Source organism: Hyaena hyaena, unplaced genomic scaffold (genome assembly GCF_003009895.1).
Source record: "Hyaena hyaena isolate Hyena2069 unplaced genomic scaffold, ASM300989v1 scaffold_1444, whole genome shotgun sequence".
NCBI lineage: Eukaryota > Metazoa > Chordata > Mammalia > Carnivora > Hyaenidae > Hyaena > Hyaena hyaena.
This window is the reverse complement of record NW_024082073.1, coordinates 206681-278769: the sequence shown is the minus strand read 5'-3', so window position 1 is coordinate 278769 and position 72089 is coordinate 206681. Positions and strand designations below refer to the sequence as shown.

General features: G+C 41.0%; 5 protein-coding genes across 10 annotated transcripts; 1 reads left to right on the top strand and 4 right to left on the bottom strand.

Moving 5' to 3' along the window:
* Positions 1-975: 975 nt before the first annotated feature.
* Positions 976-1931, bottom strand: LOC120225581 (olfactory receptor 52B4-like). Its single transcript, XM_039223764.1, is given in 2 exon segments — positions 976-1700; positions 1703-1931. Coding segments are annotated over 2 exon segments (954 nt in total).
* Positions 1932-15296: 13365 nt separating this feature from the next.
* TRIM6 (tripartite motif containing 6) lies at positions 15297-36617 on the bottom strand. Of its 6 annotated transcripts, none has more exons than XM_039223767.1 (9): positions 29995-30130; positions 24854-24949; positions 22238-22726; positions 21654-21749; positions 20763-20993; positions 18287-18309; positions 16859-16959; positions 16539-16565; positions 15297-16320 (listed from the first exon to the last, which is right to left on the bottom strand). In XM_039223767.1, the coding sequence occupies exons 3-9, from the start codon at positions 22658-22660 to the stop codon at positions 15758-15760; spliced, it is 1464 nt and encodes a 487-aa protein (XP_039079698.1). In that variant the 5' UTR covers positions 22661-22726; positions 24854-24949; positions 29995-30130; the 3' UTR covers positions 15297-15757. The 6 variants fall into 6 exon arrangements, with proteins under 6 accessions (XP_039079698.1, XP_039079699.1, XP_039079700.1 ...); XM_039223768.1 differs by having other exon boundaries at positions 24854-24946; XM_039223769.1 differs by lacking the exons at positions 24854-24949; positions 29995-30130 and adding an exon at positions 36405-36617.
* Positions 36618-40227: 3610 nt separating this feature from the next.
* Positions 40228-41232, bottom strand: LOC120225586 (olfactory receptor 52B6-like). The gene has a single exon (XM_039223775.1). It carries the CDS (start codon positions 41206-41208, stop codon positions 40228-40230), a length of 981 nt encoding a protein of 326 aa, XP_039079706.1. The 5' UTR covers positions 41209-41232.
* Positions 41233-52276: 11044 nt separating this feature from the next.
* Positions 52277-53233, top strand: LOC120225597 (olfactory receptor 52H1-like). The gene has a single exon (XM_039223787.1). It carries the CDS (start codon positions 52277-52279, stop codon positions 53231-53233), a length of 957 nt encoding a protein of 318 aa, XP_039079718.1.
* A 5565-nt stretch (positions 53234-58798) lies between these two features.
* On the bottom strand, positions 58799-59755 carry LOC120225580 (olfactory receptor 52B2-like). Its single transcript, XM_039223763.1, has one exon. The coding sequence runs from the start codon at positions 59753-59755 to the stop codon at positions 58799-58801; it is 957 nt and encodes a 318-aa protein (XP_039079694.1).
* Positions 59756-72089: the final 12334 nt, after the last annotated feature.

Sequence of the window (72089 nt, the reverse complement as noted above, 5' to 3'; positions counted from 1 at the left end):
CAACCCGCTATCTTGCTCAGGGAGCAGGTTATCAACTAAAGAGCACACTGGGCAGGAGTTGTGGTTGGAGGAAGCATCACAGAGGAGATGAGATGAGAAGTGGTCATGGAAGGAGGAATAGGAGTTTTCCACAAGTTGATGGAGGTTATCCCAAGACAGAGCAGGGACATGGAGAGTGTGGCATGATCTGGGGAAGGTGAGGCATTAATAGCCCAGTGTGTTTGATGCTCGGGTCGCTTGGAGGTGACATGGCAGTGCTGCTGTAAAGGAAGTCAGGAATCAGATCATTGAAGGCCTTGAATGCCCTGACGAGGAAGGAAATCATTGAAGAACATGGCCTGGCATTGAGATTGGGGGATCCCCATTCCCAGCACACACTACCCCTCAGAAATCACAGGAAGGACCAGTCTCAATCCCCTCAGTCTCCTCAGAGGTCTTTCTGCCAAATACAAAACACAATTCATTCATGTTCTCTTAATATAGATATGCATGTTGATTAGATTTAAATTATAATGTAATAGGAATAACCGCAAAACATAAGGATCACTGATTTTAAGAATGTCATTAGCCAGAATGAAGGGCATTAAGGAGTAGAGGTTTGTATGTTACTGTCTAGAAACATCACAAGATGTCTCAGAGCTTGAGAAACTCAGTGAGGAATGGCTGGACAAAGTCCCAGGACAGAGAATTGCTCTCACTTCATCCATTTCTAAAGATCATGCTAGAGTCATTAAGGACATATGACTTCTGAAAATCAATGCATCTTGTCCCAGGGTCTTTGCAGGAGTGGGCTTGCTCAATCCAACATGGTGATGTCCTTAGTTGTTTTGACAATGAAGGAGTGAGTCCCCCAACCTCCCTGGTGATCTTGCTCCAAACACAGAAATCATTGAGCTTTTCCTTAGTATTTCAACTAATCTCTCCCACCCATTACTTCCACAGACCACTTCACAGACAGCTAGAGTTTCTGAAAACTCAGTTCTTAAACCAAAGTGATTTCTGCTTTGTAAACATGTGAGCCATCTGCTTTCTGATTTGCTTGGTCTTAATCCCACAGATGATGGGGTTCAGCATAGGTGGGGCAAGCATGCAGACGTTAGCCAACAAGATGTGGGTATGAGGTGGAATGTGGCATCCAAACCGTTGAGTAAGGATTGTGAAGATTCCAAGCCCATAAAAGAGGACAATGACACAGATATGGGAGCCACATGTGTTGAGAGCTTTGTGGTGAGCATCTTGGGAAGGGATGTGGAAGATGGCACAGAGAATCAGCACATAGGAAACAAAAATTAGCACATCTAAAACCACTGTTAACATTAAGATGGAAAATCCATACCAGATGTTTATGCGAATGTAATTACAGGCATATTTGGACAAGCCAATGTGTTCACAAAAGGTGTGTGGAACAATATTATTTTGGCAGAAAGTCAATCTTTTCAAAAAAAATACTATGGGGAAAAGTGTACAAAAACTTCTCAGAATTACAATCACACCAATTTTCCCAATGAGTGCATGCGTAAGAATAGTGGTGTATCTCAGTGTGTAGCATATGGCAATATAGTGGTCAAATGCCATCACCAGCAAGATCCCTGACTCAGACATGAAAGTGCAGTGGATGATGAAGAACTGAGTGATGCAGCAATCCAGGGAGATGTCCCCAGCACGGAACCAGAAGATGGCCAAGGCCTGAGGTACTGTGACGTGGAGAGGACAATGTCTGCTCCAGCCAGCATGCAGAGGAAGAGGTACATGGGTTCACGGAGGCCACACTTTGTGAGGATAATGCATATGAGCAGGCTGTTCCCAAGCAGGGCGATGACATAGGAAATGAAGAAGGGGATGGATATCCACACGTGCTGGTCCTCTAACCCAGGGATGCCCAGCAAGTGGAAGATTGCATGGGTAACAACAGTGTGGTTTAAGGTTGTCATGGTTGGAGCAGATGACCTGGGATCTCACTTTCTGTTCACAAAGAGATGGAAGAATTATTCTAATATTCCTTGTGAATATTAGGGCTTTCATCACATCTCATACTCTTCATCTTCTTGGAACATGCAAATAGGAAATATGCAAGGATGAAAGTCTGCACCACAATAAGTGACAGTCAGTTTTACTTATCTCTAACTAGTTAATCAAAGTCAGAGATATTATTGTATGTATTTCAAACATAGGATTATACATAAACAGAGAAACTCACTATTCATGACTGAGAAGTGTGTAAAAAGATACTTAAAACGGACTAGTACATAGAAAAGAGGCAGCATAAGAAAAGGCGAACATACCAATCAATGCACAGTATGTTCGTGAAACACTTCCAGCTTAGGGTGACAGGTGCATAGGGACTTGCACAGGCAGTGAAGAGCCTGATCACAACTTCATACTTAGACCTCACCCTTCACACAGGACACAGCCATCAGGCATCCTAAAGCTACTAGTGTAGAATGATTACCTGTGAAGATTTATTGGAATAGGAATTGATTGAAGAGATTGGATGCTAAAAGTTGTGTTCCAGGAATAGAATGGATCTAAATGTAGTGCAGCCACAGAAGAATTAAACTAATTTAAGCATTGTTTTATGCTAGGGATTGCAGTATGGATGTCACATGTGGCATTTTGTATGCTCTTCCTGCAGGGAGCAGACATTCACTCTAGGGAGTGGAAATTGTCTCCATTTCACACCTAAAGAAGAACTCAGAAAATATGAAACTCTTGTCAAATTCCCAATCAATAATTGATGGAAATGAGTTTGAAATTTCTCTGCTTCAGTGCATACAGTTTCCTCACTTATGAAGAGGATCAAGAGAACTTTAAGAGGTGACAGGGCTTGTATGTCTCGTGTTTATACCTTGGGGAGCTAAGCCTAGACATGACTGAAAGTGGAAAATTAAAGACATTATTTCTGGGGAAGGGGAGGTGTAGTACTTGATGTTTATAAGCTTTTTCTGATAGAAACTAACATATCGTTTTACCATTTGCTTCCTACTATATATACTTTCCTTCATTCATTAGCTTAATAGCGCAGCAAGCTTATTTGGAGTATGGGCTGTTTTTCAGGCATCATGCCCTGTGTGTGAATCCTAACTGGGCTTATAGATTGAGAGCGTAGTGGGTAGGTAAGCAGATGGGACCAGTAAAATGTTCCAGGTGTAATGGCCTCAGAGGCACCTCCTGAGAAGAAAGCCAAGTCTACCCTGTTTGCACCAGAATGAAGATGAAATGGAACCAATAATAAAATACCATCTTCGTGGGGTTTCTTAAGATATTAAATGAAGAGGGATCTTAAGATATTTGGCTCAGGAGCTAAGATAAATCTTATGCTCATTAACATTGTTTCTTCCACTCCAGCTCCCTTTCTTGGTGCCTCTATTTTTCTTTCTGGAGAGGAAAATTGACACTTACTTTCCACACCCACCGAGATGCCATGACCTCTCCCCCCCCCCCCCCCCAAATTCCCTCCAACATCTGGCTTGGGACAGGTGACCAGTTTACGGCCATTCTCAAGGCTCCTCTCATGGTTTTCCAGGAGAGACCCATCGTCTAAGTAAATGCGTTTTCTGTTTTCTCATCTCTAATCTAACTATGAGGGCACCTGCCATTGACTGGATTACTTCTGATTTGCTACCCTTCAGGAACTTCCTTCTGGCCCATACAGATCTCACTTTCCACATCTGCTAGAAACAATCAGATTTGTGCCTCTGGTCTTCAGCACTCTTTGTCCACAAGTATCAATAGCCTCCAAGAGTCCCTTCACCTCCAGCCTGTCAGGGACAGAACACCAGCCCAGTCCTTACCTAGATCTGGGAACCTCCCCACCCCCTGATGTCTAATTCATTCACCAGCCTTAGGCTCAGTCTCCAGGAACAGAGGACATGAGATCCATAATAAAACTTGGCTTGTGGGTCAGGAGTTAGGCTGTTTATCCTCTTCTGTGGAACCCTGGAGAGAAGTATTAATACCAGGGCTCCAGGGACAGAGCTAGTCTCCACCAGCCTCACCTTCTTCCCAAATGGGCTGGGTCTCTAAAACCATTTCCCATCTCCCTCCCTTCCTCCTGACCCTCTTACTCTCCTGCTTCTTTCAAGATGCTCTGATAGGAAAGCCTTTTCTACCTAATCTAGCCTTGCTAGAATCTTATTTAATGAATGTTAACTCATTTTCAAAGGGAATATTAAATACCTATAATATGTACCAGTGATTTCTGTTTGTAAAGCTTTTCTCTTCATAAAAAGACTTAGGCTGAAGTTATATTCATCCTCTGGATTTTAGTAAGTTAGCAAACTTTAGAATTATGAATAATGATATTTAGGTATTGCCCAAGAGTATATGAGCATTTGTAAACTGTTAACATGCCTAACAGTTAGTGGACGAGATGTGAGTCTTATTACCTTAGACATTTGTATTTTATTTCCCTGCTCCCTTTGGCTGCTAAGATTTTTTACTTTATCTCTTAAGTGTGATTGTGATGTACTCAGACATAGCTTTGTGTTCTCTTTGTGGTTTGCTGAGCTTTTGTAATCTGTAAATTTATGATTTTCACCTAATTTGGGAAAGTTCAGTAATTGTTACTTCCAAAATTATTTTCCACCTCAGTCTCTCATCTCATTTTGGTATCCCAACTACACATGTTAGACCTTCTGACATTGTTCCACCAGAATCTGAGGGTCTCTTCATTTTTTTTTCTCTTTTTCTCTCACATCTTTAGTTGGAAAATTCTACTGACAAATATTATGGTTAATTATTAGAAGTACAACTATCATGGTCAAAGGATAATTGTGTTTATAGATTTGTTAGATATTAAAGGTTCCCTCACTGGTTGTACCACTGCCCCTTGCCACCAGCAATGTGTGAGGGTGACTTTTTTCTCATAATCTTGTCAGCAGAGTCTGTTGTCAAGCTTTTGAACATCTGTTATTCTGATAGTTTTATCAAGTGTGGCCATTAGCAAGAATGGCTGCCAGTAATTATTTCCTCCCCTGCACACACAAGCCAACTCCCCCATCATGAGGTGCAGTCTATTCTCTAGCCCACTCAATCTGGGATGGCCTTTTGACTTGCTTTAGCCAATAAAATAGGGTTGAAATAATGTGTACATTCCAAGGCATATGGACCTTGCAACTTCCATTTGGCCCTCTTGGAGGCCAGCAGCCATTTAAAAAGTTCAGGATAGACAAATGAATAAGAGACCATGCAGAGATAGATAACATGGAGGACAAAAGGGGCATACCAGCTGACCAACATAAAAGTAAGGGTATTGCTTTAGTTACCTTTTGTTAAAAATGTTTTTAATGTTTATTTTTGAAAGAGAGAGAAAGAACAAATCGGGGAGGGACAGAGAGAGAGGGAGTCAGAGACTTGAACTCAGAACTCTGAGATCATGATCTGGGCAGAAACCAAGAGTTGGATGCTCAACCAACTGAGCCACCCAGGCGCCCCAGTTGCTTCTTTATAGAGTAAACTTGAACTGTTCTTGGCATACTGTAGGCACATGACAACTATTTATCAAATGAAATATGATTGATTGAATGAATAAACTTTGATGGGTGTCATTTAAGGTGACCCTTATCATTTGGATACCCTGAAATCTGGTGACTCCCCAATCAGAAACAGTTTGGTAGATTTCAGTATGTTTGATTGCTGTTGGATGATGCCACGGAATGGGACTTGGGAGCCTCCCCACTATTAAAATTAGAGGAATTTATCAAGAATTCCCACCTCAGCCGGGGACCTCAGGTGGTGAGGCATCTCACCATTTCCAGCAATAGTTCCCATTTCATTTTTCATAACTGCTCCTCAGACATGGTGCGTAATTCATCCTTCATCCCTCCTTCATCATGCCATGTGCTTCGACTACCTCTGCATCCTTATCCTCATTGGCTTTTTCTGCCAGGAAAATCCTGTTTCTTTGATTTTTCTTTGTAAATCAAATAAAATCATGAAATCTTCACTTTAAATTTTTTAAAGTTTATTTATTCCTTTCTACAGAGACACAGAGAGTAAGTGGGGAAGGGGCAGAGAAGGAGAGAGAGAAACCCAAGCAGACCCTGCACTCTCAGTGCAGAGTCTGAGGTGGGGCTCAAACTCCCAAAACTCGAGTTCATGACCTGAGCTGAAACCAAGAGTCAAATGCTTAACTGCCTGAGCCAGCCAGGTGCCCCCTGAAATTTACACTTTAAAATAATAGTAATGAAATGCATAGAAAGGGCAACTGTTGCTAGTGTGATTTTTTTCTTTGCTCTTATGTGTATATATATATATATATATTTTTTTTACATTCATATCCAAAGTATATATTTTACAGAGATGTATAATAGTTATTAGATTTCAATCATACAATTTTCTGGATGCAAAATATGTCAATTTATGATAGAATCATATTTTACCTATCAATTTCATAATTGTTGGTTTAAAATTTTTAATAATTTCTTATTGTGGTAAATATATATAATATAAAATTTACCATCCTGATCATTTTTAAGTGTACTGTTCAGTAGTGTTAAGCATATTCACATTGTTGTGCAATCAATCTCCAGAACTTTCCATTTTACAAAACTGAAACTCTATATTGATTAAACAACTACTCATTCCCCCACTTCCCTCCAGCCACTGACAAACATAGTTCTTTTTGTCTCCATCTGTTTGACTACTCTAAATATCTCATATAAGGGGAATCATACACTATTTGTCTTGTGATTGGCTTACTTTGTCAAAACTTCCTCCAGTTTTATCCATTTTGTAGCATGTGTCAGAATTTCCTTCCTTTTGAAGGTTGAATAATCTATTATATGTATATACCACTCATTTAAGGCTTCTCAGACCCAATTCCAACATGGAGGAGGTCTTCCATAGAACACAAAGCAATTCTAGGCAACCGCCAGGGTGTCCCAAGAATTTAACTCAATTATTACACCACGTTACCAGAGATAGGATCAGATTCCTCAGATTACATGTTCAGTCCTACAAGATTAACCCTGCCCCCATTTCAGACACCTGGTGCAAGCCCCAGGCAGTTGCCTGGGCTTCTGACTTGCACAACCACCACCTTCCCCTTCAGTGTTTTGAATTTGCTAGGGTGGCTCACAGAACTCAGGGAAACACTTACTTACACTTGCCAGTTGAAGGATCCAATCAGCATCCTCATGGAAGTGATGAGTAGGATGAGATATGGAGGAAGGGCAAGGAAATTCTGAGCCTTCTTAGTGCACCACTCAATCCTCGACTCCCCATGTTCACCAAGCTCCAAGGACCCAGTCCTTTGGGGTTCTTATAGAGGCTTCATTCATAGTCATGATTATGTCATCGGCTATTGTCTGATTCAACCTCCAGCCCCTCCGGATGTCTGTGGGTAGAACTGAAAGTTCCAACCCTCTAATCACAAATTAGTTCTCCTGGCAACCAGTCTCTTGGGTGGTGTCCCAAAGTTACCTTCATCAACATAACTAAAGACACCTTTATTGCACTTAATCACAGGAAATTCCAAGGGTTTTAGGAGTGTGAGCCAGGAAACTGGAAAGGACCAAGTACATATGAGGACATATTTTCGTTGTCTGGGTGATCAGATATATTTCTCATAAATCACAATATTGCGACCACATCACCGTTTATCCATTCATCCATTGGTTACCACTGAAATTTCTTCCACTTCTTGCCCTTTAGCCATAATGCTGTTATGAACACAGGTATACAAATATCTCTTTGAGACCCTATTTTCAATTCTTTTGGATATATACCCAGAGTGGATTTGCTGGATCATATGGTAATTCTATTATTAATTTTTTTAAAGAACCACCATATTGTTTTTCATAATACCTGCACCTACCGGCACAAGGGTTATATTTGGTCCAACACTTAAAATTTCCTGCGGAGCTGGGGCACTTGGGTGGCTCAGTCAGTTAAGCGTCCGACTTTAGCTCAGGTCATAATCACACCACTCGTGGGTTCGAGCCCCATATCAGGATCTGTGCTGACAGCTGAGAGCCTGGAGCCTGCTTCAAGATTCTGTGTCTCCCTCTCTCTCTGCCCCTCCCCCACTCACAGTCTATCTCTCTCTCAAAAATGAATAAATGTTAAAAATTTTTTAAAAATTTCCTGTGGAGTTATTTTGTTGTTTTGTTTCTTTGTTTTTAATAGCAGAAATCCTACTAACCCTGACTCACAAAGGTAGTGTAAATAGATTAAGAAAAAAAATGTAAATATTCTCATATAAATATTAAAACATTATAAACAATGCCAAAGTTTAAATGACTCACTTAATAAGGCATGTGTTTAAGTTCAAGTTTTTCTAAATTATAAAGGAATAGATTTTTTATAGTTAGTGTTTGAAACATATATTGATTATCAAATTATTTGTGCTGATTTAAAATGTGATTAATCTTTACTAATTCCCATTCAAATGGAAACAAGACTATTTGGTGCACTAATGCTAACTATGCATTTATTGGAAATAACACATGTGCAAACCTAATTTAGGGATGGTATTGTGGCGGAGGGGATGAACAGGCCTGGAAAGCCGTAAGTATCTGACCCTAGTATGTGGGTCAGAGGGAGAGATATTAAACAGGTGGTTCTGTTTCTGGACTCCCTGGGGGAATAGCTGTCCTTGAGACCTTCAAGCAAATACATCAAGTCACCCATCACTGATATTCCTGTTGTGATTAATGCCATCCTAACCCACAAGAACTCCATGTGAAGCAAATGGGTGATATTTTATTTCTGTGGGGTGTAATTTTAGGGTGGAAGACCCTACCCAGACTATATGTTCCTGGATCTAAGGTAGGTGGTTAACAATATTAGGACTGTTGTCTACAGTGAAGTGGACAGAGTTGGAAAGACTAAAGCAGTTGTATGCTAGCACCACAGTCACTGGCTACCAAAGACAAATGTGTGCAGGTCTTTCAAACTCAGCATTCTGTGGCGTTACATTGATAATGCGAAATTGGCCATAGTAGGAGAATATGCACCATGAAAATTGGCAAATACTGCAAATCAGGGCCTTGTGTCTATTTATTTTTTAATATGTTTATTTGTTTATTTTTCTATTTGTTTGTTTATTGGTGAGCTAGTTTACAAGCATACCACTGCACCAGACTCACAAATAGAAAATGTCCAAGTAGTATGGAAAGCATTATCTGGGAGGCAGTATGAATATTTTGGGCATGAGGACCCTCTTTAGCTCTCAGTGTGCCAAAGATCCCTGACGCCCTCCAATGAGGTTCTATGTTGGCCTCCGATCTTGATTATTATAAACATCCAAAGATTTAAAGGGGCTTATTTATTATTTCCTTGCCCTGATCCTTCATTACACTCATCTGATATTTGCCACTTGGTTGTTTTGTTAAATATTTTGAAGACTTACACTGTGCTTCAGCATACTGGGTTCTGGAAACACACAAAGAACAATAATAATACTGAGACCTCACAAAATTCACTATTAATTGGAGGAACATGGCTAAGTATTCAGATATGCTCCTATCTGAGAAAGGGCTTCTGAGTGATCAAACTCCTTGTGAGAACAAGGGAAAAGAAATGGTTTGTGGAGAGATGTATCAGTAAGCACATTCCTGACATACTAGCCAAATGATAAGAACTGCCCGAAAAAAGATCTTTTTCTCAGCAGAGCAAATCAGGGAGTTGAAAGTGAATTGTTCAGGATTGTGGACATACCTGGATCAAGGCTACTGAAGGATTCATGAGGCATTTGAGAAATTCTAGCACTGAGCTAGGCAATCAGCCACTCTAGTATATGCAACTTCACCTATACATCAGACCCCAACTCCTGGGCCTCTTAGCCTCTATATTCTTCCTCACAGTAGAAAAATTCTCTTTGCTCCTCCCAAAGTATCCAATGAATACCACTGTTTGTAACGTTTTCAGGCTCTTAGTCTGCTTCAGATTCGTCTCCTTTTCCTGCTATTTTTTCCTGAGTGTTGCATGAACAGAGATGACGTGAATAGAACCCAGAGAGGGAGGTGACTATGCTTACACGTACTCACCATGTGCTAATATTTGAGTCAGACACTGAGTCAACGCAGAGATTATGATGGTTGTATATCTTTGAACTTCACCATAGCTCGGATCCCTGAACTTTACCTCAGTTCAGCACTAAGCTCCTCTCCTGAGAGTGGAGATGGGAATGTCAGATTTCAACACACAGTCAGAGAGGGCATGGACGTGAAGCCCTAAAGTGGGGCCTGGATAATATTGGTGGGGTTTCAAACAAATAATTTCCAAACCCATGTTATATTACCCCTACTTTTCATTCTGTAGCAAAAAAGATAGGACATAGCTACCCTGCCCAGGGAATGCCTTTGTTCTGTTCTTTCCCTGACCCCCTAATCATAGTCAGAAAAACCTTCTCAATTTCATTCAGTTCAGAAAGGTCTTTTGCGCCTTAATCCATTCACAGGAGATGAAAGAATGTGTAGTAACTTACAAAAAGTCTTCAATTTCCAGCTATATTCCTTGATGCTGTGACAATATTCTTGAAGCTCAAAGTCTTATTTTGGAAAAATGGTGATGACAATACCTACCTTGTACTGTTAGAAGCCATTACAGAGTGGAGTATTTTTATATCAGTGCCTATCACTGAGATACAAAGGATCACTTTCCAGATCTTTTCTATTTCACTGGGTTAGCAATCCTTAAATACATCAGTTTATATTACTAGGATAAACACTTCAGTGTCCGAATATTCCAGTCTTTGTTATCTTTCCCCCTTCCAAGTCTATTCTCAACTCAGCTACTAGATTAATATATCCAATTAATGTTTTCCAGTTTCTTAACTCATCATGGCTGACCATTTACTCACAGATTAAATCCAAGATCCTGAATTTATGCTCTGGGCAAATATGTTTTGGCTGCCATCTTTTTTTCAATTGCCCAAATTTACAGTGCCACCACCACACAGAGCTGAAAGCTGTTCAATGTTATCTATAACCAAGGCCCGAGAGTCAAAATAATCATACATTTGTCTCCATTGTTTTATAACACCCTAATCAATAGCCATAAGCAATGTATCATCATACTAGGCTGATTTTCTCACTTCTTTTACTTTATAAACTTCATTGACATCCCTGACCGTGGTGTCAAGATATGCATATGGAAATATTTTACTTTGTTTCCCAGCATAAGCTTTCAACTTAAACTTTTCATCATTACCTTAGTCAACACAAACTACAATTCAACTTTCATATTTTTTAGCATCATTTTTAGGTAAGGTAGTTATTGAAGTCTTTGCCTACATTTTGAATATTATAAGTTCCTTTTGACTGTTTTATATATACCATTTACGTTTCAAGTGGTCCCCAGACTTGTCTTGGAATATCCATTGTTGGTCCAAACTAAAAGAGGATAGTCTCTAGGTAGCGTGATTGACAAATCATGGGTCAACTATTCAGTGGGCATTAATAAAGTATACTTTTCAAAGACTATATATGCTCTTTAGCAGATCCAAAAGCTCAAAGAAAGTTTTGTGCTGTCAGTGCATGACCATTCCCACAAATTCCAATCATCTTGCAATGTGTCTTTGACATGGAAGTCATAGGGATTTGTATTTATTCTATGATTCTAAAGACAGAGCCATCTGAACATTCTGTTGTAGCACAAGGATGCCCTTGTTGCTCTAGAAGCCACTGAAATTAAGCACATGATATATCAGAGAAGGTGGTATTGTTGATATGTTGCATGGAATGTAACCCAACAGTGATACAATTGGAATGCCATTATAAAATGAAATATAAAAAAGGGAAGTCTATTAGACATTTACGTAGCAGACTATAACAACAAACAAGAGACTCCAAGCAACCCTGGAAAAAGACTGTAAACTTACATTGTATATGAAGACAAATTGGCTTTACTGATAGGAATAATTATAACAGTAGCAACAAAACAGTCATATACCAACCCCTTTTGTTTTGCTATATCAATTAATCTTAAAACATGCAGTACAACTGGTCCTAATTTGTTCTCTATTCAATGGACTATTTTGTTAATTGCTCTTAGTCCATTGACAAAATTTAGAACCTATTTAATGATTATAAAAGATTACTTAATGACTCGGGTCTCTCTAGCCCTTAAGTTATTATGTAGTTTTCTCCAATCTACTGTGGCAATCTTATTGTTTTTTCTGTGTAACTCATTTTGGCATTGATAACAGTAGCAGGTCCTATAGTAGCAAATGTCTTATAGTAATGGTCATAGAACAATTATTGCAATTACCTTATTTAGAAACTGACATTAACTTTGTTAGAGAAGTACATCAATCCAAGACTATAGGAGAAAACCAAGGACCATAATACTTAAATTGTATGGGTATAACTTTTCTTTGGCAGGATTTATCAACAAAACTTGGTATTACATTTTTATCTCAGGAACATCTCTTGATATTATCTTCTACAATGGTAGTTTTACTAATGTTGTAACATTGTCTTCCTATCAACCATTTTATTATTATTGGTGAATAGAGGTTCTACTTCTTCTTGTGATATAGTATTATCATCATAACTTAAAGGTAGGCAGAGGACGCTTGACCTTACTTCCTTTCAGTAACCATCTCAGTAGTTTACTGCTATTCAATTCTTTGTAATTATTTAACATCTATATCTTCCCCCTTTAAGTTCATTGTTCAGTAACTAAATGAACATCCTTTTTTTTTTTCTTGAGTGAGTGCCTGTACGAGTTGGGAAGGGGCAGAGAGAAAGAGAGAGGGAGACAGAATATCCAAAGCAGGCTCTGCACTATCAGCAGAGAACCCTTATGCAAGGCTCAAATTCTCGAACCCTGGGATAATGACCTGACTGAAAATGGAGGCTTAACCGACTGAGTCACTCAGGCGCCCCTGAACATCTATTTCTTTCTTAGGTAAGTTACTTTGTCCATCCATATTTTTTCCTCTAGTTCTTTTTGAATATTTCATGTCTTTATATATGTCCATAGATCCAACCCCCTCAGCTCAGCTCTTATTAGTACTTCAGTCTCTGCAGAGTTCTTCCTGGCAGGGACAAGGTAAGAGACAGAACAGAACCCATTTACAATCTGTTCAGTTCATCCAATCCAGATCTAGTTGTCCCCAACCTCCTGAAAATCCTGATAACACTCTCCACCAGTTCCATTCCTCTTGTTCCATCTCCTTTAACTTATAATTATTTTAGCATTTGATCATAGCTTGGTTTTAATTTAAAAAGATGGCTGTTACTTAGCCCATGCCTATGTTTATGACAGCAAAACATCTTCTCTCTTCCCCTTTTCTTTATGAGTTTTAGGCTACAGGATGAAATACACATGGTTCCAGAAAAAAAAAAAAAAAAAAAAGCTAAGGTCTTGAGTCTTTTTTAAGGAGGAAGAGGAATTGCCTAAGATTCCAGGCACTCCTGAGTGTACCGTCTAACATACCACTAGGTCTCCGCAAAAATCCTTTCCTTGAAATTTGATTGTACATGATTGCAAATGGCTAGATATTTACAATCTTCCTTGCAGTTAGGTGTGGCCAGATTGCTATTCTCAGCAACAGAAAGTGAGCAGAAATTATGAACCCCGTATATAACCAAAGAATTTAAGAAGCAAATTGCCTCCCCAGGTTTTTTTTCCCCCTTCTGCTGGCTTGATACTTATGACAATACTGACCTCGGGGATGGCAGAGACTCAGGTGGAAGAAAGTATTCAATCCTAAATTACATTTTTGGATATTTTTTTCATAGCAGGTTGGTCCTGTTATATGCAAAATGTCAAGGTCAGTAGGCCTCTGTCCAGATGCCCCCAGGAGTCAGGGCTGCAAACTCATTCCTCCAAATCTCAAATTGGACAGCCTTCACCATTGAAATGCAAATCAGGATGAAGAGTGTGCACTTGGTCTCTGATATCCCACAAATTTCATCTCTCAAATAAAACCTTGCTCTAGAGCAAACCATTATTGGGCTTTTATTGTAGCCTCTACTTCATCTCCCCACAGATACCAGAGCTGAGCCCGAGGATGAACTAGTTAGGATTTCCTCAAACCATGAGAGAACTACAAATGTCCAACAGACTGACAGCTAAAGACAGGGACCAGACGAGGCAGTCATATTCTCTGGCCGTGATCTTCCACATTGTAAATTTCTAGATATGTTGAGATATTCTCTCTGCCATTACCTTCTTCTACAAAAATCCCTCAGAGGGGTAGGGGGCTCTGTGCAGAGATGAGCATATCTGCCCACACTAGGGCCCCCGTAGGGATAGACATTACATTACAATAAGAGCTGTCCAATAGAAAAGCAATGTAAGCCACACATTAACTTTAAATTTTCTAGCATCTACACCAAAAAAGGTAAAATGAACAGATGCAGTTAATATATATTTATTTACTCCAGTATGTGCAAAGTATTATCATTGCAATCTATAATAGAAAAGTTATAAGATATTTTATATTTTTTAAAGCTAAGTCTTTGGGGCACCTGGGTGGCTCAGCAAGTTAAGCATCTGACTCTTGATATCACCTCTGGTCATGATCTCACAGTTCATGAGATTGAGCTCCACGTGCTTAGGATTCTCTTTCTACTCTCACTTGCTCTCTCTGTCTAAATAAATAAATATTAAAAAATAAGCTAAGTCTTCAAAATCAGGTGTGCATTTTACATGCACAGCACATTTCAATTCAGACTAGCCACACTTGAAGTGCTCAGTCGCCTCTAGTAGCTCTTGGCTACCATATTGGACAGTAGCTCTAGCTAACTCCTTGACATTTGTTTCCATTCTCACATCCACCTCATAATTTCTTTTACAGCTGGCTCAAAAGAGCCAGCTCTGCCATATAGCACCTCTGCCAATGTCATAGCAGCTCATTCACAAAGCTGTTCACATTTGAGCATAAAGAAAGGAGGTAAAGCTGGAAAAAATCATTCTCTTCCTTAAAATTCTTTATCTTACTTTCTTTGTATGTTTTCCTTCCATTCTGAGAGAAAAATCTGTTTTGGATTCATCATTTTCTTCTCCCCATTTTCTTCTTCAATGAATTTGGAAGATTTGTTTTAAATTCTCAACTACTACCCTTAAATTTTCATGTCCATGAGGGTGGTAGTAAAAACAGAAGTTAAAATTTCTTTATTTGAATTTAAAGCCATCAAAATTAACATTATAATGGTTTTAGCACTCAATCCTATATATACTTACACAAAAATACAGTAATTTCTTTGTTCATTTATTGCATTTTATAAAACCTGACAATGATGTTATAAGAATACAACATTACAGGTCAATTTCTTTCATAAACAGAGATGGGAATAAAACCCAAGCAATGTGTTAGTGAAAACAAATCCAGTATTGCATACGGAGAATAATAGTGATTTATTTCAGGACTCTGTGTTGCATTTGAAAATGGAAACAAATCAACATATTCCAATAACAGAATAAAAATGTCACAGGAAATCCCCATAAGTACAGACAGTATCTGATGAAATTCAATTTTCCATTCAGTATAAAAAATTATAGCAAATAGAAAAGAACTTCCTAAAAATTTGATCCCATGAATCAACAACAAAAAGAACCCCATCAAATATCATGCTTAATGGTAACATGTTGAAAGCTGCCCCCCACCCATCCAAAGATCTGTAATTAATTAGTCAGTGATGTTCACTATCACCTCTGGGTATATTCTAGCATTGAGTAAATGTTCAAAGTGAAAGGCGTGAGAAAATGTAGGAATACAGAAATTCAGAAAAGAGAGACTGAGGTACAGATGGACCTCGGAGTGGAGGGTACTGCTCAGGTATGGGTGGGGACGGCAGAATGTTTAAGAGCTTGGGCGACGCAGGGTCATCGGGACCACACAGTTGCAAGGATTAAAATATGGAGAAAGTGTGGTAGGAAAGTAATACTTAGAGAAGGTGTAGATGGGAAAGCCATGGTTTGTGACATTATAAAAGGAGACAGTGCCAGCCTCGTAGTCTAGGAAAATCCCAACCCGGCGAGGGGGCACCATCATGGAGAGGAGTAGGGAAGTGGAAGATTCTTCATAGGCTCTATATTCATGTTTATGATGTAGCCCAATCACCCAGTATCCACTTTGAGGTTGATATCTGGAGTAGACACTTCGATTATTCGTAAACTGGTTGAAACAGTATGTGGGTCCTGCTGAATTACTGCACACCCCCAGGATCCAGTCAGTCTTCTTGGCCACATCAACCTCCCAGTAATGTTTCCCAGAGGAGAAATGTTGGGAGCCCAGGATACCACAGTCATAATGCTCTTCCAGGTAAGACCCAGGCAGCGTAGCACCCACAAATCTCACTTGTCTCCGGTTTTTAGACATGACAAGATTTAAGTTAGCTGTGTGTGGATTCAGAGTCACGTCCACTGTGGGAAAAGATATAACATCAGCAGAGTAGGCTGGGTATGTGGGTCTTAAGACACTGAGAAGAAATACAGAAGTAGAGGAATTGGAACTACATGGGGTGATAGAGGGATGATATTAATCACTTCATGCCTCAGAGTGTGTGGGTATGTCAGGGTTGGGGGAGCATATAAAAGAAAATAAAAACATGTTGCTCAAAGACGACATTGTGGCTACTTACCCCAGTAACTCTGGACATCGGTCAGTTCTGTAATGATAAACAGAGTCAATCATGTTGCATAGAACTGACAGTCTCAGGTCTGCTGTGCCCCCATCATGGATCATGGATTGAGGAGGGAGGCAGGGACTTCTGTAAGGATGTGAGTTGTCCATCTTATTCCCCCTTAAATATGAACTGTATCTTTTGCAGCATGCTATGGTCCTCCCTCTCTGACCTCTCTCTGCACCGCTATTCTCAGATATCAACTCTACGCTCTATTCTCTTTATTGCTTGGGTTACAATAATTCCACATACAAAAGCTGTCCCCTGAATCTCCTCACCTCTAAATACTCGCAGCATCCTTTTCAGATCTGGGACTCGAAACATACTCTTCAGCTTGGTGGGCAGAGCTTCTGGCTTCTTTAGGGTCCAGAACTCACTTCTAGAGAGAAGAGAACTTATGAATCTCCCACACTGCTGACCTGGCATTCTTCCAACACCCGTCTCCCTCATCTCCCAGGTCCCTGGGAGAACTGTGACGTTCTTCCATGAAGAAAATTAGCATAATTCAGCAAAGAGCTCTAGCACTGGAACCAAGGACCTGAACTAGAAACTAGCTTCTCAGCGTCTATGTAACCATGGTAAGATCTAACCCTTCAAAGACTCATTTTGGTTGGTTTGTTTTGTTGTTTTTGTAAAATACAATCATTTCCCTTCTCTCTCTACATTCTAAGATTATATAAAATTAAATAAAACAGTGACTGTGAAATCCTTTGCTACCTCTAAAAAAGATACAAAATGCTTACAAGGTCAGTGCCACCATGGAGGGTCTACTACAACGGGTTGTGTTGAAGGGAGAATGCCAGAAACTGCTGCCAGGGCTCTGAGAGTATTGATTAAAGGGCTTCCTCTGAAGAGTGAGTTTAGGCCTTAGGCTCTCCCAGAGGCCTGGGGAGAAAGGCCTTCAGAAGGAGGCCTGTCTCTGGGAATATTATGCCAGTTGGAGAAAGGAAACATCTCCAAACCAAGAGTGAAGACTTCAGAAAGGACAACAGCCTCCGTATTTCATGTGTCTGTGAGGAGCTTAAAGGTACCAGGTGTGTGAACAACCTTAGATGTCACACTGATGGATGAAATTCTAGAGTATGTAATAGAGAAGAGAACAGGTTTTGTTCCAGGCCTAAAACAACTCTTCTCAAGACCTTATGTCTATGTTTTTGTTGGAACTGAGAAAAATGGAAGTCTGAGGAGAAATAGGTAGCAAGGTAGGACTGCTCTAAAGCCAATGGAAAAGGGAAATTGAAGGCAGATGCCCCAAGAGTGATTCTCAGACCTGGGGAAACACAGATGGGAAATTTCCCTCTGATAAAAAACATGGACAAAGAAAATCCCCTATGTAGTTTGAGGTAGCTATAAACTACTGGAATCAGGGCTGGAAGCAGGTAGAGTTTTGTGGCAAAGAAGTTCCATCATAGGATGCTAGGGGAGTAATGATACTACAGCCTTTTAGTCTTAAGAACTACTGTCCCCAATTTGTGACACCCACTCCCCCCATCACTCAAATTCTTCTACCATAGAAACCAGGTCATTCCCTTTATTTTGGGGAACCTAAAAATTCTCATGTTGAGCAACTCAGGGCATCATAGTCCTAAATCTTTCCTGCCCTGTGATTTTTCTTTTTTCCTTTTCCACTGACCACAAGGTAACTCTATGGATATAGGAATCTTTTGTCAATCCAAGGGAACCACCCTGTGTTCTCCTGCACATACCTTTTCACGACATCACTCACATCCTAGGAAGGAAAGAGAAATGTTAAGTCCAGGAGTAATAGGCCTTGTCCTCTAACACAGCCTCATCCATATTCCTTATCCCATCCCCACCACCCCATGATATCATGGAAATAAAGACAGACCCAATATGGAGGCCACAAAGTAGAGATAAGAACTCAAAGTAGACTGTCCCCGAGACCCTATGTAGGGATGTTGGGAAATGATTCAACTCATTCATACCTTTATTTTGACAATAGTGTGTGTGTGTATGCTTAATGTTGTATATGAACATCATCTATTAGCACTAGAGAATCTCACATGATTAAGTAGTTATTTCTCTCCTTGAGATGTTAACGTTCTAGTTGCTAAGGATACAAGAGCCTTATTTCTCAAACTTTGACTTTCCTAACTCTTTATGCTACTCTTGCTGACTTTATCCAGTTTTCTTGATTTTGACCCACACATGTGTTGATGATTCCCAAATCAGTACTTCTGCTCAGATCTCTCTCTACACCAGCAAATGAGTTTGAGACACCACAAACTCAAAATGTTTAAAGGAAAACTCACTTTCTCTGCAACTATGAGGTCTCTTAATCTTCCACCTTCCTCAGTGTTTCCAGTATCCATTAGTCACCAAATTTAGACAAAGTATCATCCTAAAAACTACCTTACATTTACCCCAATGTCCCGTCTTAGACCAAGCCAGTCCATTTCATACTCGTAACTTCTTTCAGACACCTGGTCTTCATTGTCATCATTGCCACCTCCTGCCTCACTTGAGCAGAATTGCTTAATGGCCTCCCATTTGGTCTCCCTAACCTCTGCCCTGTTATCATAATGACTGAAGAAAAGGCCAATGGTTTGGTCTATTTTCTCTGTGTTTGGGTTATTTTTGGTTGCACCTGACAGAAATGCAATTCAAGCTGGCCTGTATATGGGAAGCAGTAGAGATGGTGGAAGTGTTACCTTATACCAAATACTCAGGATTGTGTCAGCCTTAAGGCATGGCTGTACTGAGGAACCCAAATGGCCAAATCAGGGTGCCACTTGGTGTAATTGCCACTTGGTGTAATTGCCACTTGGTTTAATTATGTTGGTGTAATTCTCAGGGGTCACGTTTTGAAACTTGAAAGCTGTGGGCTTGCATCGGCTATCAAATCTTACTGTTCAACAATGCCCCACAGATACGGAAAAGAGAAGAGGAATGTGTTTGTGCTGGGCAAGCTCTAGAAAAACTGTGAGACAGCGCTCAAGTTAAGATGCCCCCTGGGCACATCATACTAATGGGTGTGAGAGTGTACACAGGTGCATGGTGAGTGACAGATACCGGTGATCTCTTTGCATGTACAGATCAATTTTTACATCTCGAGGGGTCTGTGGAGGGGCAAGAATGGGAGCAGGGAGAAGCGTCAGGGTAACCCAATGTCAAAGATGAAGAAAAAGGGAAAGAATAAAACGAAGATGGGAAATCAGGAGCAGCTCAGAAGAAAAGCTCCAATAGATAGAATGTAACTACTCCATGACCCCAACACTAGGACTCAAGAATAAGCAATGATTATTCCACCACCAAAGGAGAAGAAGAAAGCTAGAAGGCAAACAGAAAGTAGGGAACAGCCTGAAGGTTCCAGAACGTTACAACGTATATCCTGTCTCCACTTCATAGTCACACTATTCACTCTGTGTAGAGTGAATACCTGCTCAGATTTCAACTTCAGTTCAAGCTACAGCATCAAACCTCTCCAGATTTGACACCTTGCGCCCTCCCAACACACACACACACACACACACACACACACTCCCCAAAGTCCAGTCTTCTTTGTGCCTTAAAAAGACCTGTTCAAACTTCTATTACAACATGTTAAATGATTCTGCCCTAAGAAGGCAGTAAAGCAAAGAAAGGTTGGTGATTACATACAGAATCTCTAAGTACTTGAGCTTTGTATGTGTTTGCCAGGGACTGAGCTAGGAGAAAAGTACCTCCTGACAAATCCCAACTCGGCATCAGAGACAACGGGTGCCGAATGCCTACTGCCTCTCAACAGAAGAGGGATTAGGTCCTGCACAAGGGATGTTTGGCAATATCTGGAGGACTTCTGGTTGTCAGAGTGGACTGGGGACAGAGCTACCGGCCTCTAGAGGGTGGAGCCAGGGATGCTGCTAAACATGCTACTATGTAAAGAGCAGCCTCTCCCAGCAGAGAATTCCCAACTCAACATATCAATAGTGCCAAAAATAAAGTTTTGGACCACGGTTTATAGATTATAAATAAAAATGAGACATTCGCCTAGCATTTGTACTTTAATTCTTCTATGCTTCACCCATGACCTCTGCACAGTTTAACAGGTAAGAGGCCCAAGTGGGCCCAACGAATTGTTTTCTTGTCCCCACCAGGTCATCAGTCCCATGTAAAAAGGGAAGGAAAGTTAGTCTCTCTTTGCCTGGACCCTCAGATTAGGGGCTCCTTCACGAGTCTCACCTGCAGCAGCTCCATTGCTGACCCCTGACACCGAAGCTCCAGGTCTGAGATAAGCTCCCTCAGGGACTGGCTCTGCTGATCCAGCTCATCCTCAGCCTCTTCTAAAATACTCAGCCCCTTCCTCTCTTCCTCCTCCAGCTTTTTCAACTGTCGCTGCTCTTCTTTGTCCAGGATGCTTCTCAACTTATTAAATTCGGTCTGGATCCTGTGTCTCTCAGGTCCCATCTGATTCTTCAGGAACATACAAGAGAAAGAGGCTGCTAGTCTGCTGAGTTGAGGGTCTCCTCTCTGGAGTGGGGACCAGGGTGGGTGTCAGGCTCAGGACTGCTCTCTGGGGCCAGGTCTCACCGGGAGAGGAGTAAATGGGAGAGGAAGTCCTGTAGAACCTGTTCTGCTTTCAGGTCTCTCTTCAGCTCTTCCCACACCATGAGCCCCAGGCTACCTTTTCTTGGCCTCCTAGATATAGACTGTGGCTTCTGGGTGAGGTCTAGATTCCAGGCTGCCTCCATGGCCTCCCCTTCCAATTCTGAGGACCAAAGTGGGAATAACTGAACTGTATGAGACCTGTCTTTCCAGCAACTTTCAGAGCTTGAAACTATAGAACAAGATCTGGAATTAGGAATTGGGGGCCGCCAACGGCATTCCTTTCTTACATGACTACCTTCAAAAACCTCAGTTCTTTTCTGATGTGTTCATTCTCTAATTCCTCCTTCCCCATATCCACAGCAAGAACAAGACCGTTGCTTGTAAGGGTAACAGTGAAGAACGGGGCAAGGGAAGCTCTTCCAGTCAAATGAGGGAACAGACAGGACCACTGGCTCCTTTGCCCTCGGTTCCCATGGCCTGCCCTGATTCCTGACCCAGGATACTGTCAGGAAGAATCTCTCTTACCTTCCAGGATGTCCTCTTCCCTATGATAACAGTTTTTAGTCTCTCGGCTTCCTGCTGCTCTTGCCTCAGCTTCCTCAGAGACTCCTGGAACTTCTCCTTAAAGAAACATCAGGTCAAGCAGGGTCAAGCGCTAACTTGTCTTGGTGCCCAGAACAGAGTGAATGGGGAAGTGATTGTGTGGACCTCAGAAGCCTGTCCTGCTGGGGCTGAAGATTAAGAAGGCCTGAGGATCTTTTATGCCTAGTGGGTGCAGGCTGGTTGCCTCCCTCTCAGGGGAAGAACCTGCCCATGAAGGACTTCCCTCTCATTGCCGCCATATTCCCCACACTTGACCCGACCCACCAAGGCCCCTAGTTGCCCCCCCACCCCCGACACCCACAGCATCCTCTGCTCATGCAGGGCAGGTCTTGAGCAGCAACAAAGAGATAAAGTCTCTACCCTTGGGCAGCAGGGGCCTTGTCTAGGTTCATCCTCTAGATAAATGCGAAAACTACAAAGAAATTAGACAGCAGCATGAAGAAAAGTTACAATCTTGTACCGAGGCATCCCGCTCCTCCCTGCCTTCCTTCTGTGTGGGTTCCCACCTGGTACTCGTGGGCAACCTCCTCCATGAGGAGTGTGGGGTGACCGCGGTGCTCCTGGGAGCGCTCGCAAAGCCAGCAAATGAGCTTCCCATCTTCCTTACAGAAGAGCTGGAGTTTCTCTCCATGGTGTGCACAGAGACTCGCTTTCAGCTGCATCCCGGGGCCCAATACCACCTCTCGGAGCCTCTCTGCTATGTTGGCCAGGTGCCGATTCGGCCGCAGGTCCCCTTGCCGGTAGCTGGTCTGGCACACAGGACAGCTGCTTTCCCCTACTTGGCCCATCACCCATTCTGGGCTGTTTCCCATGATGCAGGCCTGGCAGAAGCTGTGGCCACAGTCTATGCTCAGGGGCTCTGTCAGGAGCTCCAGGCAGATGGGGCAGGTCACCTCCTCTCGTATGTCCACCAGGACTGCTGAGGTCATTGTAGCTACACTCCTGGCTCCTGCTTGCCCGGTCAGGATTTCTAAGGTACTTCCTGCTTACAGATCCTGAGTAGATGGGCAAACAAAAAAAGGGTCAGAGTAAGAAATGAGGGTAAATACTGGGTGGCTCAGTCAGTTAAGTGTCTAACTTCAGCTCGGGTCATGATCTCATGGTTCATGAATTTGAACCCCACATTGGGCTCTGTGCTGACTGCTCAGAGCCTGGAGCCCTCTTTGGGTTCTGTGTCTCCCTCTCTCTCTGCTCCTCACCAACTCAGGCTCTGTCTCTCTATCAAATATAAATAAACTTGAAAGAAAGAAAGAAAGAAAGAAAGAAAGAAAGAAAGAAAGAAAGAAAGAAAGAAAGGAAAGAAAGAAAGAAAGAAAGAAAGAAAGAAAGAAAGAAAGAAAGAAAGAGAGAGAAAGGAGGATGATTAAAAGGGTGATGAATATCCTGGACAAAGAGATCAGATACCTGGGGCAACAAGGGTTTCTTATTCTAGCTTCAAACATGTTATTTACCCAGCTATTACTAGACGTCAATTTGTGCTGTCACTAGAGCAAGAATTATAATTTTCCTTTATTCCTACTAGATGGAGGGACCAACTGTGGTCCATGACAAGTGGCCTTGGGTGAGCTACCATCTGTTTGATCTTTTCTCATCCACCAAACACACCCTCAGTGCTAAAAGCACCAAACCACGCAGCTGCCTCAGGATGTTTGAACTCACTGCTACTACTTCAAGAAAGACCCTTCACCCTAATATCCATCTGACTCAGGGACTTCATTCCACACTCTTCTTTCATGCTCTCTTATATCAGAAAAGTTAGCTGTCCAGCCTAACTGAAGCATGGCCAGCCATAAAAATCACTCTCCATATACCAACCTGCTTCATTGTACTTTTTATCACCACCTAAATGTATATCTTTAATTGCCTGAATCCTCCCACTAGAATTTAAGTTCTAGAGATCAGAGACTGTTTTTGTTCATTACTGTAGCTCAGAAATAGCAATGGATCTATTGCTACTTGGCTACATAGATTCTCAACTCTATTTTTAAATTTTAATTCCAGTATAGTTAACAGACAATGTTATATTGGTTTCAAGTGTAAGGTCCTCAACTTTTGATGAATAAAAATCCAGAACCTCCATTCTCATGAGCTTTCCCATGAGATTCATTTATTACCTTTTTTTCCACACGGAGCCCTTTCATCCCCCATGGTCACCTTCCCAGAAAAAACAAAAACGCCAGCAATGACCACAATAACATGAGGTAATATTTTTATAACACTTTTATACCTAGTTGTGATTTAGAAATCACATTCCCCTGATTTCTTTATCCCTCACAGAAAAACTGAGTATTTTGGCTCTTCCATAAGATAGAGACAGACATTAAGTGACATTATAAAATCAAACAGCTTGTAAGTCATAGAGTTGGCAAAACCTAACATGTGCATAGTCCTAGTTCAAGGTTCTGTCCTCAACCCTAGAACTTTAACCAGATGTTCGTTAGTAAAGGTGGTAAAAATCAGGCACAGATCTGATACTTTAGGGATGTGGAAATGAGAAAGGTCCTGCTTGATGGAGAAATTTCACCAGGGCCCGTCGTAAATTTTGACAGAAGCCTTAAGAGACCCATGTGTTGGGAGGGGAGAGAGAAGAGGGGAGAGGAGAGAGGTGCAGCCATTGAGGCCTCACGCCCTTCTAGTTAGGAATAGTCCCCAAAGACCCGAGGAAGATGTATGAAGGGACAAGGAGGTCTTCTAGCATTTCAGGGAAGTACTGAATCACTAATGGGTTAGAAGTGTATAAAAGTGGGAGGAAGGCAGGAATGAAGTACTGATACATGCTTCAGTGTGAATGACCTTGACAATGTCAGGCAGAGTGAACGAAGCCAGACTCCAAAGATCACATACTATAGAATTCCACTTACATGAAACGTCCAGAGTAGGCAAGTCTTAGACATGGAAATAGATTTGTTGCAGATGGGGACAAAATGGGGAGTGACTCATGGGTTTGGGGTTTCTTTATGGGGCAATGAAAATTCTGGAATTAGATAGTGGTGCTGGTTGAACATATTTGTGATTATACCAAAAAAACACTGTATACCTTTAAAGGGTGAAATTCATGATATGAAAATCATATCTCAATAAACAAAGTGCATGAGAGGAAAAAAGAAGAGGAGGGGGCTTACCTGTGACCTCCAGTGCAGAGCTCTCCCTGCCTCTCAGTTTGTACACAAGGCACGTGACAGGAGAGGACTGGAGAGTCAAGCATGGTTCTATAGCTGCTGTGGGGAGATAATGATGAATGAAACAAATACTCCCCAAGGGCATAATCTATTTAGACTCCCGGCAAAGAAACAAATCCACTCTTGAAGACACAAAGATAGATAACCATGATTAATGCAGACCCATGTATATGAAGTCTGTATGAAGGAAATAATCATCCATACCATTTCCTGATCACTTCCATATTCTAGATGATGGCTGAACTCTTTATAAATATTATATAAGCAATCCCCACAATAATTCTATCAGGGAAGTTTAATAATGCCTATTTTCGCAATGTGAAAAGTGAATTTCTTAAAAAGGTATTTAACTACCAAAAGTCTCAGAGTGAGTAAGTGACAAGGTAAAGATTACAATCCAGTTTAATGCAGCTTCAAAGCTCAGGTTATTAATCAGTGACCCATCTGGTCCTTAAAGGGAGAGAATGTTTTCTTCATGCTACCCACACCACCCGCAAGGGCACTTTGGTCATGAAGTGGCTCAGCGTGTTTCTGTCCATATCCTGACCGGCAGTGGTCTCACTTTTTGGCTGTACCAATTCAGTATAGAAGCCCAGTTCTTCCTAGCATTTAAAAGCATCCAACCGCCCTTCCTAAGTTATCTGCAGACTCCTTCCCCACCCAACTCTGCTTCATTCCTGGCATCCCATCTAGCGACTCAGGCTGCTTTCTTTTCCCTGGCAGTAGATAGGACAGAAAAGAAGGCCCTGGTACTAGAGTAACATGGACCCAGGTCTAAATCCTGAATGTATCAGTGTCCAGTTTTGGAACACTAGAATAATTCCTGATCTGAGATGTGGCTTCATCTTTTGTGCACTGCTGAATCATTCCTCCCTTAGGAGTAGAGTTGTGACAATTGTCTGAGCGAATGCATAGAACAGTCTCAAAAACTAGTTACAGCTATACCTAAACTGGCACTGTTCTCTGATCTTCCGGTGCTCTTACCTCTCTCCATGAGGAAAAGGACCTTTGGATATTTTTACCAGGGACAGAGAAAAGTCTGGTAGATGGATAGCCTTAAATAAGGATCTTTTACGAGAATTCATGAATCACTTTCTTATTGCTTTTCCTATCTTCTTACTTCTTTTGGACCTACGAGGAAATCGACTATTTCGATTCATAACAAGAATTAATGAGATGGCATTGAAGGACAACATGAGAAAGCTCTCCATGAACCCGTTGTCTCTGTGTGCCAGGAAAAAGGGCCAGTTAAGAAAGCTAGAAGTTTCTCTAACTAGACAACTAGAAATGCTAGAATTTACTCCAACTTTATTTTTTGTCTGTGCTGAATTTAGATGTCATTCTCACTGAAAAGCACTATTTTATTCTCATTATTAGAAGTTTTCAGTTAAATTATGTTGCCATTTTCTTAAATCACAATGAGAAGTTTTTAAAGACATTTTTCTTATGTATGTGTATATGTATGTTTGTATGTATTTATGTATGTATAGAGTCGAAGCCACTTGTCTGCTTGCCTAGCTGGAGCCTTGTCTAGGACAGAAAGAGCCAGCTCACAAATGCACTGCCTAGTTGAAAGCACACTAGCTCTAGGGTCCCAGGTGTGACCTTCATGAAAAGGATAGGCCATGGGGCATTTCTGCCTCATAAAAGCAAGGTGATGCAATAATAGCCAAAACCTGGAAATAAAACATTAAAACCATTAACTGGTAAATGAACAATTTGTGGTATACCAATACAATGGCATGGATGGATGCCAAACAATAAAATGGAATGGACACTTACAACAAGATAAATCTCAAAAGCATTATACAAAGGAAAAGAAGCAAGATACCAAAGTTAAGTTACAGTGTGATTCCATTTATATGAAATCCTAGAAAACAACAAAACTACAGTATACTGTCTAAAAACTGACTAGTGGATGCCAAATCCCTGGGCTGTGAGAAGGGGATTATTTACAACAGGACACAAAGAACTTTTGGTGTGATGGAAATGCCCTTTTTATAGGATTTTATTGGTGGTTACCAACTGTCTACATACCAAAGCTCACAGAATTGTACGCTTAAAGTTGATTAACTCAATAGATGTAAAATATAACTCATTAGAGCTGACAAAAACAGAAAAAAGAAGAAACATATTGAGAAAAATGGAAGGCTTGGCTTTCTGATCTTCTAAGCATAAATTAGACCTGAACTGTCAAATAAGTAGCCACTTGAAGTGTGGTAGTCAAAAATGAGACGTTTTAAACACAAAATACACACCTAATTTAAAAGATTTTGTTAGAAAAAATAATCTAAAACACAGCATTAACAGTTTTTATGTTGATTACACATCTTAATATTTTAATATTATTGATGCATTGAGTTAAATAAAATATACTTTAAAATCCTTTTCACTTGTTTTTTTTTCATGAAGACACTGGAAATTTTAAAATTAAATATGTGGTCCCATCATAATTCTATATTTCTTGTTCTTCTAATGCAGTACTATAGATATTCAAGACAGAGAAAGATTTTTGAGCAGAAAAGATGATGTAAGAGTTGATGTCTTGTCAAAGGGTTTAAAGTTGAGGCTGCAGAAAGGAAGAAACAGTGAAGGAGGGGAGCACAGAGCCAGCATGTTTGGGTAGCCCTTGCCCACAACCCTGCAGGCCCCTAACCACCTGCAGCAGCAGAGTGCAGCCCAGAGAGGATATAGCAGGTCAACTTAGTCTCCCTCAGAGACCTGTCTCAAAAGCAGTGTGACTGGGCTGAGATGACAGTCTGGCTGTATGAGTGTAGATCCCAGAGCCTGAAAAGCCTGAGTTCGGTGGATCAAATTTGCAAATGAAAGAGGCCAAATTCATGACCAGGTGGAACTATTAAATCAGAAGCACATGCCTGAAAAAGAAGATCAGTTGGCTAACTCAGCATTGGCATCCAGTGGAGCTCTTTATGCAGAATCTCAGCCTCACCCTAGCCAGTTCAGTTTCTGCAATTCAATAAAGATCTCTAGGTGATGCCTATACACAGGAAGGCTTCAGAAGCACTGTTTTTAGATAAGGGCGCTTCCTCCACAGGCAGATGCAACGCAGGGAGCAAAATAGCTAGAAAGGGGTGGGAGAGAGGAAGAGTCAGAGAATGGGCTGATACTTAGACTTGAAACATCCGCTAGAAAGGAAGCTCACAATTAAGTACCAAATGCCTTCAGAAAAAAAAAAATGTCAGTGACTGGGCAGGGAATACTAAAGGTTAGAGCAGGCTGGCGGCTCAGAATGAGTTAGAAATAAGATGGGCAGGGCTGCAACACCAAACCAACTGAGAGGTCTACTCAAAATGCAGTAAAAACCTAATCAGGTGGAAACTGCATTCATATGTGAGTTTGGTTTCTCATGCTTAGGGAATAACAGTATTTTTTTAACCATTTGTGTAGGGTTATATTCTACTGTAACCTATTACCTGGAATGGATCATCTAATAGGCGGCACTTGCTAAATATTTGAATTGGAATATAATTAGTTTCAACTTTTTAACATTTTGGAAGAATCTCTATCCCATGCATTTCAGAAACTTGTAATAGCTTTGCAAGATTCTTAAAATATTGTCCTGCACAGGTTTTCTTCTTCTCCCTGAGTTTTAGATAATCCATTAACTGAAGTTATTTTTTCCCCTAAAGAATAGTTCATAAAATCCTTATTTTCCCGTGCATTTGTGAATTCCACTTGAAATTCCAAATGTTTAAAACTCTTGTTAAATTTTAACTATTTAGATGTTAGCCATATTCTTCTTTGTTATAGTGCATTTTATTAATTTTTATTTTTTTAATGTTTTATTTATTTCTAGGAGAGAGAGAGAGAGACAGCGTGAGCAGGGGAGGGTCAGAGAGAGAGGGAGTCATAGACTGAAACAGGCTCCAGGCTCCGAGCTGGCAGTCAGCACAGAGCCCGACGCGGGGCTCGAACCCACGAACCGCGAGATCATGACCTAAGCGAAAGTCGGACGCTTAACCGACTAAGCCACCCAGGCGCCCCTGTTATAGTGCATTTTAACATATTGTGTTCCTCACTCTATTCTTGCAAAAATCGTTTTAATTGTGGATTTTAAAAGCTCGGCATTGAGTTTGTCAAGAATAATGACTTAATAATTTACTATTTGCAGTCGCCTATGTGTTTAAACCCTCACTTAATCCTCACCAAAATCTAGGGTACAAATATTACTCTGTCCATTTGTTAGATGGGAGAAACATAAGCTCAAAGAGGTCAGGATCAGAGGCCGAATTTGGACACAAGGGGGGATCTCAAGCACACATTTCTGCCTCCGTTGATTAGTTAACGCTGCCACTGTCACATTACTCTGAATTCACTGAGTTGCGGTGAGGATGAAAAAGGAATAATGATAAACCCGTCTATATCATGAGCTCAGAAAGGGAAGGGACTTCATGTCTTAGACTGCCTTCTCACCTCGGCCAGAAGTGACAGTAAGTGGCCCGTCACAGAAAGGCAAACATACCCCGGTGGCCGGCACGTCGAAAGAGTGAGAAGCCAGAGAGGATCCGGCTGTGAGCAGCCCCGGGTGGTCAAGACTCTCCGAGTAGTTATGAGGGCCGGAGAGTGCGGGGCCTGCTTCTTTCCTGGAAAGGCAGGGCTCCAGGGCCAGCCCCGCCTCCGAACGGACCCGCAGGTCTGGCGAGGGCGGAAGGCTCATCCCCAGGCCCCCTGGCGAGAGGTCAAGGCCTCCCGGGTGGAGGATGAGCGGTGTCACTTCCTGGGGCAGAGCGGCCGAGGCGGGGGAGGGGGTGCTGACCTCGGAATCCACGCCGTCCCACGGTTTGCGCCCATTCCCGAACCCCAAACTTCCAGGGCCGCAACCCCTCCCCCGCACCGTGCCTGCGCCCCCTTAACACCACCCTTTACACAGACCACTCCCGGCTCCCAAGCCAGGGGTCGCTGGGCCTTCCAAGCTCCCTTGCCAAACTTGAATTGAGTCATCCTGAGACCGCAGAGGGCTCCCTCTCTTTGGTCCCCCCGCACCCCAGCCTAAAGGGCAGGCTGGACTCCCAGCGCCAGCGGGGACAGCGGTGGCTGGCCAGAAAAAGGACTCGCTCACTAACCTGGACTCGGGGGCCTGGATCCGAGCCGAGGACTTGCAGGAGCTGCAGCCTCCACCCCTGCCCAGAGACTCCGGGCCCAGAGGCGGGGCGAGGCAAGGGCTAGAGGTTGCTGATAGGGCCGGCGCGTCCGGCGGCGCGGGGCCCGCACTCCTGGGGTGTGGTGGCCGGGGCCCCACCTGCCAGCGGGGGCGCTGTTCCGCTCACCTAGGAGCCGCGGTCTGGGGCCTTGGAGAACACCTAAGCGCCAGAGAGGGCACTTGGGCGTCGTCTTCACTTTTCCTAAGTTTTCCGACCTCATGTCAGTGTTGAGCAACACTGATAATACACCCGTACGCTCTATTAAATTGTCTGAATAAAAAATCCAAACTTATACGAGTAGGTAAAAATAACCACCTCGCATCATAACGGTATATTTTGCAGATATCATTAAAATTTATTAACTTACAAAAAATTGTATCTGCAATTTTAACCAATGTGACCTATGAACACCACGAGAGAGGGTAAGTAACATATTTTTAGGTCCTTGTGAATACACGCAATGCTTAGGAAGCCTGGGAACTGTAACTGTAAGGTTTCGATGGCACAGCAACTCTTAAGAATAAATGGGTTATTTGTCATAATAATTATTATTAAGTACAAGTTCTTTATATATTCTAGATACAAGTCCTTTATGAATTCCATGATTCGTAAGTATTATTTCCCATGCTAAGAGTTGTCTCTTCATTTTCTTGATTGCATTCTTTAGAAGAACAAGTTTTGAATTTTGATGAAACTCCTTTTTTGTCACTTATGCTGTTGCTGTCATATCTGTGAAGTCATTACCTAATCCAAGGTCATGAAGAATTACTCCTATGTATTTTTAAAATTTTTATAATTTAGGGGTGCTTGAGTGGCTCAGCCGGTTAAGTGTGCGACATGGGCTCAGGTCATGACCTCACTGCTCATGAGGTGGAGCCTTGCATCCGACTCTGTGCTGAGAGCTCAGGGCCTCCAGCCTCCTTCAGATTCTGTTTCCATCTCTCTGTCCCTCCCCTGCTTGCACTCTCTCTCAAATATAAAATAAAAATAACATTAAAAATTTTTAAATTTTTATAATTTAGCTCTTATATTTAGGTTTATAATCTATTTTGAGTTGATTTTTATTGTATGAGATAGAGGTCCAATTTTATTCTTTTGCTTGTAGATATCCAGTTGTCATAGGACCATATTTTTTCCCCACTGAATTATCTTAACATAGTTGGCAAGCCACTAAAGAGTTTTAATAAGGCGCGTGCCCACGTGTGTGTGTGTGTGTGTGTGTGTGTGTGTGTTTGTGATGGTAGGGGGCAGGTAGGGAATGACATGTTCTGAATTTATAAATGTCATGTAAGAAAAGATCACCTGGCAGCAGTAAGTCGGGTAAAGAGGTCTGGAGGTCACAAATGCTTAAATCCAGGGAGGGTAAATGTCTAGCCATTGCTTTAGTACAGATGAAAACATGCTTAACTAGATGCTACTGAGTTTAGATGAAAGAGAATAGATCTGGGAAATAACTGGTTTTCTCTCCATGGGAGCTGGTGATAATGTGTTGGTGGGGATTAAGGATAAGTAATTCTAGGTTTACATCCAGATTTCTTACTCTCACATCTTAATGAAGGACATGAAGAAGAAGAGGTGAGTTAAGAGATGAAGAATACAAGTAAGAAGAAGAGAAATATGAAGTGATATTCAAGGGAGCACACTGAAAGAACGTCTTTCCAGGGAGAGCACCCTGAAGAAACAGAGCAAAGGGCCAAGGAGAAAGCTCAAGGGAGCTCTGATGTTAAAGAACACCTGGGGTGGGACAAAATAGATAAAGGGAATTCAGAGGTATGCATACTTCCAGTTATAAAATAAATGTCACAGAGATGAAAAAGTATAGTATAGGGAATATGGTCAATAATATGTAGTAACTCGCTATGATGACAGATGGTAACTACACTTAGTGTGGTGAGAGCTGAATATTGTATAGAATTGTCGAATCACTATGCTGTACATCTCAAACTAATATGACACTGTATGTCAACTATACGTCAATAATCAAAAAAAGTTTTAGCCTATTTATTTTGAGAGAGAAAGAGAGAGAGAGAGAGAGAGCACATGCAAGTGGGGGAGGGACAGAAAGAGAGGGGAGAGAGAATTGAATGCAGGCTCTACACCATCAACACAGAACCCAATGTGGGGCCTGAATCCGTGAACCACAAGATCATTACTTGTTAAGACAGACACTTAACCATCTGAACTACCCAGGAATAAAAAAAAAAAAAAATTAATGTTTTGTTTATTTTTGAGAGAGAGAGAGAGAGATGGAGTATGAGCGGGGCGGGGGGGGGGGGGGCGGGCAGAGAGAGAGGGAGACAGAATCCACATACCAGACTCCAGGCTCTGTGCTGACGTGGGGCTCGAACCTGTGAACTCTGAGATCATGACCTGAGCCAAAAGCAAGAGTCTGACACTTAACGACTGAGCCACCCATGCACCCCTAAAAATTTTTTAAAGGAGAAGCCTGAGGTCTAGGAAAGGTGCAAGGAAGAATGACATCTAGGACAGGAATTAGCTCAAAACTCTTTCATCAAAGGCTTTTAAAACAGGAAGATAAACCAAATACATAAAAAAATCAAGTAGTAGATGACTGATTCCATTCAATACAACTTGCATTTCTTCTCTGACTTGTGTTTCTCCTGAAATTAGCCACTCCAAAATTCCAAGTGAACTGTCACACTGTTTTGTTGTTTTTTTAAATGTCTTTTTATCTTTCAAATCAGTTCTCTTAGCAAGTTTTTCTTGATATTGCTTATTTTCTTGACTCTTATTTCCCTGCAATGTTGAAACCCTATTTCATGCAAGCCCAATCCACCGCTCTCACTCTTCACAGGCCTTTAAAGACTCAGTTTTTGCTCCTGAAATTCAGGTTATCACAGAAAATATAGTGAAAGATAGAAATCCGCTTTACCAAGAAACTCTGAGAAACTTAACTTACATATGTTTGCCTAAAGTTAACTGGCATATTAGGTACTGATTAGGAATGGTCTTGTAACGTGTCTGCTAGTTTACTTTCCATTCAATACATATCTTATGTAGGGTTTGATTTTTATTATCTTATAGGCAGTGGAAAGTGCAGTTATTTGTATTTTGGGTAGATCTTTTGGGTGTCTGTAGGTACACAGTGCTGAAACCAGGGAAGTCAACTCACAGATGATTGAACTAGTCCAAAAGAAATGAAATTAGGGCAATATATTGAGAATATGAAAGAACTGATAATACAAACTGCTGAGCTCAAAAGATTAGGCTCTGTGACAGCAACATATTGGAAGGAGAAGGCAGAATCTGAGTGATTGGTAGGATGGTGAGGACATACCAAGGCAGAGAATGATGGAGATTAAGCAATTTGCTGGGAAAAAAAAGCATGTTTGTTGTTGCTTTAAATCAAGTTTGCATTACCTAGATATCATTCAGATGAGATTAATACATTCTAATTTCCAAGTATCTAGCCACTAGACTTAGTATAGATTTGTGAGCCAACATAATATGTGGGGGTTAAAGTCAGAGGATTCACTGAGATCTCTGAGGCATATGCCTGAATGATAGGAAACAAGGGGCTGAAGAAAAATACAGTGAACTCTAAGATAAGGGATCATCTCTGTATTCTTATGTGAATATCTAAGGTGCCAAACAATGTACAGAACATATTAATTATTCAGAGTTGGCTTGAGGAAGGAAGGTAGAAAGGAAGGAGGGGGAAAGGAGAGAAGGGCATGACTTCCTTTTCAGGGATCATCTAAAGAAAGTTAGACTCCTTTTTGCCTCCCAGAAGTATCACAGGCTCTAGACACTAAAGATCTCATTTTTGCATTTTTCAGTGTCCCCTGTTGGGTTTCTAGAATAGTCTGCCTGGGTCTTGTTTTGTGACCTCAGTATTAACTCTTTCTAAAACAGGGTGTATTCTATGATTTCTGGACTTAAGCGGTCTTTCTTTTCTCTCATAGGAGGAGGTACAAAGTGTCCTAGAAAGGAATGCATGGATGGGGTTGGGGAAGAAATTGTTAGTCACTTTGTCTTGTGAGGTGTGGTATAAGCCCTTGTGAGAATCACAGGGCAAAGAAGATGAGATATTGAGCAGTTAATAGATATGGGTCATTGATCTGGGTATTAAGGAGTCAATGGTCAGCAAGAATGGATGGATGTCTATGGTAGGAGAATTTGGCAAGATCTCAAAGTCAGTGGGGAATGTAGAGTAAAAGGAGCCTCAGGATAGTAGTTCTCCCAGATTCCTGTGTCCTTACATTATTTTATTACTGCAGACTTCACTACTGGTCTGAGATATACTCTTCCTATTGATCTCATTGTTAGGGGTGCTTAACCTCTTCAAATTCTGAAACAATTCTGGGATTTGCAGCATTATAATTTGAGCTTTCCATTGTTGTGGAGGGAAGAAGCTGTCTTGCCCTCAGACCATACAATACCCATACCCTAGATGGTGGAATTTCTAGAGTTTTTCCATGTTTAGTTTCCATGCTCACTGTAAAAGGCTCTCCCTGGGGTTGGGGTCACATGAGCTAGATGATCCTTTTCTGACTGAGTTTAGCTCTTTCCATACTCACTCGAATGGCAGGGCAATTTGTCCTCTATGAAGCTTTGACTTCAGTTCAGGAGGCAAAGATTCTATGTTCCTCTGGACTATGGGAAAGACCCAAGGCAACTGTAGAACACTGAGAGCTGCATTCCATGTCAGCAAGATGTTCTACCCTTGTATGCAGAGACTTTAAGAAGCAAAACTAGGAAAAAGCTTATATAATGGTCTTCTAGTGGAGTTTATCAGTTATCTCTGTGTCTGACATAGGGAGATAGTGGAGAAAGAGATATCTCTTTTTAGGTAGGGAAGAGGCTGAGAGCAAGAGCTATCTTCTTTCTTAGGCAGCCAACCACGACCTCTCCTGTAGTCCCTTAGCATCTCAAGCAGACACTTAGAAATTTACTTAGAACAAGCACAGGAATATGGTGATTTCTACACCACAGTTCTATAGCACACTGTGTATACCCAGAATACTATTTTTGTTGCACAAACATCTGGTCTGATCTAGCTGAAAAGGCCACTTTTGTTAGCAAACTCTCTTATCATTTTCCTTCCTCCATGTTTGTATAGTACATTTAATTTCACCAAATACTTTCAAGCCATTATTCAATATTCATGAAAACTCAGGGAAATAAAATGGGCAAGAGATTATAATACTGTTTAAGAGATGAGGACTGAAGCATGAGCTCTAAGAAAAATAGAACAGAAGTCTAAGTATAAAGCATCTACTATCCTAAATGAATTGGATTTACGTTAACATGTTTTATTCATTCATCTTTCTAACATTGTAGTCCCATTCTCAAGAGTATAAATGAAAGCTAGCTGAGAACTTATAAGAAACAAGGCTTACCACCATTAGCCATTAGGGACATATAATTCACAACCACAATAAGATACCATCTCACACCACTTAGAGGGGTATAATTGAAAAGACAAATAATAACAGGTTTTGTTGATTCTATGAGGAAATCGGGACCATCATACTCTGCAAGAGGAAATGTAATATGGTATAGTCACTTGGAAAGCAGCTTGGAAGTTCCTCAAAAGGATAAATAGAGTTACCATATGACTTAACAATATAGTTACCATATGACTTAACAATTCTTTTAGATATTCCTAAAAGATACCTAAGATAAATGAAAGCATAATTCCACACAAAACTTGTATCTGTTCATAGCAGCATTATTCATAACAAACAAAAAGTAGAAACAATCCACTCATTAATTTATAAATCAATAAACAAATACTACAAATGTAGTATATACTCATACAATGGCATATTATTCAGCCATCAAAAGCGTGAAGTACTGATTGATATATGCAACAACATGGATGAACTTAGGAAGCAGTATGCTAAGGAAAGAAACCAGTCAGACAAGATCACATATTGTGTGATTCTATTTATGTGAAAAGTCCAGAATTGATAAATCTATAAAGAGAGAACAGTAGTTTAGTGGTTGCCTAGAACTGGAAGTGGGATGGGAGAAAAATGGACTGGTTTTGTTGGGGGAGGGGGGAATGGGAATGTTCTAAAATCGGTTGTGATGATAGTGGCACAGCTTTATGAATACAGTAAGAGATACTGAATTATACACTCAAAATAAGTGAATTGTGTGGTATGTAAATTATATTTCAAGAAAGCTCTTATTTAAATTGAAAGAAAGAAGGAAGGAAGCAGGAGAGGAAGGAAAATAGGAAGGAAGGAGGGAGTGAGGAGGGAAGGAAGGAAGAAAGAAAGCAGGGAGGGAAGAGAGGAAGGAAGGAAGAGAGGAAGGAAGTAAGGAAAGAAGGAAAGAAGGAAGGAAGAAACTGGACTTACTTCCTGGAGAAAAAGAAGTGTGGGCTGTGGGCCTTTCAATAGTTCTTATCTGGTGACTCCATCCCTTTACTCAGGGCTTCAAGCTTGCCTCTTCCATTCCATTTAGCTTTCTGTATCAGGGTCTGCTGGACAATAGCCTTTACACAGCTACTTCATGGCCCAAGATGAGCTTTTCTGTGCTCTGTCACCAAGCTTGTGTCACGCTTTAAACTTGCAAAATTCCTACAATTCTCCACTCGACACCAGCCCACTGCTGAAGTCTGGCAGGGGAGGTGAAACTCTCTGTAGGGAGGTTGAAGGACACGTGGCTTCACTACCTGTACCAGCATATACAGATCAGGACAGGAAGCTAGAGAAAGTTCTGGGATGGGGGAGGGGTAAAAGGAAAGAATGGAATGAGGCAGTGTCTTGAAGGGGTGAGAGGAGCCAGAAAAGCCTGCTATTGGGAGGAATTCAAAGGACATCCAGTCATCCTCAGTCTGTGGCTTTGCGAAGAATGCTGCAACACCAATCAGAAAATTGAAAGAGGAAGGAATGCGTATCTCAAGCAAGGAAGAGCTGTGATAGGATCTTGAACAGCAAATACAAACGGCTTGGATATTACCAGAGGCCAGTAGATGGCGATGTTGAGGCCTCAGCTTCAGGGATGTTTATTCTTCCTTCCTGATTTAAAATAAAGATAAACATGCCCACATCCCACATGTTCAAAATAATTAACTAGGAGAGTCGAATTGAACAGTAACAGTATGGTTAATAGTTAAGTATTAATTAATATTGGTTTTACAGCTTACCCTTCCCCCATATCATGGAGTCAATAAATCCATATTGTTTTTAGGATCCAAATATTTTTGTAAGCACCTAGGAAGTCCTGGAGTCCATCATTGTGCATTTAAAACAGAAAGGAGCCTGGGAGAACTCAACTGGCTTGTGGCAAATAGGTGAAGCCCATCTTGTCCAAAAGGTGTGTAGAATGTTGGAGTGATGCCCCAAAAGCAAGAGAGTGACCCTCTGCTTCAGAGAAGGCCAGCCCTTCCCCCACCGAGCAGAGAATGAGTTTTCTGCCATATCTCCCTCCTGAGGATGCTCACCACCACTCATTGCTTTGAGACCATTACACGCAATGTCACTATGCATTTTATCCCTGTTTTGTTATTATGAGAAACTCATGGTTCGAGATCATTGCTCAGACTCTCATCTCTGTAAGGCCCTGGATCCCTAGTTTTGATTCCATATACCACCCTTCTCCAAATTTTGAAATCCTTCACTGGACAATCTGGGACTTACAGTCAGCTATCAGAAAAACTCAACTTCTTGGAATATTCTCTTTACTTTCTTGCTTTTGCTCCTTGCTCTTTGTCTCGGTCTCTGTCTCTCTCTCTCTCCATAAGTCTCTTAGCATGAGTCTTGATACTTCAAGGACCTAAGCCGAAGTTGGATGCTTAACCAACTGAGCCCCCCAGGTGTCCTGTCAGCACAGAGCCTGCTTTGGAGCTTCTGTCTTTCTCTCTCTACCCTTCCTCCTCCTCTCTCAAAAACGAAACATTAAAAAATGTATAATAGTGACAAATTTGGTAGCAACAAAATATCCATTAAAACTCCATTTATTTTGTTATATCAGGCTAATCTCTTTAATAATCAAAAAAACTCTGACATGGGTGTTGCTAGTTTGTTTTGTTTTTTTTTTTACAGAGAAGGAAAAGAAGTTTAAAGAGATTCCATATTGCCTAGTGACAAACAGATGATATGTACGGAATATGGTGAAGACTTTCTCTAAGTCAAGTCTGTGTGGCTTCAGTCTTTGTGGAACTTGGGGAAGTTTCCACTCCTAGTAAGCATAAGGGTATGGAATTGGGGCCTAGGGATTCAGACACCATTTAAGTTTTTCAAATATTTTAGTATTATAAAAACTTTGCCATAATTACTAACCTTGTGTACATGTTGTTTTGTCTCTGTGACAGTATGTCTGGAAGGCAATTTCCTTTGTGGTTGCTGGATCAAAGGATAAATGCATAAGAATTTTGTCAAGTTGTTTCCAAATTCTACAAAAATTCTGTTGTATTTTATATTCATGAGCAATGTATGAAAGAGTTTGTTTTCTTAATTCTTTGCCAACATGATATTGATCCTTTGAATTATTGTCAATCTGCTAGGTGAGAAATGGTAATTATGGTACAGTCTTAATTTCATTTTCTCTTGTTAAGCATATTCCAATTGACTTTGTCCTCTTTCATCAGACTCTTGATCATTTTCCCCCCTACATTTTATGGACTCTTCGTGTTTTAGGAAAAATTAACCATTCATCTGTAATATAATTTGAAAATACTTCTTCCCAGTTTGACATTGACTTTTGACTTTGCTTCTGGTGTTTTGTGTGGTGTTTTTTTTTTTTTGTTTTGTTTTGTTTTGGTTTTGGATTTTTACTATGAAAAAAAGGGGAGGCATCTTTTTATTGGAAGATCATAGTGATGTCTCTGTGGAGGAGACATATAAACAGAAAACTGAATTAAATGAGAGAATGAGTCATGTGAAGATATAAGAGGGTGGGTCACCTGAGTGGCTCAATTGGTTAATTGTTTGACTGTTGATTTAGGCTTTAGGTCATGATCTCATGGTCATGGGATTGAGCCCCTGTGTGTGGCTCAGCACTGAGCATGGAGCTTGCTGAAGATTCTCTCCCCTTTCTCCCTATGCCCCTCCCCCACTTGTGTGTGCATGGGTGCTCTCTCTCTCTCTCTCTCTCTTTCAAAAAATAAAAAGGATACAGGAAGAGAATGTCTCCGGCAATAGATTGACAGGTACCAGGGCCTGAAGAGGAGATTAACTTGATGTATCTGCAAAACAGTAATAAAGTATATGTGTTTTGTAGTAGGTGTACTTATTTTTATTTTAGGGAGAGAGAGACAGTGGGAGCACACACACAAGTGGGGCAGAGGATAGGAAGAGAGACAATTACAAGCAGGCTCCATGTGGAGCCTTATGCAGGACTCAATCCCACAACCCTGGAATTATGACCTGAGCCAAAATCGAGAGTTATATGTTCAACTGACTGAGCCACAGCCACCCAGGTGTTCCTGTACAGGTGTGATTACAGCAACGTCTACAACAATGTCTAAAGGCATTTAATTTTGATATTTAAACATTATATTTGGTTGAATTCAATTATAAATATTAGATTAATTTTTTAAAACCTTTTTTCTCTTTCCTAGTCCTCTATGTAGAAGTAAAATTCATGTATGATTATGCAATCTGCTTGGGTCTCAGGACAACTTTTTATTAATTATGAGGTAATGAGCTATTAATTGAGTTGAATGAGCTATTAATTACTAATAGTTAAATCAACAGTACAAATCAAGCTATCATTTGTAAAGCACTTTTATATACCAAGCACCTTTACAATATGTATATCATATAATGTATCTTTATACATATTATATGTATTATAAAATATATACTATAGAACATATAATATATATTTCTCATACACATGCTAAGGAGGAAATGCAAGTGGACACTGAGAAAAGTCCTACTTGGATGAGAAACTCCAGATAACTTATCACCTATACCCTAATCAATTTTTCTTGAGATGGTGAGGGATCACAAGGTATTGAATAATAGATGGAAGAAGGTGGGGGTGGCTGTTACTGTAAAGATTTCTCAGAAAAGAAATCAAAGGTGGGTTTGAGTAGAGCATGTATGTAAATTAATTGGGACATAGCTGATAATAGCATGGTGATAATTGGAAGATGTAGAGAGGAGGTTAGGGTGAACATGGGTCAATTAATAAATGCAGAAAGGGATTAAGTTGAGGTCGAATTGAGAACATTTATTTAGATTCCTTGGCAAGATGTGAAAACATCTGTTTAGCCCCTTCCCAAATCTGTTTGGTCTTCACTCCATAAATAATGGGATTGAGCATAGGCGGGAGGACCACATAGAGGTTGGCCAGGAGGATATGGACATAGTGTGGGATGTGCCTCCCACCGAACCTGTAGGCAAAGACAGAGAAAAGGGCAGGGATGTAGAAGAGGAGGATGACACAGACGTGGGAGCCACACGTGCTCAGGGCCTTGGACCGGGCATTTCGAGAAGGGAGGCGGAAGACAGCTCGGAGGATGTGAATGTAGGAAACCATGATAAGGATGATGTCCAGGCCTGTGGAGAGTAGGGCAGCTGCCAGCCCGTACCAAACATTGATGGAGATATCAGAACAAGACAGATGGGCGATGCCCATGTGCTCACAAAATGTGTGTGCAATGATGTTGATCCGGCAATAGTGCAGGCGCTTGAGAAGAAAGATGGATGGAAACATGATGATGAAGCTGCGGGCCAGGGTGGCAGCAACGATCTTCCCAATGACGGTGCTCGTGAGGACTGTAGTATATCGCAGAGGGGAGCAGATCGCCACAAAGCGGTCAAAGGCCATGGCCAGCAGGACTGCAGAGTCGGCCACAAAGAGGAAGTGGATGAAGAACATTTGGGTGAGGCAGCCATCAAAGGAAATGTGGCCGGAACCTAGCCAGAAGTTGGCCAGTGCTTTGGGCATCGTGGACGTGGAGAGCAAGATATCTGCACTGGCCAGCATGGACAGGAATATGTACATGGGCTCGTGTAGGCTTGGCTGCGAGAGGATGATGCAAATTAAAGCGCTGTTGCCTGCCAGGGCGGCTACATACATGGCACAGAAGGGGATGGAGAGCCAGATGTGCAGGTGCTCCAGCCCAGGGATGCCAGTGAGGAGGCAGCCTGCCGTGCGAGTGTCGGAGTCGTTCACAGCGGCCATGCCGCTGGAAGATGAAAGAGCCATGATTTTCTTCAGAGCCCTCGCCTGTGCCAAAGGGGAAACATAGCTTCAGACTTTGTATGCACTAACAGAGTGAACAGAAAGTCTTGCAAACAACCACAGGGTCTGTACACACAGATCCTACAACCTCTATGGGGTCGGCACAGGCATATTCTCTGTAGATGATTACACAAGGGCTCTGCACAGAGTGCACAGTTATAGGCCCTGCCCACAGAGAGGCTCTGTGTTGGTATTCAAGAGTGTTCGACATAGTTCTAAGAGCTTCGGAGGGCTCGAAAACCTCACCAGACTTAGCACAGTGCCACAATTTCTGAAAAGAACAGGAATAGCTAGAACACCAAAAACAATCTCTACAGTTTTTCCAGGTATGTGAACAGTAATGAACTCTGCAAAAGCCCCAGGCTCTGCCCAGAAGGGCCCCAGTCCCACACCAAGGAACAGTTACCTTTTCTTGGCAGACCACGTGGAAGAGTAAGATTGGGGGCAGTGGGCACTGCAGACACTATATCTCTTTCCCCCCATCACTGATGCCCAGACAAGTACAGAGGCAGTGAAGGCAGCCTTGGCGTTTAGAAAGAACACTAGGCATTAAGTGGGTCAGAGGTCTACTCTGTCAATTACACAGGGTGATTTCGGACACCTCACTGTGTTTTCTAACAATTTTCTGATCATTTAAATGAGCGTGATTGTTGTCCTGTTGGCATATCACATGAAAATTTGTCTTTGGAAGCTTTTTTAAACTATGGGGTGCCTTCTGAGTCACCCATTTGGCTCTGCAGTGTGATGCTGTTACCAGGAACAAGGAAGGTGTGGAGCCATGCTTCAGAAGGAGAGGCCCTCAGATCAGCATCATCAGGGAACTTGCAGATCCTTGAACTCTACCACAAATCTCATGAATCAGAACCTGGGCTTCGGCAGCAATCTATTTTCTAGCGAGGTCACCAGGTGACTCTGACTCGTGCTAAAGTTTTTGAGCCACTGATAGAAGACCTTTTCCCCTTTCTTCCATATCTAGTCCACATGCCCATTCCTTCTGCTGGGATCAATAGCTTCTCAGTTTTTGGTTTCTGCAGCATTCTCCCTGGAAATGCTCAGATTTCCACTACATTGAACTGGTGTGATCCTCAGCTCGCACAGTCAAGATGTGGAGAAAATGACACAACGATACAAATAGTCTTTACTACCAATTAGGACACTTGACCCCTGAGTTCCATCCGATTGTTCTCACAACGAACCTACAACTTTTTTACCACTGCCCAAATTCCTATCCTTCTATCAATTGAACTTTCTTCCTGTAAAACCCGAACCTCAACTTTGCCTGGAGCCAACACCTCATAAAATTATTCCACTCTTGTAGACTTATCTCTGCACCCATTCTTCTCTAATTTCCTCCAGTTTTAGAGAAAGTGGTGTGGCTGTTTTTCCTGTGCTTCAATGATTCCTTTTTTAGAGCTGGAATATAGTTTACTTTACCTAGGTATAAAAAAGCCCCTTCAAATTATTTTACTGATTTATTTAGAGACAATATAAATCACTTGTGATTTTCTATACTGACAGAACAACTGGAAAATTATATTTTAAAAGTTCCATTACAATATAAACATAAAAGCATACAAAATGTATATTAACAAATCACATGCTTAAAAATAAACATAACTGAAATGTGCAAAGCTTCTACACGGAAAGCTGCAAAGTACTGCCGAGGTTTTTTTAAAACATAAAAAGATGGAGATGTACACCATGTATACAAATCGGAGGACTCAAATGATTGTTAAGATGTCAGTTTTCTCAAAATAAATCTTTAGTTTGCTTTTTAAAATTTAATTTATTTGAATAATAGGCAAATAAAAAATTGTGTATATTTAAGGTGTACAATGTGGTGATTTAGAATGACATGTACATTGTGAAGTTTTTGCCACAATCAAGTTAATTAACTTACCTTTCACCTCCCATAGTTACTTTTTTGTGTGTGGTCTTAAATTATTTTTAAAACCAGCTGGATAAACACACACACGTATACTTGCACGTGTGCATATGTATACATATGTGCATATGCGTGTAAGTATGTATGTATGTATCTCTAAAAGAATAATTTTCCCATCTATTCTCTGAATCCCCTCTTTCCTACCTCCTCAGAGACTTTGTTCCGCCAATTATCCCCTCTCTTCTATATCTTCAGTTTCTCCTAAATTCTTGGATCTTCCTTCTTGGATCTTTTGTATTTATAAACATTCAAATCTTTATAACCTTGAAAACAAAAAAAATAACAACAGCTGTCATAAAAATATCTTATTCTACTAATCTTCCCCACTACTTACTGTTCTGTCTTTCTTCCTTTCTTCAAAGTCAGTTCTTCCAGGGGCACCTGGGTGGCTCAATCGATTAAGCATCTGATTTTGGCTCAGGTGTGAGTGTGAGTGGAAACATTCCTATTCTCTCGTTTTTGTTAGTATTCACTACATATCAACTCTATCCCAGACACTAGCGAATAAGACGCAGCAGTTCACAACTTTCAGCCCCGTGTTGGGCTCTGTGTTGACAGTTCAGAGCCTGGAACCCGCTTCGGATTCTTTGTCTCCCTCTCTCTCTGCCCCTTCCCTTCTCATGCTCTGTCTCTTTCTGTCTCTTAGAAATAAATAAACATTGTAAGTCAGTCCTTCCACACATATCTCTTAAGGCTTTGATTTCTCTGTCCTCCACTGGTTCTTCTAAAGTCTCCTGGTCTTCCTTTCCAGTCCATATTAAGGGTAACTCCGTCCCAGCACGATGGTTTATTGGTGGTATTTGCTATCAGGTGTCTCTAACCTCTCCTTACTGCCCACCTGCCCTGGTCAGTCTGGTCTGCTGCCTTAGTTTCATTTAGCCTGCCTGTGCTAGTACCTCCCAAATCTGTATTTGCCGTCTGTATTGTTTTCCAAGATACAGATCCACTTATCCACATCCTCCCCCCAATTAGTCTGCAGTCCTTCCAGTCTCTAAACTAGACTCCATACATAACCCATGTTTCCTAAAGATAAATATTTCTTAATTATTAAATTAAGATATTAATTTCCCTCTGCCTGAATGATTGTCACAAATATGTTGCCCACTTGCTCTGCTAATACTGGATCAAATGCATGCCTCTGAATTTACATTTTGCTTCCTCTACCTCCATCCTCACTTTTATTTACCCAGTTTATATTTCTCATTTGGAAAGACTTTCCTCATCCCTCAAGGCCAGGCTATGTGCTTCCTCTGTGCACCTACGTTCCCCTGCAATGACCTCTCTCTCCACTCAGCACGTTGAAATATTTCAGCCCTATATATTGTGAGCTCCTTCAGGGTCGGGGCTACGTTTTATTCATTGGTGTCTGGGATAGAGTTGAAGTATAGGTGATACTATCAAAAATGAGACAATAGGTAGATTTCCACTCACACCACCGTGTAAGTTCACACTGTCAGGGACACACACTCATGCCATAAAAATTATGGGTTTGTAATCCCAGATCCTCTGTCCTCACAGTGACTTCATGTCTGTAGCCTCTGCCTTTTACACTTATTCTTCCCACAGCACCACTCACCACGCGCATCCTCCACTACCTGCTCCCGCCTCCGTGGGTCCCATCGGCCCCTGTGCAAACTTTTCTTCTCCAGCTTCAGTTCTCCTCCTAGATAGTCAACCTCCAAGGCAGCCTTTTCTCACAGTACCTCCCTATCGCTAATCCACGGGACTTGCGTTTCACTCCATTTCAGGCACCCTTGATGTTCCTGCACCCCCAAACTGGGCAGCATCCCCGAGTCCCACTTAAAGTTTTCTCTCCGGCAGCTCCTGTTTTCAGCACCCCCCCTCCCACTACTACTTGGAGCCCAGTTCTCTTGACCTCTCATTTTTGCTTCACTCTGCTTTGGGGAAATGACCAAAACAAGTGTTCTTTCTCTTCCAGTGAATTCCTATCCCCACTTGTTTTTGAATCCTTTACCTGACAGCTCCATTCAGGAATTTTATTCTTTATAAATGCTCCCCCCCACAACTGCAGTAAAATAACATTTCCCCATTGTTTCTCAATGTCTGAGGATAGAACTGTGTGCAATTCATGATTCTTGCATCCTCCTTACAGGCCAAGGGTCATTTGCTCATCAGTCTCATGTCCTCACCTGTAAAGTGACCCTTCAAACTGCTCTTCTCACCTCACTCCACGGGAGAACAAAATTCACTTCAGTGACCTGACCCATTCTTCCCCTTCACCTCTCCTTGAATATTGTTATTTATCTTGTTCCTCCATATTAATCACTGCCTCTCCATCCTGATATGTGTGATCCAGACTTACTTCCCTGAGGCCTCCTTTTCAGAATCACAGTTTCTCAATTCAACATTTCATACACAGGTCAGGCTTCCTCCACATATAGAGTTGAATCTTGGGCCTTGCTCCATATGGTGTTTGTTTCCTCTTCTCCTTTGGGAATGGGGATTCTCCTCCCTTGGTGTCCCCTGTCTTCCCTTAATTTCAAACCTCTCCCCTGCCATTTAGGCCAATATGCTTCTGTTCAACACAAGGATCTAAGGGAGGCAAGGACATGCTCTAGCATAGAGCCAGAGAGAAGAAATCTATTGACAGACACTCTGAGCATCTTAGGGGGTGGGCAGTGGTGGTCAGCACCAACTCATTGACTCTTATCGTGAGAGCTTCCTTTGAACTTGTTTTTCCATTTCCCATTTCAATACTAATTTTCTTCTATGCCTTCAACCCCCTCTCTCCTCTCTCTTCCTCTCAACATTTTGCCTTCCTTAAGGCGGTTTTCCTCTTGGGCTTCTTTCATTCGTTATCTGCCTAGTGTCTGCCTTCAAATCTCTGCTTCTTTTTAACCTTCCTGCTTTCTTTTCACTCCTTTCCTGCCCTTAAAAATCTATTGCATTTATATATCATCCTGAAGGAAAATATATAAGAATTCTTGTCCCTACTCTTGCTCATTAAAAAATTTGACAAGATTGATCCCTTTTTTGGCAACCATTTCAGGTCAATAGGTAAGGGAGTCATGTCCTCTTACCATGAGCAGGTACCAGTAATTACAGTAACGTGGTGGGTACAAAATGCTATGGAATCCACAGGCCACAAGAACAATTCTGCCTGGTAAAGTTAGGGGAGGCTTCACAAAGAGTCAGATTCCAGTTGGGACCGAAATGAATGTGATGTGCACACATGTGTGTCCATGTGTGTTTATGATTTTTTGAGTGCCAAGACAATGAATGTGAAAGATGAAGTTTCCATTGGTTGAAATATCTATTATTGCACTAGCACCACACCTTGATGATTTTATAATAAGTGACTTTATAATAAGTTTTAAAATCAGGAAGTATGAGTCGTCCTGTTTTATTCTTTTAGGATTGATCTGGCTCTTCTGCATCTCTTGTGACTCCATATGGATTTTAGAATGAGTTGGTTAATTTTCTTTTTTATTGTTGTTTATTTTTTTATTTATTTAGAGATAGAAAGTACAAGCCGGGGAGGGGCAGAAAGAGAGGGAGAGAGAGAATCCCAAGCAGGCTATGCACTGTCAGCAAGGAGCCCGATGCGGGGCTCAAACCCACAAACCGTGAGATCATGACCTGAGCCGGAGTTGGATGCCCAGTTGACTGAGCCACCCAGGTGCCCCCAAGTTTGTTAATATCTATGAGGAATTCTGCCATGGTTCTGGTAGGGATTGAGTTGAATCTGCAGATCAGTTTAGGAAGTATTGTCATCTTCACAATATTGAGTTTTCTATCCATGAGCATGGGAAATTTTCCCATTTACTTAGATCTCCTTTAATATTTTTCAACAATATTTTCTTTTTTAATTTGTATTTATTTTATTTTTTGTTGAAGCATAATTGAGATAAAACATTACATTAGTTTCGGACATACAACATAATGATTTGCTATTTGTATACATTGTAAAATGATCAACACATTGTTTATTTACCATCTGTCACCATAAAAAGTTACATTTTTAAAAATATAATTTATTGTCAAGTTGGTTTCCATATAACACCCAGTGCTCATCCCAGCAAGTGCCCTCCTCCGTGCCCATCACCCATTTTCCCTTCTCCCCCACCCGCCATCAATCCTCAGTTTGTTCTCAGTATTTAAGAGTCTCTTGTGGTTTGTCTCCCTCCCTCTCCTTAACTATTTTTCCCCCTTCCCTTCCCCTATGGTCCTCTTTTCAACGATATTTTCTATTTTTCAGAGGATAAAATTTATACTTAAACTTCTTCCTAAGTATTTTATTATTTGCGATGTTCTTATAAATTGAATCACTTTTCTAATTTGTTATTAGATTGTTCATTACTAATGAATAGAAGTATAGCAATTTTTGTATATTGATCTTAAATATTGTATATTGATCTATAACCTTGCTGAACTCATATACTACTTCTAATAGTTATTTTTTAGTGGATTCCTTAGGAATTTCTATATCAAGTTCATGTCATCTATAAATTGAGATAGTTTTACTTATTTTCTTCCAATCTAGATGCCTTTTACTTTTTATTCTTGCCTACTTTCCTTGGCTAAGACCTCCATTACACTGTTGAATCAAAGTGGCAAGAGCCTGTATATACATATATGTATCCTACATATACATACATATATTCTTTATTATATACAAGAGCCAATAATAATAAACATCTTTTGGGCATTTACTACATGTTTTGTAAGTTCAGGAAATAACTCATGTTTGTCAGAAAGAGTTGTAACTCAAGGGGCACCTGGGTGGCTCAGTCAGTTAAGCATCAGACTCTTGGCTTTGGCTCAGGTCATGATCTCAGGGTTTGTGAATTCAAGACCCACATCGGGCTTGCACTGACAGTGTGGAGCCTGCTTGGGATTCTCTCTCTCCCTCCCTCCCTGCCCCTCCCCTGCTCCTTCCCTCTCAAAATAAATAAACATTTTTAAAAACTAAAAAAGGAAAAAACTGTAACTTAACACTACTTATTGTGATATAGCATTTTGAATGGCATATAGCTACTCCATTTTCAACAAGTCATTTTATAATTACATTAGTGTATTCCAAAGAATTATAATCTTGATGGCTTAATAAAGAGGACAGACAATAGTAAAGATAGTTTTTATATCTGTGAGTTGTTGTTTCTTAGGGATATTTTGTTTAGCTGGTTTTCTGCTCTGAGTATATTTATTTTATATTCCCAAATTGTCTATGTCAAGAACTGTGAGGAGTATGAAATTTTCCTCTACTTGCAAACTAACAAGTTATCCATTTCATGGTGGCTGGTAGAAGACACAAGAATCCTGGGTCAGAGACAAGACAATTTAGTACAAGCACCCATTGTAGATTTCTCTAGATTTAATTGACGTCCTTCTTCTGTGCCAGAATCCTGTCCAGAAAACCTCACTATATTGATTTTTCATGCCTCCTTAGGCTCTTCTTGGATACAGCAGTTTAGTTTTAAAACGTTTCAGTGTGTTACTATTTTACGTTGATTTTTAAAAACGGAATTTTTATGTATACCATGTGTTTTTATTTTAAAATGTTAAATTTCTTTTTCTATATAGTTGGAAAGAAAGGGTCCCTGTGTGCTCAACTTGATTTTTTGCAACAGAATTTCCACTCTGACCTGTTGAAATTAGAGAAAGTCAATTTCATGTAAGTTGCTGAAAGATCTGCAAGAGCTCAGGGACACAGCAGAGTCAAAAGAATATATTTTTAGGGAAGCAGGAGGTTACTTTACCCATTTTTCTCAGCCACAATAGATACACTAAGCTAGTCAGCATGCAACCTTTAATAGTTGGTGTATTTTCCCTGGAGATATTCTGAACTTATTTTTATCTGATTCAGTGAAATGGAAAGCTTAGTTACCATCACAAAATTACAATGTGTCTTCAGCTCTGTCTGTAGTATACAAAGCTTGCTCTTCCTTATAGATTTATTATACTGTTACACAAGACAATTCAAGTGTGAAAGGTCATCGTAAGACACTAAGACTTGAGGTACTTCTTTTTAGCAAGGCATTTAAAACAATCAATAAAATGAAAGAAAACAAGGGATGTGAGAGAAAAAAGTGGTTTCAAGAATAACTTTGGGTGACTTAGCTGGTTAAGTGTCCAACTTTCGCTTAGGTCATGATCTCGCGGTTCGTGGGTTTGAGCCCCACGTCAGGCTCTGTGCTGACTGCCAGCTCAGAGCTTGGAGCCTATTTCAGGGTCTGTATCTCCCTCTCTCTCTGACCCTCCCCTGCTCACACGGTCTCTCTCTCTCTCTCTCTCCTAGAAATAAATAAAAGTATTAAAAAAAAAAGAATAACTTTAAGGTTTCTTCCATAAGCATGTGAATGTTAATGATACATCTCCAGCCCTATGGTAAACATGAGACAGTCTGCAAAGATTTATGCAAAAGTTTAACTCCTCTTGCTCAGAAGTCCGTTTCTCCAGTCTATGTTACAATGCAGTTACAACTAGCAACCAGAAAGCCCCATTCAATGAGCTAAAAGGCAATGCTCATATCTACAACCAAATCATCAGAACTTACCCGTATCCTTAACCAGTCCACTGTCTTTTCTCCAAACATTCACATAAATGGGATCCAGAATTTAAAAGGTTATTATCACACCATTCTCCCAAGTCAGAACCAGGAGCCTAGCTACTTTAAATTGTTTTTCTTTCAAAAATTACTTTTTTAATATCTGTATATGACTAGTCTACACAAGAATTCTAGCACTTTCTGGTTTCTCCCCTGTGTCCAAAACCCTGAATCAAAGCATGTTTATGTACGATGTCATTTCTAGACCAGGAAAACATTAATGTAAACATTTACACACTAATACTAATAGTACTGACTGTTGACTGGAGTCCTTGGAGTCCCCCAAGATTTCAGAGCCCTCTCTTTGAAAAGTCTTTCCATCCCCTGAGAAAATCAATGAGAAATAAAAAGTTCCACTGTGCAAGTGTGTCTGCCTTTCCTGGCTGGAATTACATTTCTTTGTTCCCATGCCTCACCTCTCATCCAGCTACACTTCTTTCTTTTTATATGTTCTCCCCAATGGTGTAACCTCCTGCACCTTTCTGTTCTCATCTTGGACCTATCCTCTGCAAGCCCTTTAGTGGCTTTCTAACCTCAGAATAAGGTGTCTGTGAGTATTATCTGATAGTGGTAATGGTGGTAGGGGATGTGGGGAGACAGATGGGGAAGATCCAGGAAAAGTCATGGTAGCTAGATTAATGAATGATCCTGCAAAAATATGCATACCCTAACCCCTAGCCCCCGCTCATAGGTTATTTATATGTCAAAGGAGATTTATGGTGGCTAATCACTTGACTTTAAAATAGGGATATTATATTGGAATATCTGAGTGATTCTGATGTAGTTGCAGTGGTCTTATAATTAGAAGAGGGAGATAGAAAAGTTCAGAATCAGAGAGACAGATGTGACTACAGAGGTTAGAATCATGAGATTTGAGAAACACTCAATCTACATTTATTGTCTTTGAAGATGGTGGAAACAATAATAAGCCAGGGGTATTTGTGTGTGTGTGTGTGTGTGTTTGTGTGTGTGTGTACACACAGATATATATATATATTGAATATATATATATTCAATATTTTCTGGCCCAAATAGGACACAGTGAAAAAGTAAGTAAACAATGAAATAACACTTTTACTCCATTATATGAATGGTTATTCTTGCCTCCTTTTACTCTGGGAGAGACACATGGGAACAGAAAATTTGTCCTCGAGAGGAATTCCCAATCATTAACAGAGGATGCCCACATATCTAGGAAAGAGAATCCAGGAAAATCAAGTAAAATTCAATATAGCCATTTGATTGTTTGTTCGGTAAAATGATTAAGAGCTGTGATTTTATCAGCAAGGGAATGGACTGCATGGTTCAGGATTACTGGAGAAAGTTTCCTGGAGACATTAGTGTTTGTAAGGATCAGGAACAATGAATAGAATTTACACATGTTGAGAAAAGACAATATTGCACTGATGGAAAAAGCAGCAATCCAAGCAATGAGATGAAGGAATTATGGAGAAATCTATGGAGGCCTATATGGATGCCTTGTAGGGAAGAATGAAAGACACATTCACATAGGTAGAACTAAAATATGTAAGGAAACTATTGACTCCCAAGCAGGAGATAAAATATGTTCTGTAGGTGCAATGGGGGCAATTACAAATTTTTAAACAAGGTTGCGAGTGTCTTAAGACTTTCATATTTTAAGAGAGCATTCTGGCAGCATGAGATGAAGAAAAAGGCTTGCATGATACTGAAAGAATGGGAAGTCTTACTGCATGGCTCCTATTGGTGATTAATGATTTGAGCAGGTGAGGAAGTGGAGAAGAAGTGGAGTAGGCAGATCAAACAGGGATTTCAAAGAGGATCAGAAGAGTTGGCAGATGAAACATAGGAACTGAAGGAGGAAGAAGAGCCCCAGTCAACCTTTAGATCATAATGCTCCAGTGGTGGGAGAATGATGTGATGACAAAGTGAGGTAGCTGCTCAGGCAGTTGGCAGGTGCAAAAATAAGGAGTTGTGGAGAATTGTTGATGAATTGACAGAAGAATTTTAGGTAGAAACTTTCCCCCAGATATTGAAGAAGTGGGGCAACTATGCAGTAGTAGACTGCCTCGCTGGGGTCCTAATGATGCACTGGCAATAAAGAATGCAGATTTGCCAATTTGCACCTGACCCCTGTTATTTCTTTGAATGGATACCTCAGTAAGCTATTGTTGAGACTTATTCCACATAGGATTTTCATTAATTACATCTTTGAGAAATCTCAGACTGAACTTGAACTTTAGTCGACAATAAGGGGCCAGTAATGATCCCAGGTCATGGATCTGGTGGGATGTAGTACTAATATAGTAACAATACCATTCTGGTAATGTCTATAGAAATTGAATTATTGGTGTAATTGATGTCTCTTGGAAGCCTTTGATAAATGCTACAGAGATTGTGACAGGAGATAGGTTGTGTTTGCCTTTGTGTTTATTATGCGATGGGAACTAAAGGATCTTAGTTCTGGGAAAGACTTAAAGGGCGTTCATGGCTACTCAGTTCTAGGAAAAAAGATTATATTTTGTCTTCAAGGAATAACAATGACCACGATGGCCACAATGAATCTGACAAGTTTCAACCCAGGCTTTTTCATTTTGGTGGGGATCCCAGGGCTAGAGCAATTCCACATCTGGATTGGAATTCCTTTCTTCGTTATCTACCTGGTGGCCGTTGCCAGTAATGGCATCCTTCTTTACCTCATCACTATGGACCACAACCTCCACGAACCCATGTTCTTCTTTCTCTCCATGTTGGCCTCTGCAGACCTTGTATTATGCACCACGTGTGTCCCCAAAACACTTGGCATATTCTGGTTGAAAGCTCAGAAAATCACTTTTCCTGGCTGCCTTACCCAGTTGTTCTTTCTTCACTTCAGCTTTTTTCTGGACTCCGCCATTTTGTTGGGAATGGCTTTTGATCGTTACATGGCTATTTGCTGCCCTTTGAGATACACAAGTGTTCTGACACCAAAGACAATTATCAAGATCATGATGGGTATTGTTGGTCGGAGCCTTGGTGTCATTTTGCCCGTTGTTTTCCTGGTGAAGCGTTTGCCCTTCTGCAAGGCACGTATCATCCCTCACACATACTGTGAGCACATAGGTGTGGCTCGACTCTCCTGTGCTGACATCTCCATCAACATCTGGTATGGTTTTGCTGTGCCTGTAATGACTATTATCTCAGACCTGGTCCTCATTGGTGTTTCCTACATTCTCATCCTTCAAGCTGTTTTCCATCTTCCATCCAGAGATGCCCGCCAGAAAACCCTCAGCACCTGCGGTTCCCATGTCTGTGTCATTCTCATATTCTACGCACCAGCCATGTTCTCTGTCCTCACTCATCGCTTCGGCCACAATATCCCTCGCACCTTTCACATCATGTTTGCCAACCTCTATGTGGCAATCCCTCCTGCACTCAATCCCATCATTTATGGTGTAAAAACCAAGCAGATCAGGGAAAAGGTCATCCTCCTACTCTTTTCTAAAGGGATGAAGTGACCCCGGGCTGAGAACATGGAGAGAAAAAATTACGAAAAGTCAAGTAATCATATTGATTTAATAGAATTTCTTATGTAATTCAGTAGCTGGAAGTCCTCCAATGTGGATTCAGTTCCCATGAGTTTCGAGACCTTAATTTTGTTGGAGAAAAGCATTGGTAGAATTATAGGAAGAAAGGTAAGGATTTTTCAAGTCTCTCGAAAATGGCAGACATCAGATGAGAATATCCCAATTTTCTACAATCAAAAACATAAATGCAAAATAGAGTTACACTTCCTTTGGTACTTTTATACTGTTTCAATGTCCTCTTTAAACAATTTTTAAAAAGGAAAGAAAATAAAAAATAGCACTTTATTCATAGGATTCTTTAACATGCAGTAAGCTCATAAATTTAATAACCATCTGCATGCTGAAAAGTCCCACGTCTAAAGCTCTACTCCCAGTTCTTTCTCTATCCCACATAGGCGACTTTGTATTTGGTAACTTCTGGTTATCCAACTGAAACTTCACAATAGACATGAACCAAAATTCATTTGTTATTGATTATGTCTTCTGAATATCCTTTAAATTCACTTGTATCTTTCACATTAAATATTATCACCTCTCTCTATGTGTGTCCTGGATCTTTTTAACAACCTCATTTAGAATTTGCTAACTGCAAGTTATTCTCTCTCCCATCCATTTTTTACTCAGAAACTAGAACATTCTTACTAAACCCCAATTAGATCAGATCAATCCTCCACTTAAAAATCATTCAAAGATCACCTGGGTGACTTATTCAGTTAAGTGACCAACTCTTGGTTTCTACTCGGGTCATGATCTCATGGTTTGTGGGATCAAGCCCTGTGTCAGCACAGAGCCTGCTTGGGATTCTCTCCCCACACTTCTTTCATCCCCACCACCCACCCTCCATTCATGCTCTTGTGCACATGAGCATGCTCTCAAAAACAAAAATCATTTGAGTTATCCATTTTGCTTGGAAGAAAAATTCAGATGCCCTAATATATCTTCAAAATCTTTTATAGCATTGTTGGTGCTAACCAGTGCTCACTGACCCACCTCTCCCCTTTCCTCTCCCCTTTCCTCTCCCCTTTCCTCTTAACATGCCCCTTATGCTACAATCACCCTTTATGTCTTATGCTTTTTCAAACTATATTCTCCGTCCTTCTGGACTTTCACACATGCTATTTCCTCTGGAATCTGAAGCTAAGCATGCACTTGGGTAGGAAAGGGACTGAAAGGAAATAATTTTTCAATCCCTTCTTATCGTTCTATTTCACACCCACCAGGAAAACTGTAATTTTTTAAAAATGGGAAATAACATGTGTTGGTGAGGATGTGGAGAAATTAGAACCCTGATGCATTGCTAGTGAGAATGTAAAATGGTGCAGCCTCTGTAGAACACAGATTAGCAGTTCCTCAAAAGGATAAATGTAGAATTATCAAATGAGCCAGACCTACTGTTAGGTATATACCAAAAAGAATTGAAAACAGATGTTTAACCCAAAACATGTAAATAAATGTTATAGCAGCATTATTTATAATAGCCCCCCAAATAGAAATAACTCATTTCAGTGCACATCAACTGATGAATGGATAAAACAAATATATTCAATCTAAACAATGGGGTCTTTATCAGCCATAAAAAGGAATGAAGTTCTGATACATAATATAACACAGATGAACCTGGAAAACACCATGTTAAGTGACAGTAGCCAGACACAGAAGGCTATTCTGTATTGTGTGATTCCATTTATGTCAAAAGTCCAGGATAGCCAAATCCATAGAGACAGAAAGTCAGTTAGTAGTGGCGAAGTGACTGGGGGAAGGTGAAATAAAGAGTATCTGCTTAGTGAGAACATGGTTTCCTTTTGAGGTGTTGCAGATGAAATGACACAAAAACAAGACACACACAAAAGACAGACATAGACACAACTCCGGCGGGAGGAACAATTCTACGCAAGCCCCTCTTGCGGTTTATTTTATACCCCGGTAACTGGATACAAACTGAAATCTACAAGATGCATTCCTTTACCAATTAAGGGCAAGTAGCCAAACACATTTCAAGGACAGGGGGGAGCAAAGGGAGGAAGCGACCACAACATGTTTACTAAGAGGCCTGCCCACAATTCCAGCCTTCTCCTTACTTCTAAGGAGGACATGTTCCCTTGTTTGCGAGCAGATCATTAACCTTGGATATTGTGTGCAGGCCTCCTGGCAGAGCATCCTGTTTGCAGGCATGCTTTGCCCAGGCAGGGAGCCCCGTGTGCAGGCACATCCCCACATCCCTAACCACGCTTTCTTGTGGTCACTCTCGGGCTCCCACATGAGGTGATGAAAATGTTCTGGAATTAGATGGTGGTGATGATTGCACAGCATTGTAATGCACTGAAGGTCACTAAATTACACACTGTAAAGAGTTAAGATGGTGAGTTTTATGTGATGTTGTAAATCTTACCTTAGTAAAAAAGTTAAATAATATGCTCAGTATCATATAACTAATATATGATGAACATAAAGCTAATAAATCTTTCTGATTTCAAAATATTTGCTCTTACTCACTGTTTTAGCTTCTATGAAAGTGGGATTTCTCTAGAACAGAGACCTCACTCTTTTACATTTTTCCGAGTTAAACCAAAGCTGCAATTTTCAAGCTCATTCTAACCCCAGTGTGTCAGGCCTAAGAAGAGCTGCAATTGGTGCACTGAGGACTGTTAGTCCGGACCTGTGAGAGCCAAGTGTTAAATTTTGTCACCATCATTTGGGCGGTTCAAAATCAGCTGTAGTGGGAGTATCTACACATCAGGAATCAGCAAATGCACAAACAGAACCCTCGAAGACAGTTGCTGCACATTCACTAGCACATCACTGGCTACAATCCTCCTGAAGCCCAGCTCACAGGCCTGAATGTGGCTCAGTCCAGGACTTCGGACCTTACAGGGGTCCACTTGAACTCCAGCCACTTTTGGGCTTTTTTCTTTCGAACTCTGATTTTTATTTGGTCATTCTCCACCCCCCCCCCTTCATATTCCTAAGCATGGTAGTATTGTTAGGAGGTGGGGAAACATATTATTTTGTATGTGGATTTATGTGGCTATAAGGAGTAGAGTGGGAGGAGAGACAGGGATAGACACAGGGACAGCAGACACCGAAGGCTTAGAGTTGAGAGTTATGGAACTAGAAGACCATTTATACTGGAAGTGGCATGTGATGCTTTTTTTTCCCTCATATTTATTTATTTTTGAGAGAGAGAGAGAAAGAGAGAGTAACAGAGAGACAGCACGAGCCAGGGAAGAGCAGAGAGAGAGGGAGATACAGAATCTGAAGCAGGCTCCAGTCTCTGAGCTATCAGCACAGAGCCTGACACAGGGCTCAAACTCAAGAACCATGAGATCATGACCTGAGCCGAAGTCTGGCACTTAACTGGCTGAGCCATCCCAGAGTAAATACTCATGTTCTCAACCTTGTCCTGAATGCACACACAAAGTGTTCTCGATCAGGGAAAGAAGATCATTATCCACTTAAAAAGCAAATAACTGTGTGGTTCCCCATATCTGATTCTTATCAAGAGGGCTTTAAGATGAAGGCTAGGTCACATGTCCTGTGCATACAAATGTCCTGTATGTGCAAAATCAAACATGAAAGGAAAATGTATTTTCTCTGCTTGTAGAAGTCAGAGAGACTATTTTTTTCCCCTTGTTTCCCCCTTCTTTTGGGGAAAGTTTCCTGGGAGACTGATGAGGAATAAATCTCTCCAGGGACAAGATGAGACACTTATCTTCAGCTCTAAATCCAGCCACATTTTTGTACTTCTGGAATTCGCTAAATCTCTCTGGAGCTTTCTCACTATCTGTAGTTATCACAGTATCGTAAAATAACTTCCCAAGACTTCCTCTTAGCCCAGGATGCCAAGGTTTTGGCAAAAGTTCTTCAAAAAACCCAACTCGGGAAAAACAAAAATATTTTCTCTATATCCTCAATACGCCAGGAATCTGAGAAGACAGCTGAGAAGGAAGTTCCGTGGTTCTGGAGCAAAGTAGAATTTCCTTGAAAATTCCTGTAGGGGCTTCTGGAGGAAGTACAAAGCCACCCACACTGCCTGGAGTAGGGGCAGTGCAGCCTGAGTAGCTGAATAGTGTCTGTCGTCAACCCTCCTGCCCCGCCCCCATCAGAAGTGGGTGGCGAGCCTCTGATAGGGAAAAGCTTTGAGAGGACACCTCCAGGTGTCTAGATTCATCTTGCTGGGGAAAGAAGGGAGGCAGGAGATAGAAAGACTTTGCAGGAGATAGAAAGACTTTGCTGTAGACAAAGGATGGGATTTTTGCTTTGTTTTGTTTTTAACCTTTGACCATAAGCAGGGTGAAAGCTCAAACCAGGGAACATAATGCCCTTAACGACAGTGACACAACACATTTGTATAGCATTTTATAATTTCTAAAGTGCTCTGGTACCCAATTTCTCTTTGGCTTTTCATACCCCAACCCTGTGAGAGACATGTTAAGGAGTCTAAAAAAAGGGTTGCATGAGTGCAGATTAGGAGACTCACACAGGACACCCAGCATTCAAGGCAGTTCATGTTTCCAAACACTTATTGCTTTGTCCTTTGTTTTTCCTCCCAAATCACATACTCACAGCAGTGAATACTTCCTTTGTTTCAGATGATGCTATCTACTGTCATCAAATATTCCCATTTGTATTATGAGATTGTGAAGGTGTCTTTTGTGAATAAAATGAGATAGAAGGGAGGACCTTTACATTTCCCTTATTTATGTACAATTCTGGTGTTCACTGTAATTTTTCCAAATGTTTATTTTTGAGAGAGTGAGAGTTTGAGAGTGGGGGAGGGGTAGAGAGAGAGAGGGAGACAGAGGACCTGAAGCAGGCTCTGGGCTGACAGCAGAGAGCCCAATGTGGGGCTTGAACTCAGGAACCACCATGAGATCATGACCTGAGCCGAAGTCAAATGCTTAACTGACTGAATGACCCAGGCGCCCTTATTCACTCTAATTTGTATTTCACAGTGCTGTTGGAGAGGACACATAGAGATGTATTCTATGAATCTTAATTTTGTTTGATAGAAATAGAAATGTTTCTGTTAAATAGTGAAGAACCCTATAGACATTTAAAATAGTAGTTTTATGCTTATGAATACACAGGTTTTCAAGAACCTATTTACCTTTGAAATAAGGGACTCATACAGTTTGGGTCATCCCTACTGAGTGAAAAAGAACTAATTCTATAACAAGTAAAGCCTATCCTAAATGACAACTTATCTGTCCTCTTTTTTTTTTTTCTTTTAAAATGTTTTATTTTTGAGAGAGAGATAGCATGAGCAGGGGAGGGTCAGAGAGAGAGAGGGAGACACAGAATCTGAAACAGGCTCCAGGCTCTGAGCTAGCTGTCAGCACAGAGCCCGACGCGGGGCTTGAACCCACGAACCGTGAGATCATGACCTGAGCCGAAGTCGGATGCTTAACCGACTGAGCCACCCAGGTGCCCCTTATCTGTCCTCTTTTTAAATAAGATCCTTCCTCTTCACCACTGAAAAACCTCAACGAGACCCAGTCATCCACAGCAACACTTCCTTTTTGAAGAAAACGCAAGGGTCACCCTTTCGCGAATCTGTTTGGTCTTTACTCCATAGATAATTGGATTCATCATGGGGGGAATGAGAACATAGAGATTGGCCAACAGGATGTGGACATGCTTGGGGATTTTTCGGCCAAAGCGCTGAGCAATGACGGTGAAAATCCCTGGAAGGTAGAACATGAGGATGACACAGACATGGGAACCACAGGTGCTGAGTGTTTTCATCCGCGCATCATGGGATGGCAGCCTGAAGACCACCCGGAGAATGAGCCCATAGGAGATGACTATCGTCGCCATATCTAGCATAACACTGAGTAATGGCACAGAGATCCCATACCAAATGTTGATGGTGATATCAGCACAAGCCAACTTTGCCAGCCCCATGTGTTCACAGAACGTGTGGGCAATGATGTTTGTCCGGCAGAAGGGCAGGCGCTTCACTAGGAAGATAATGGGGAACACAGTTGCAAAACTCCTGAGCACTACAAGCCCCCCTATTTTGCCTATGACACCATGGCTAAGAATGGTGGTGTATCTCAGTGGGTAGCAGATGGCCACATAGCGATCAAAAGCCATGGCTAAGAGAATACCTGATTCCACTACAAAGGCAAAATGCATACAGAAGAGCTGGGTTATACAACCACCCAAAGAGATATCCACATTATCAAACCAGAAGATGCTCAGGGCTTTGGGTACTGTGGATGTGGATAGAATCAGATCCCAAAAAGCCAACATGGAGAGGAAGAGGTACATTGGCTCATGAAGACTGTGCTCCGCTGCCACCACACAGATCAGGATAACATTTCCTGACACAGCCACCAGGTACATCAGGCAGAAGGGGATGGAGATCCACATGTGCAGCTCCCTCAGGCCAGGGATGCCAATGAGGACAAACATATCATAGTTGACAGTGGAGTCGTTGGGATCAACCATGCCTGAATTATGGTATGGAAACTTCATCACTTGTCTGTAAGGACAAAGAAAGTTTGAGAGCTAGCCTGTCACAATCACCTAGCATATATTTATTAGGCACTGGGCTCAGACATCTGCTATGTAAAATGTCTGTTAGTAAGTTCCCTCCTATGCAGACCTAATTGTGTGTAGTATTCTACACTGAGGAGAAAGATTCTAAAAATTCAAAGTGAGGTCAAAGAATTTCATAAAGATGCTTCTGAGGAAAATCCTGAGCCTGGTACTGTTTTCTCACACAACGTCATAAATGAAAAATGATGGTCATACGAAATTTTAAAACTTGTAATAATAATCTGTATTCTCTGACTAAACATTTTAAGAAATGGAAGAAAATTAAAAATTTTTGTAAAGACTATTAAAAAACAAATAAAAATGAAAAATTTTTCCCCAATTGAACTAGTTAAACCATAATCCTGCTGTTATCTGGCACGCATATTTACTTAATCAACTATTGATCTATTGATCAACTAAACATCTATTACTGACCTGCAATACGTATAGAGATAGCTACATGTTCATAAAAGGGAAAAGAGTTCAAAGCCTGTAAAATAGAATCCTGCATATCAGGGTATAATTTATAGAACCACGATGCCAGTATAGGGTTTTGTGTTTGGTAAATAAATTATTAAACATTGATCGCAGATATCCTTTGCTTTGAAGTTTCAATAGTGAAAGATTACATTAAATTATGAACACTATCATGACAGATGGGGATGTTGCTACCTGAGAATGGATGTAGCTGGTGACAGCACAGGATGTACTTCTCTGAAACTTAGAATGGGACTCTCGCCTAGATTATTCAAAAACATTGTTTCTATCTCAGAATTTTCTTTATTAATACATTCAGACTTCATTTTTTTAAAGAAACATGATCAGAAAGAAGAACCTTGAGAAAATTAAACATGACAATAATTATTGTTTTATCTGTGTAGTAAACTAATAGGTGATTTTATTTTATTTTCTGTTTTGTCTTGATAGCTTCAGTTTTCCATTCTATGGAAAAATATATTATTTTGCTATTGTAAAATATATGACAATAATATGATGAAGTTGTTTGTTGTTATTAAACACAGCACTAAACAATGCAAGCTTCCATTAAAAGTTATTTGATTTATATCTTCCATATTTAAAAAAAACTTAAATTTTTTTTTTATTTTTGATAGAGAGACAGAGAGGGGAGCATGGAGGGGCAATGAGAGAGGGAGACAGAATCTGAAGCAGGCTCTGGGATCTGAGTTGTCAGCACAGGGCATGATGCAGAGTTTAACTCACCAACTGTGAGATCATGATCTGAGCCAAAGTAGGAAGTTTAATTGACTAAGCCACCCAGGAGGCCATATATCTTCCACCTTTAGAGGAGTTTTCCCAATATCCTTTCTAATCCACAGTAATCTAACATTCTCTTGGGCTAGCTTCAGGCCAATGACCTATCTATAGTTGCCCTTGGACTGTTTAAAATAAACTGGTAAGTCTGATATTGATTACCATCACTTGAAATATTCATTAACACCATAAACTGGCATGGCAAAGAATAGGGAATTACATTTACCAAAGAAAAGAGGTGTGTATAGAACAGTACATAATACACTTGTTCTTTACTTCATATTATCTTCCTAATATTATTTAATGTTGAAAACCAGACCATTCTCTTTACTTAAAAAGACTGACTTGCTGAACAAAATAACACATCTCATATAGTGTCTCATGCTTTTAAAATGGAAGAAGCTGTGGGCATGAGCCTGGACTTCATAGACAGGATATTGATAAGTCAAAGTCAGGTTTAGCCACCCACAGAGGGTAAGATTTGAGGAGCAACCATAGAATCCGTAGCTTCCGGGATCTATCGAGAGCTCCCTTTCCCCAGACTACCCACTCAGGCACAGCTCAGATCTGAAGTTCCACCTACGGTTAAAAGATCAGAGCACTCTCTTCAAATAGACCCTATTAAGAGACTGTCTCCTTGCCTTGGGGTGGACTGCTGGTGTCCTTATCGTGCTGTCTCCTGTGAGCAGCAAACTAGAATGAGATCATCTAAAATATCACTGTGGGAGGCTCAGAGAGCATGGTACAGGTGTGATTATTTTTCTTAGAAGCAGCAAGAGGAGGCTGAGACTAGAGGTAGGCAGAAATTACTGCAAGCAGAGCAGAGGGAAAATGCAGATTCAGAGAATGAAGATCATGGGGAAGGGTAGTCAAAAAAGGTACACTCTCAAATAGTCACTTCTTTTACCTCCAGCTCACGTGGCCAGTCCACAGACACAGGAATGGCTTCTCGCAATGTAAGTGATTATCGTTAACTGCTATATGTCTGTGTCCAAGTTCACAGGAAATGGCCCAAACTGTTAGCTGCGCCACCTAGCTCGGTCACCTCCATCCATTCCCTCAACAGAGGGGAGACTCCCACTGCATAAAATGCAGAATGAGCCTAGGATCATTTATTGCTCTTGGAAAATCCCAAGGGAGTGACCTCTGGGACTTGGTTCCTGGTCCTGCCTCCCTTTAAACTGCAGACAGGGACAAATCAGTCAAGAAAATACTTAATTCCTTTCCTGCTGAACTGGCAAGAATACCTTGAGTCCCATAGAAGTGCCTAGGGTGGAAAAATTAAGAGAACACTTAAGACCTTAAGAGTGAATTCAGCCTTAAAATTTGCATCCTCGGCACCTCCCTAGCTTCACCCAGACTCTGGAGGTGCCATTATTTAATTCATTCTTGTGTCTTCTCAGCCCGCCTAGCTCCTCATCATCTCTGCCTGGACTCTGGTGAAAGTTCTGACTAAGTGTGCTGCCTCTAAAGCTTCATTCCAATGCATCTTACTCCATTCCACCAGCAAGTCCATATGACAGCCAGGGTGGACTTTCCAATACATCGATTTTATTCTGTCATCTCCCAAGCAAAACCTCCCATGATCCCCTTCATCCCATAGCCTTGAGAATAAGATCCAAGTTCCAGAACACAAAGGGCAAGTTTTTGCTGCCCTTTCCAAATTCTTGTGATCTCCACGTTATCTCTAAGTCTCACTCACATCCAGATGTTTCTCTACTCTCACCAGGTTCTCCTTTGCTACTGCACATTTGAAACAATGTTCTCTCTGACTAGTATGTTTCTAATCCCATGATTTGCCTGTTTCCCCCTAAAAACATAATTCTAACATAAAATTCTTTACCAGCTTGCTCTCTTTTTGAATTAGGTCAGCATCCTCTGTATCCTCACAGCTCCCTGTGCCTTTTAAGGTCATATTACCTCATCACTCTGTCCTGGAATTGCCTGCTGCCCCATGAATCTGTGATTTCCCTGAGGACAGTAAAAACGAAAAAAAAATGCCTTGGCCATATCTGCATCCATAGTCCCTGTTACACAGTTACTAGAATAAAATAAAAAATTTAAAAGTGATTGTCATGTAACGTGCCAAACAGTGTGCCAAGTGCCTTACATATAGCATCACAAATCGTTTTTCAAACCTTGTGAGCTGGGAAGATCTCCATGCACACACTAGGAGCCTGGAGCCTGGATGCTTAAATGCACTTCTTGATTCATCCAGTGGGCCTGCTGGAGTTGTACACTGCAGCCAGCAATCAGTGCTTGGGCTCAAGCCTTTCTACCCACTACCTCCTCCATGCTGCCCTGGAGACGTTACCAGCAGGTGGTGGCTGGATGAATGCATACCCGAGAATGGGAAGTTGGGGCAAGGGATGTGCCCACTAAGCTGAACGTCATCTTTCAAGATGGTTTCTTGAACGGGCTATTTATTTACTTACTGTAAAAAGCTTTACTGCCCATAACTTGTTCAACTCCTGTTCAATATTATTTAAGTATATGAGCCCAACTGAAAACAAAATACTTGCTTCTAAGGAGCTTGTATTCACATCTTCCTCCTTCTTGCCTAAGAGGCTTTGTGTATACTTTTCTCTGTATCTGGAATGTTCTCCCTTTTTCCTTAGCCTACTGGAGATAATGTGGTGTAATGTGAAGCAGAAGTAGGGTTCAGGAGCCAGACTATTTAAGGTAGGAAATTCTCCACTTAGCAGCTGAGCAACTGGATAAACTTTCTGTGTATCATTGTTCTTATCTGTAATATGGAGACTGAGAGGGAGGAAGGACTAAATTTGATAATGTTTCTAAAGGATTTGGCCCTGTAATTGACATATAGCAGAACCCAGTAAATATTATCTATTTTATTAGCTTTTAGTTAATATTGACATCCTCTTTAAAATACTTTTCTTCCAGAATCTTTTCTTATCATCCCCAGGTCTGATCAGATACCTCTGTTAATTGACTTTTATAACATCCTACAGATTTTCATAACAGTTACCAAAGGTAGTGATTATGTTTACATACATAATCTGTTGATTATTTAAAGAATATATTCTTCCTCAGTGGACTGAATTTGTGGTGAGGAGAGGTATTGCATCTCCCGGCAGGCAGCAGAGTGCCTTGTTCCCAGCAGAGACTCAGTATATCTGTACTGAATGTGTGCAGGATTGGTTGCCTGCACCCTAGGCTAGTTTCATTTCTCAGCACTTTAGCAAATGTACCCGAGTCTGCTAAGTAACACACATGCCCCAAAATGTCCCCGGGTCTGCTAAGTGACACCCATGTTCCAGACCACATTGTATCCTGCCACACCTCTAATCTTTTGTACATACTGGTCTTTTGGCCTGAAGTGTCTTTTTTCTGTTTTCCTTTAACCTTTTTCCATCCTCAAGACTCATATTAAGTTCACTTGTTCCTCAAGATCTTTTCTTATCCCCGGACTGTGGTATTAGTGCTTGGCGCAGTTCCATGCATCTAGGGTTTTCCTATGAGTTTCATTCTGTATTGAAATTTCATTTTTACAAACCTGTTGTTGACCTTAGTAGATTATGTCCTTAAGTGAAATACTGATACTTATTTCTGTAGCACAATGCCTGGTTTCCTGAGCCCGATATATTATTCTTATCATAAATAAATGTTTGTTGTGTAAAAAAAGTGATCTTGCAATCTTTTTACAGATATCACATCACACCCGGTGCTTACTGTATTTCACACTACTGGTGACCTCCCCTGTTGAGGTAAGTTTCAAAGGGGGATAATTTAAATGTAAGTGTAGTGGATTATCTTTAAGTAGTCCAGTGGTTAGTAACAGCAGTTACAATGTCCTGACTTTCAATTCCTTATCCGTAGGGAGGACTATGTAGGATAACCTGTGTTCCTTTTCATATCAGTTATCTATACTGTGTAAGAAGTTACTTCAAAAGTCAACAATAAACATTGATCATCACAGTCTCTGTATGTCAAGAACTCACGAGTGGCCTGCCTAGAAGCTTCTGTCTTGGGTGTCTTACTGGTTGCAGTACGGATTTTGCTGGGGTTGCAGATGTTGGAAGGCTTGGCTGATGCTGGAAGAGCTATTTCTGAGACGATCACTAGGTAGCGCTGTGTGTTAGCAAAAAACGGAATGCAGGTTGTTTGAGGGTCCTCATGTCTCCAAGTCGGGCTTCTCCCAGAGTGGGCAATTCAGGAGAGATAGCAAAAAAGGAATCTTCAATGTCTTCCACAGCCTACTCTCAGAAGGCATACATCCACCATATGCCATTTGTTAGAGATGAATCACTAAGTCCAACCCATACTCAGTTGGAGAGGGATTAAGCTCTATCCCTTGAAGAGAGGAGTATCATAAATTTTGTGAACATAGTTTTTTAAAAGTTTGGTTATTTATTTTGAGTGGGGGAGGGGCAGAGAGAGAGAGAGACATGGGGCTCCAACTTACAAACCATGAGATCGTGACCTGAGCCGACATCAAGAGTCAGATGCTTAACTACTTAGCCAACTCAGCCACACAGGTGCCCCTGTGAACATATTATGAAATCACCATTCTTGTTAATATTTATAACCCGAATACTTTGTCTTTGTGATGCTTTGTCATCTGACCTTGGGGTTCCCTGTGTACACAGGGCTATCAGCACTAAAATGCCCTAGGCTCCACATATAAGTCATGATACCCATACTGTGTCTGGGCACCATTAACTCTACTCAGAATAACAACTGTTTCCTAAAATGTGCTATATGAATAAATGAGGGCATTTATAGAAAACATGGCAAGCACTTCCCCAAGGACAAGAGTAAATCAAGGACAGCAATTAGATGCCATAATTCTTTATTTCCTCTCTACTTATCATGCTTGTCATGGGATGTAAATTTTTCTGAAAAAGAAACTGGGATAAGGTAGGGGTTTAAACTAAAGTAAGACTATAGAAATGTTAAAATAAAGGAGAGATTTTCATGTAAGTTTCATGTTTCATGTTAGTCCTATCTCTTTTCTTCTCTATATTATGTTATATCCTTAGGAAGACAGTGACCATGAAGAGTTTGTGAAGAGATAGGTAATTAAGGAGGGGTGATATTTGTAAAAAATACAAGTATACATTTCAAGCCTTTCCAAGATGCATTGAGCAATGTAAAATTAGTTTCTAACTGGTATTATAATAGTAACTTCAATGTATAAAATGCTATAAAATAAATGTCATAAAATAGATGCTAATTATATTGCTTTTACTACTAATAATTGAGAACATAGTTGAATCCCTACTTTGTGAACAACCATAGAAAACTGATAATGAGCATCAAGAGTAAGATCCTTATCATCCAGAAACTTGTCTTCTAGAAGCAGAAACAAAGAGCTAAAGAGATAATTGTAACATAGTGTGATTAGTGCTAAGGCAGGCGTAAAGTCAGGGGGGAGTGATGGGGTAGGGGTTATTTTCCAAATGGTGATGCTAAATTTTTTTTTTTACAAATAGTTTATTGTCAAGTTGGTTTCCATATAACACCCAGTGCTCATCCCCAGAAGTGCCCTCCTCCATGCCCATCTCCCCCCTCCCCCCCACATCCATCAGTCCTCAGTTTGTTTCTCAGTATTCAAGAGTCTTTCATGGTTTGCCTCTCTCCCTTTCCCCCACCATTTCCCCCCTTTTTCTCCCCCATGGTCCTCAGTTAAGTTCCTCCTAATCCTCCTAAACGTGCAAATATATGATATTTGTCCTTCTCTGCCTGACTTATTTCGCTCAGCATAACACCCTCAAGGTCCATCCATGTTGCTACACATGGCCAGATTTCATTCTTTCTCATTGCCATGTAGCATTCCACGGTATAGATAAACCACATCTTCTTGATCCATTCGTCCATTGATGGACACTTAGGCTCTTTCCGTGTTTTGGCTATTGTTGAGAGTGCTGCTATGAACATTGGGGTACATGTGCTCCTATGCCTCAGCATTTCTGTATCCCTTGGGTAAATTCCTAGCAGTGCTATTGCTGGGTTGGTGATGCTAAATTTTAAGCTGAGTCCGACAGAAAAGAATAGGAAGGGTATTCTAATTTTTTGATGTTTATTTATTTTTGACAGAGAGAGAGAGAGATGGAGCACTAGCAGGAAAAGGGCAGAGAGAGAGGGAGACACAGAATCTGAAGCAGGCTCCAGGCTCTGAGCTGTCAGCACAGGGCCTGCCCTGGGGCTCGAGCCCATAAACCGCGAGATCACAACCTGAGCCAAAGTCACGACGCTAAGCTGAGTCCGACAGAAAAGAATAGGAAGGGTATTCTAATTTTTTGATGTTTATTTATTTTTGACAGAGAGAGAGAGAGATGGAGCACTAGCAGGAAAAGGGCAGAGAGAGAGGGAGACACAGAATCTGAAGCAGGCTCCAGGCTCTGAGCTGTCAGCACAGGGCCTGCCCTGGGGCTCAAGCCCATAAACCGCGAGATCACAACCTGAGCCAAAGTCACGACGCTTAACCGACTGAGCCACCCAGGCACAAAATAGGAAGGGTATTCTAGAAAGAAAGAACACCATATGCAAAGGGATAGTGCTTGCAACATTTTAATGTGTATTTGGAACTCCAAATAGATTAGTATGGAATTTAGGGTGTTTGAGAGATGAGTGGTGGGAGGTGTCGCTGCAGAGGAGGAAGTCAAGGGCCTGGAATCGCTCCATCTTGTATGTGATGCTAATTGGGATTTCTTTTATACTAATGGCTTTATCAGCTTGGCAAGAATGGTGATCATATTTCTATTTCAGCAAGATTATTATGGCTTGAGAGCAGAGGATGAATCAGCGGGGTGGAACTGAGATCTTTAGATCAATGAGGAGGGTCCAGTCACAGAGGTGACCAGGGGCTGAAGAGTAGTGACAGAAGAAGAACGTGGTTCTAAAAATATTTTAAAATGTCAGTTGTTAGGGCTGGCCAGCATGTGTGTAAGGAGTTTTACATGACCGTTCTAACATTTGATCGATAGGGCTGATCTGTGATATCGAAGACATTCTCTTTTTAGGCTTGAATCAGAAACCAGAATCGGTACCCCTCCTCCCACAGGTCTATTTGCATTTTCATACTAAAATGATCCTTACATATACTTACACAACTGATTGGATGCTTATAATGTAAACAGAGTAACTTAGAGACATGCAAGTCCCCCCACCCTCTCTCTTCCTCTCTCTCTCTCTCTGTCTCACACACACACACACACACACACACACACACACACACACACGCATGCACATGCACAGTGGCAGAGACTGGCTTGCCATTTCACAAGCCCCAGGGGGCTCTGCTGGCTCAGGATACTGCCTGTCCTAGAAGACAGGAGTCTGCAGGGACAGACCACCCCGGCCTTCAGGACCTCTGAGTCTCAGGAGCTAGTCTCCTGGGAAGTGCTTCCTGTGCAGTCCACAGCTCACCGACTGGGTGTATGGCCATGGTCTCTCAGGGACCCACTAGTTTTGAGTGTCCCCTCTGAAGTCCAGGAAGAGGAATAAGAGGATTGGTTGCCTCAAGCTGCCATTTCTGTGCATCCTTGGTCCTCACCAGAGGTCTGGGTTCGGTGAGTGTTGGGGAAGCAAGTGGAGAGCTCAGGTTGGGACCCTGGGACAGCTAACGGAAGGACTTAGTGGGGAACAAGAGGAGGGGCAAGGAGATGCTAGGAAAAGACAGGGGTGGGCTCAATCCGGTTTTCCCCATGAAATACAGTGTGCAGGACTGGGTGCCGGATATAAACTATCTCAGGGGGTGGCCCGAGGGTGGATGAATGGGGCAGGTTGGAACAAGTAGGACTCGAGCTGTCTTCAGGACACAACCCAACATCCAAGACCACATGGTCTGAGAGCTTGGATCTGGAAGAGCGGACTCCAACTCTGTTTTCTGTGTGATTTGAAATTTTCTGTTACTGTGTGGTTTTCTGGCATCCGTGTATATTTGCAAGAGTTTGTAATAACAATTACCTTATAATAATGGTCACTATTGATAGGTTAACGCTGAGCTAAGGATGTTTCTCATGTAATGCCCACAACAATTCTGTGAGGAAACAAGCACTTTAAAGACATCAAATAACTTGTTTGGAGTAGTGAAAAAACTGTTTTTTCAGATCAAATCAAATCAGGCACGGTTTTTTCAGATCAGATCAAATGCAAACCTGATACTTGACTCTAAAATCTGGGTTCTTAAGAAGTAGCAATGATGTGACCTTGTGTAAACTTTGCCTAGCATTTTGTGTGTGTGTATGTATGTGTGTGTGTTATTCTTCACTCACTCACTTTATGATTTTAGACACTTATTAACTAAACTGTACTTTAATAGAATATAAATAGAAGGGAAAACAGAGGTGGGGTAGGGAGAGCCGTGGCTTAAAAATTACAAAGGTCCCTTTTCAAACAGGACCTTGTGTGCAATGCTTTAAACATCATTTATTTAGTAAATAGTAAGTTTAGAGAAATTAAACTAGAATCAGAAATAAAATTATTTGGGGTGCCTGGGTTGCTCAGTCGGCCCAGGAGATGAGAAGAATGGAAGTGGTGTAGAAAAGTACTTACCTAGCTATCAATGAGAGAAGATCATTGTTTCTGTGTAATTTAGACCAGAAAATACTTGAGCACATTTTCATTGTTTAAATGTGGAAGGAATAAACTTTTAGAAACTGTAGTTTGAAGACAAATGCACACACACACACACACACACAGATGTGAGGCTATCTTACATGATTTCATATACAATGTCTTTGAATTTTTCTGTGAAGTAAAATGAAAGATTATCTGTGGAGAAAGAGGGAGTTGGAGTTGGTGGATGTGTTTGGAGAAAAGTAGAAAAAAAGTCATCCAGGGAGACTGAGCTGAACACAATCATGTTGCTGGGTCATCAGGCAGTGTTGGGAGTGAAGTTTAAGGTTGATGATTATGAAATTATGGGAACACAAACATGTCTAGTTAAGTGACCTTCTATCATGATCTGAAGGACTTATTAGATTGGTGAATCTAGGAGTTGAGTTTTGCATGTATATGTGATGGAAAGTCAGTGGATCAAGGTCAAGCAAAATATGTGTAAGAGAGTGTTTGACGTGATGAATTAGAATTTAACCTAGGGGTGCCTGGATGGCTCATTCAGTTAAGCGTCCAACTCTTGATTTTGGCTCAGGTCATGATCTCACGGTTCATGGGTTCAAGCCCCATGTTGGGCTTCGCATGGGTGGTGTGGAGCTTGTTTGGGGTTCTGTCTCCCTCTGTCTCTGTCCCTCCCCTGCTCTATCTCTCTCTCTCTCAAAATAAATGAAATAACATTTAAAAATTTAAAAGAAAAGAGTTTAATCTAGAAAAGATGAATGCAGAGACACCAGGATAATGAATGAAAAGTACTGAAAACATCAATACCTTGGAGAGTTCGAGGTTGTTGAAGAACAAATTGGTATTTTACCAATTGGTGTATTACCACACATAGTTGCAATTTTTTTTCTTGTGATGAGAATTTTGAAGATCTTAGCAAGTTTCAAGTACACAATACATTTATTTCTTTGTTTGTTTATATAAGTTTACATCCAAGTTAGTTAGCATATAGTGCAATAATGATTTCAGGAGTAGAATTTTTATTTTCTGTATATAACACCCAGTGCTCATCCAAACAAGTGCCCTCCTTTTTTTTTTTTGCATTTTATTTTATTTTTTTCTTAGTTTATTGTCAAGTTGGTTTCAATCTAACACCCAATGCTCATCCCAACAAGTGCCCTCCTCTATGCCCATCATGCCCCTTCCCCTCTCCCCCACCCCCATCAGCCCTCAGTTTGTTCTCAGCGTTCAGGAGTCTCTCATGGTTTGTCTCCCTCCCTCTTCCCAACTATTTTTCCCCTTCTCCCCCATGGTCCTTGGTTAAGTTCCTCCTAATCCATCTATACGTGCAAACATATGGTATCTGTCCTTCTCTGCCTGATTTATTCTGCTCAGCATAATACCCTCAAGTTCCATCCATGTTGCTACACATGCCCAAATTTCATTCTTTCTCATTGCCATGTGGTATTACGTTGTATAGATAAACCACATCTTCTTGATCTATTCGTCAGTTGATGGACAAACAAGTGCCCTCCTTAATGTCCCTTGCCCATTTAGCCCATCCCCCCACCCACAACCCCTCAACCAACCCTCAGTTTGTTCTCTGTATTTAAGAATATCTTATGTTTCATCCCTCTCTCTGTTTTCATATTATTTTTGCTTCTCTTCCCTTATGTTCATCTGTTTTTACATTAAATTATTACTAACCCAAGTCACCATGCTGTACCTTCCATCCCCAGGACTCATTTACTTTATAACTAGAAGTTTGTACATTTGACTAGCTTTAGCCATTTCACTCACCTCCTGCACCCGCCTCCATCAATCACCAATCTGTTCTCCATGTCTATGAGTTCCATGCTTTCGTGTTATTGTTGTCTATGTTGTTTTAGTTTGCAAACTCAGCATTTGTTTTTGAGGTCATACAGTATTTGTCTGTTTTCTTTATGCGACTTAATTTTATATCTTCTGCTATACAGATATCACGCATGTGCCATTTGCCATAGAATTTTATTACATGGCAGTTTATGTAAAGACTTCTTAGGTTTTATTTGGAGCTCTAACATTTGCTTGTCATGTGGCCTTCAGCAGGTTACTTAACTTTTCTGTGCCTCAGTTTCTGCACCTTCAAACTGGAGGTAACATTATTACCTATCTCATACTGTTTTAAGAGGATTGTGGAAGTGATTTCACTTAACATAAGATACACTTTACATAAGTGTAAAGAACTTCAGATTTGCGTAGTATTGTGGAGGTTTCCAAAAATATTGGTTTTGTTATAGAAATTGTTTGTTTGCTTTTATCTTGACCTGGGATTTAGAATGTAGCAATTCTATATTTTTTCCACTAGAGGTCCCTCAATCACTCTCTTTGAATACATGTCTTTTAAAAGGTGTGTGTGTGTGTGTGTGTGTGTGTGTGTGTGTGTGTGTGTTTCCTTTTCCTTTTTTTT

What these genes read in the sequence shown, in the direction of transcription:
- TRIM6 (XM_039223769.1), bottom strand. Translation starts at nt 22,660, where the DNA reads ATGACCTCAGCAGTCCTGGTGGACATACGAGAGGAGGTGACCTGCCCC. An exon ending in GTGAGTGATGTCGTGAAAAG is followed by an intron (nt 16,960 to 18,286) that starts GTATGTGCAGGA and finishes TCTTCTCTCTAG; the next exon opens with AAGTGAGTTCTGGACCCTAA. An exon ending in CGATGTCCAGAGTTACTGGG is followed by an intron (nt 16,321 to 16,538) that starts GTAAGTAGCCAC and finishes CTTTTCCCACAG; the next exon opens with TGGACGTGACTCTGAATCCA.
- LOC120225586 (XM_039223775.1), bottom strand. Translation starts at nt 41,208, where the DNA reads ATGGCTCTTTCATCTTCCAGCGGCATGGCCGCTGTGAACGACTCCGAC.
- LOC120225597 (XM_039223787.1), top strand. Translation starts at nt 52,277, where the DNA reads ATGACCACGATGGCCACAATGAATCTGACAAGTTTCAACCCAGGCTTT.
- LOC120225580 (XM_039223763.1), bottom strand. Translation starts at nt 59,755, where the DNA reads ATGGTTGATCCCAACGACTCCACTGTCAACTATGATATGTTTGTCCTC.